General features: G+C 42.8%; 2 protein-coding genes across 2 annotated transcripts; both read left to right on the forward strand.

Moving 5' to 3' along the window:
• Window positions 1-4,408: 4,408 nt before the first annotated feature.
• APOLD1 (apolipoprotein L domain containing 1) lies at window positions 4,409-9,370 on the forward strand (the record flags this gene model as incomplete). Its single annotated transcript, XM_082666979.1, is given in 3 exon segments — window positions 4,409-4,528; window positions 4,531-4,533; window positions 5,763-9,370. Coding segments are annotated over 3 exon segments (867 nt in total). The 3' UTR covers window positions 6,507-9,370.
• An 18,333-nt stretch (window positions 9,371-27,703) lies between these two features.
• On the forward strand, window positions 27,704-48,274 carry DDX47 (DEAD-box helicase 47). The gene is made up of 12 exons (XM_082666916.1): window positions 27,704-27,806; window positions 28,486-28,579; window positions 38,837-39,025; window positions 39,273-39,344; window positions 39,563-39,681; window positions 41,221-41,292; window positions 41,418-41,534; window positions 42,088-42,234; window positions 42,785-42,922; window positions 44,581-44,651; window positions 45,229-45,358; window positions 47,061-48,274. Exons 1-12 carry the CDS (start codon window positions 27,720-27,722, stop codon window positions 47,190-47,192), a joined length of 1,368 nt encoding a protein of 455 aa, XP_082523042.1. The 5' UTR covers window positions 27,704-27,719; the 3' UTR covers window positions 47,193-48,274.
• The last annotated feature ends 23,626 nt before the right edge of the window (window positions 48,275-71,900 follow it).

The raw sequence follows: 71,900 nt of genomic DNA on the forward strand, positions 1-71,900 counted from the left end.
GCAACATAGATATCTTGCAGAATAAGGGCTCTAGGGACTTCCCTGGTGGCACAGTGGTTAAGAATCCGCCTGCCAGTGCAGGGGACATGGGTTCAAGCCCTGGTCCGCGAAGATCCCACATGCCGCGGAGCAACTAAGCCCGTGAGCCACAACTACTGAGCCCGCTTGCCATAACTACTGAAGCCCATGTGCCCAGAGCCCACGCTCCGCAACAAGAGAAGCCACTGTAATAAGCCCGTGCACCGCAATGAAGAGCAGCCCCCGCTCCAGCAAAGACCCAACGCAGCCAAAAATAAATAAATAAATAAATAAATATTTAAAAAAAGAATAAGAGCTCTATATTTCCTACCAGGTTCATCAAATTATTATGAAAATAATGACACTTCTTCAAGGGATCAAAATACTTTCATTCAACAAGCAAATCTGAGTTTAACTATGTGCTAGAGCACGTACATGCTCATGAAATTTATAAAAAACATGGGCAAAGATCCTCAGGTGGATGTGTGTTATTATTTTAACTTATTTTTGTTTATTTGGGACTGTACACATTAGGACCTAGTACAAAAGAAAGTCTGAAAGATCTTTGGCCTAAATCTCACATTCACAAATTGTCTCAATTTTACACTTTTGATATTGTCTCCAAAAAGGGTTTTATGTACAGTCACTGAGATATACTGAGAAAGGTTAAAAGGAAAAAGCCAATCCCATCACTTTAAACTTGTGTCACACTGCCAATGCAGTGCACTGTTTTATACATCTGTGATTATCTTGTGAATAGCAAGATACTGACATTGGAAGATATATTACATTGCAATTAAATGAAATAAACCACAAATTTTTATATCTTGCTTTAAAATTTCTTCTTTTTTATTTTTTATTGAAGTATAGTTGATTTACAATGTTGTGTTAATTTCTGCTGTAGCGACCAGGATGGATGGTCATACTAAGTAAGTCAGACAGAGAAACACAAATACCGTATGATCTCGCTTATATGTGGAATCTTAAAAAATGGTACAAATGAACTTATTTACAACACAGAAATAGAGGCTTAAGAGGGAAGGGATATGGGGATATATGTATACATATAGCTGATTCACTTTTTTGTACAGCAGAAACTAACAACATTGTAAAGCAGATATACTCCAATAAAGATGTGAATAAAACCCCCACAGAAATAGAGTCACAGGTGTAGAAAACAAATTTATGGTTACCAAGTGGGAAGCAGGGGAGGGATAAATTGGGAGATTGGGATTGACATATATACACTACTACATATAAAATAGATAACTAATAAGAGCCTACTGTATAGCACAGGGAACTCTACTCAATACACTGTAATGACCTATATGGGAAAAGAATCTAAAAAAGAGTGGATATATGTATATGTATAACTGATTCACTTTGCTGTACACCTGAAACTAACACAACATTGTAAATCAACTATACTCCAATAAAAATTAATTAAAAAAATTTCTGCTAGGGCTTCCCTGGTGGCGCAGTGGTTGAGAGTCCGCCTGCCGATGCAGGGGACGCGGGTTCGTGCCCCAGTCCGGGAGGATCCCACGCGCCGCGGAGCACCTGGGCCCGTGAGCCATGGCCGCTGAGCCTGCGCTCCGCAGCAGGAGGGGTTACAGCAGTGAGAGGCCCCCGTACCACAAAAAAAAAAAAAAAAAAAAAAAAAAAAAAAATTTCTGCTGTACAGCAAAGTGATTCAGTTATACATATATACATTTTTTTCTTTAATAGTCTGTTCCATTATGGTTTATCATAGGATACTGAATATAGTTCTCTGTCCTATACAGTAGGACCTTGTTGTTTATAAAATTTCTTCTTTTTTAAAAAAATTCACTGAGACCCTTAAAAAATGGAGGTGGCCCAGGCCTCTCTAGATCTCTGGGAGGCCCAGAATGTAATTATCACTTTATCTTTACAATGTGATAGTTTTAACTAGGGGCCCCAAATTAATGGGTTGTTAATAACTTAGCTATGTAAACACCTAACTTACAAACTGCTATCTACTAGCTGTATGTACTGTTTCTCCTGCCATGTAACCAGTGGTCAGAAAAGTCACAGCTTTTACAGAGGTGGTTCACAGCCCTGGTGGCAGTTCAGAATCACCTATGTTTTTTCAGACCCCACTCCAGGACCTAGGTTCTCCAGGGCTGAAGTCTAGAGATTCCTATGCTTAAGAAACTTTCTTCCTTTTTTCTTTCCTGCCCTGTATTTTCTTACAGTCCCAGGACTCAGAATTCAAGCTAGTACTGTTAATTGTATGGTTTAGCTGCATCATAGGTTTAACAGATCTGAAGGCTAATCTGAAGGTCAATCACCATTTTCAATAGAACCTCTCCGGGGTGATGTGTTATAAGGGCCCAAAAAACAATTTAGAAAAGAAGTTTGAGGGTGCGGTCCACAGATTTTGGGAGGAACTGCCTATATAACACTTTAAATCAAAATACCTTCAATTATTCCTCAAATTTCTTATTGTGCTTAAATATATGAAAGTAAATAAATACTGAATCTAAGTGTTATGTTCAAGTGTCATTCTTAGAAATGATGTGAAGTAGCAGGTTTTTATAAGCAGTAAAACCGCAACAAGCCCAAACTGTCAAACGACTGAATTCTTTTTGCTTCATAAAAACACAAACCTGGGGCTTCCCTGGTGGCGCAGTGGTTGAGAGTCCGCCTGCCGATGCAGGGGACACGGGTTCGTGCCCCGGTCCGGGAAGATCCCACATGCCGCGGAGCGGCTGGGCCCGTGAGCCATGGCCGCTGAGCCTGCGCGTCCGGAGCCTCTGCTCCGCAACGGGAGAGGCCGCAACAGTGAGAGGCCTGCGTAGCGCAAACAACAACAACAACAAAAAACCCCACAAACCTGAAGAATATGGCTTTATAACACAGAGAAAAACAAATTCCAGGATGTGGGCTGAGGTCAGTACCCGTGCTGTCCATTCTCCTGTACCTTCTCCTCTTCTTCCTAGCTCTGTACTATGGTTACTGATGCTCTGGAGATGATGACCCTCTCTGTGTCCCAGCAACATTCGCCATCCATGAAATAGAGATTTATTTCTGCTCATCTAAACCCAAAACACACAAGAAAATGTCCAGGGCAGTTACAGGAGCATATGGGAACTGAGAATCAGGGTTACATTGTCTCACTTCCTGCCTACCCTACTCCCCACTCACCCTACCTTACATTCCCGTTGGAGTGATTATGTCTATGGGGTCAGAGGAAGACATTTTCCTATTTCTTACCTCAAAAGCACAGACAGACACTGAAGGCATCTGACTAAGGGTTATATTTATCCTTTGAGGAGCTGTTACCAGAATATTTGGACTTGGATCAAATTCAGAAAAATCAAGTTCAAAAGGACCATGATTGTGAGAGCAGCAAATGGCATGGTGTTGATCAATGCAATGTCTAGTTATAATGGTGGTGGATTTAATTGTGTTCCAGAAAGATATGGCTGTTAAGGTTTTCCAGATGAACCAGAGAGCTGAGACAATAATTATTTAAGTTTAAATCCACTTTGGCCTTCCTTATTTGAAGGTAAGAGTGTTAGAAGAAGGATGAGATATCTGGGACCCTGTGGTAGGAAGCTTCCAGGCTGAACTGCCTCCACCTATGTGATTGCCCCAGAAAGCGTCCGCAGATGCTATACACGTTTTCCTCTCCCGAATGATCCAGCAAATTGCCCTTCAGCCCGTGCTTCATTACGAGGGGTAGAATGCATTCATATAACTATTGCCTGGGCTACAATTGCTGCTTCAGATGAAAACCCAGGAAGCCGAATCCCTGCTGCTGTTGAAAGCGTATAATTAGCTCCTTGTGCAGCCTGACCCCATTGATTCTTCTGACGCATTTGGCTTGAGGTGTGCCCTTTCTGGGACCTCCGATATCTTCTCCACAGCTGGAGATGCCCCAAACTGCACGCAGCACTTCCTGTGGGCGTGGCATTGCATTCTGAGGGCTGCGCGCAGAGTGAATCACGTGTTTCAAATGCTCACAGATTCACGGTGCTTCTCTTAAAACACAGGAGTGGGTTGTGAGTGGCTCTGTTAGACACAAGAGAATCCCCTCCTTCCTTTTTCTTTTTAAAAAGTGATTTTGTAATGGTAGGCTCTCAAGAAACACTATAATTGGTCAGCCTGGGGTGCGTTAGATGTCCTACCAGATAACGTCATTAGCTATTCTCAGGAGAGGAGAGGAAAGGCAGGGTATGCCCCCTGGGACAATGACAACACTTGTTTCAAGTTGGGGAAGAGCCTGTGGTTCTTTTCCTGCATTTGGAGGAAAGCGAACACACAATGTTCATTTCCTAAATACGGGATGTGCTGCGAGGCTGGTGTGTCATTTTCCACCATGTCACATCCTTCTGGATGGAGGCAGCAGGGGCCAGGACAGGAAATGGCAAATTCTCAGAATGAGACAAGGCTTTCCCAGTGCAGTCATTGGCTCTCTGGAACTATAAAGCGTGCTCATCCAGAAACAGCCTCAGATTTTTCTTTCCCGGAGATAGCCCGAAGTGAATGGTAAGTGGGGAGGCCAGAGGGATGCTGTCTGAAAAATAGCCATTGGACTTGTAATACTGGGGTTATATCCTTGGTCTGTTATATATTTTGAGTAACTTTGTCTCATTTTGCTCAGAGGTGTCTTTATCTGTAAATTTGTCAGTGGTGGGTGGAATTATGGAGGCATGCAAGTAAAGTGAAGACTTAGGAGTCAGGAGACCAAGATTCTAGACCGGGCTCTGAAGAATCAGCTGCATCTAGAATGTGTCTGTGTTTCGATTTCCTCATCTTCCAGTTGAGAATGATGATTTCTGCCCTGATATCTCACAGTAGTGAAATCTTCCATTTCTGTGGCTTCTGTGCCTCTTCCAAGAAGTTCCTGATACTAAGGAGTACAGTGGATGTGAAGGGAGGGATTTTTGGCAACTAGGAAGGATGTACTTTTACCCAGGATGTACAGTTCTCTCTGTCAGTCATCTTCAATTGGCTTCATTTCAACTTGGTACAGGTAGCCCTCAGTGAGTTGTTAAAAAATTTTTGGCCACTTTTAAAATCGTTCCTCACTTTTAAAGGAAGCTTTCATAATAAAGGGACATAGTGGTGTTAATTTAATGTGATTTATTTTTAATTAAGTACACATCAAAGAATGAAATTTCTGAAGACCCGATGAGCTCTAATTAGAAGAAGTGGCGCAAGCCACATCTTAGGCTTGACTCTAAGATAAGAGACAGGGAAAAAAAAACAAGCAGAAGAGTTGCTTCAGGCGAGCATCTAACTTAGAAAGATTAGTTTCCTTACACTTGATAGACGGTGTGATTTTTGAGTTTTTGGTGGCTTGCGTTTTTCACTCATCAGAGAGAAAAAGAAGAAAACAACCCTTTTGCAATAAGAGTATTGCAAAACTCTTAGGATCCCAGTCTTCATGTAAGGAAAGGGCCTTGTAAAGGGGTACAACGTAAGGCTTGCAGTGGACTTCTAATATTGCAGTGGACTTCTAATACCACCACTCCCTTATTTAACAGATAAGAAAATCCATCCTTGGCGTACCCTGGGAGAAAAAGCGGACAAGAGCATTGTTCCTATTGGCTTACTCGGATTTAAGGTCCTGAGAACTGGAGGACTTGTCCCAGATTATAGAACGGGTCTTTCAGAACTTGACACATGACTCACTGGAAAATGACCCGTTTCCCCTTGGGTGGAAGCAGCTGTTGGGCTTGACTCCGGGCTAATCGCGTGTCGTGTCCCCGCAGGGCATGGAGGGGCCGGAGGCCCGGGAGCTGCAGGGCGCGGATGCGCTGCGCCGCTTCCAGGGCCTGTTGCTGGACCGCCGCGGCATGCTGCACGGGCAACTGCTGCGCCTGCGCGAGGTGGCCCGGCGCCTCGAGCGCCTCCGCCGGCGTTCCCTGGCGGCCAACGTGGCGGGCAGCTCGCTGAGCGCGGCGGGCGCGGTCGCAGCCATCGTGGGACTCTCGCTCAGCCCCGTCACCCTGGGGGCCTCTCTGCTGGCGTCGGCCGTGGGGCTGGGGGTGGCCACCGCCGGAGGGGCAGTCACCATCACGTCCGACCTCTCCCTGATCTTCTGCAACTCCCGGGAGCTGCGGCGGGTGCAGGAGATCGCGGCCACCTGCCAGGACCAGATGCGCGAGATCCTGAGCTGCCTCGACTTCTTCCTTCGCGGGCAGGGCCGCGGGGACCTCCAGCTGCTGCAGAGCGGGAGGAACGCCTCCATCGCGCTGTACAACTCGGTCTACTTCATCGTCTTCTTTGGCTCCCGCGGTTTCCTCATCCCCAGGCGGGCCGAGGGTGCCACCAGGATTAGCCAGGCCGTGCTGAAGGCCAAGATCCAGAAACTGGCCGAGAGCCTGGAGTCCTGCACCGGGGCTCTGGACAAGCTCAGCGAGCAACTGGAGTCCAGAGTCCAGCTCTACACGAAGAGCAGCCGTGGCCACGACCTCAAGATCTCTGCTAACCAGTCCGCTGGGCTGTTTTTCTGAGAATATCTTTTCCCCCTAATGACCGAGGCCAGAAACCATCCCCATGGGATGCCCCAGATTTGTAGCTCCCTCAGGAAAACACCAAGTTGGGTTGGGAGCTGAATGCAAAGGATGAGAAAAACTGTTCTTCAACAGGTTGAGAACAGTGCTTTGAGCCGAGGCTGGATAGGGGTGCAGACATTGCCACCCTTTGGGTCTTCTCCAAGCCCCACTAGGCTTTGAAGTCCTCAAAAAACCTCTAAGAGGAGACACTAGCTTTAAAACCTCTCTGCCAGAGTTTCTGAGTACAAAGAAATCCAGAATCCAGAGCATATCAGACCCTCTCGGAACTGTGTGGGAGGGTTCAGAACCCAAGAGAGGCACCTCCCGCTAACACGTGTCCCCTCCCCTCTCAGCGTGCCCACTCATAGATCCAGCCTGCAGATGGAGTGGAGCTTCCTGGGTGTCTTCATATCCAGACCTCCAAGGTACTCTGAGAGGGGAAACCAACTAAATGGTCACCTAAGTCCCGCCCCCTTGCAGAAGAAACTGAGGCCAAGGAAGAGGAAATGACTAACAGCTTCGTTTACTGACATCATAGCGCAGAGAAGGGAGCAATGGCTTTTGAGTTAGTCCTGGGTTTACTGTCTAAGACTTGGCTTACTGGTCTGTAAAATGGATGCTAAAACCTCACCCTGTTGGGAGGTATTAAGTGAGATAAAGTGCCAAGCACGGTGTCTGGGTCATATAGTGTGGCCCCCTGGGCTGGCAGCAATCACCTGGGGACTTGCTAGAAAGGCAAATTCTTGGCCTCAGCTCTAGACTTAAGGAGTCAGAAATTCTGGAGGCGGGGCGCAGCAACCTGTGTTGAAACAAGCTCTTGGGGTGATTTGATGCCGGATAAGGTTTGAAAACCGCTGCAAGGGATGTTGGTTTCTGATCCTCTGATGAGCTTTCACGAAGTCTATAGCCTCTCTGGGCTCCGTGGTCTTCAGAGTCATTCACAAAAGGTCAAGGACAGTGTCCCAGAGGTAAAAGAAAGAAGGTGCGTGGGGACGGCTGTGTCAATGCTTCCCGGGGCAATTTCCTGCCAGGTGAACTAAGGGATGTAACAGAATCAGCCCTTAGAGGGCAGTGTTGCCCACTCGTTGTAAAAACTGGTACAGAAAGGAATGTGAATTTAATGGAAATTGACCTTTATTACCTTCTCTGAAAACCTCCAGACCATTTTTTAATTATTTATTTTAAGTTTCTTATTTAATTACTGTTTATTATTAACCGTTAATTTTATTTAACCACAACATTAGAAAATAATAGGAATAGCAAGTTGCTGAATGGGAGACTACTGAGGTTCTTTTCGGGAGATGAAGTTGAGTTTGCCTTTCTAAGGTGGGCCATGAGCTGAAAATAGCATTGCTTTCCTTGAATAAGTCTCTCTCCTTCAGAGGGGAATTTTTTCCCCCAGTGTTTTAAATGAACCTTTTAAGTAAATGTGGGAAGTTCTGAATAGAGAGACCAGGAGCTGAATTTAAGCTTACAAACGGAGGCTTGACTTGTCAATATACAGATGATGCAAGCGTATCTATCCTGAAGGTACAAGACTTTGCCAGCAGATAACACTTGACCTGAAAAGCCTTCCCTATTTCGTTCAGGGGGGAGAAAAACCAATTAGAGGCATATGAAGGAAGCACTTGGAAGCCTGATGTCCTGTGAAGTTGGGTTTTATGGGCCATAGACAAATTAGCTTGTGTTATGATGGTGATGTGTTATATTTTCACTTTGGGAGCTGTAAGAAATCTGTAAACTGTCTCTTAGAAAATACTTCCAATTTCTTCAATTTCCATTCCTACAAATGTATTGTTGAAAAGTCTTTGGGACCACACGCACAATAAAACTTGGCTGTGTTATTTAATTATCTAATATGCTTTAAATTTACCCAGTTGACCCCCATGCTTCCCAATGATGGCAGGGTGTCTGAGGAAGTGTAATTTCAGTGCTGGGGAGAGGGGTTGATGTTTCTATATTTTTTATTTTTCCTATAAATGGCAATGGATCTGTATCCTGGTTTATTCTGAAGTTGGTACCAGTTGTGTTTTTTTTAAACTGGTGTCATTTCCTAGATTGCCTTGCACAGATGCTAGCATTTTAGATGACCAGAATGTACTTCACAGGGTTGTGTTATGTTATAAAGGTACAATCACTGCCTAACCTCATCTTTTATTAATGCTTAAGTTTAAATTATATTCTTCCAGTGCCTGAGCTGTTCCCTAGAAATAAACTGGGCATTTTTGGAAGCCCCAGCCTCAGCGGCAGCAACAGCAACCATTTCATATTATTAGGGTATTTTGCGTGTATCAAAGTCTTAAACTCTCGAAGTTATAATTTCAGTCACCCACTGTACCTCTAAGGCAGGGTGTCTACTTTGGAGCAATACTTTGCACGTTACAGGAGCTCAGTAAATGCATTTGAATAATTTAATGAACTGCTTAACCATATTAAGAGGAATTTGTTGATAATGAAAGAGCATCTATCCTCTTATGTGTCTGTTATAAAGATGGAAGCCTCTACCAGGATTTAAGTCAAGTTCAGTTAAATGGATCCTAGAGACAAGCATTTTCTTTATTTCTTTTGTGGGAATGTGAATAAGGCTTTTCCTTAAGGCCTTCGTTCTATAAAACAGATTGAAATGGTATGTTGTAAAGGGAAGAAGAGAAAGGGGTACTTAGATTACAAGTGTACTTCAGAAAAATACCCGAGTTCGAAAAATAAATATGTTCATATTGAAGGTTTAAGTGCTTCTGTTGGTTTCTGGGGTTTACAATCCTGTGGATTGTTTTCTTTCACAATAAAGGAGATTCATTTGGTTCTGCATTTCAAGGGTTCAATAAAGCTACATTCTACTCTATTAAAAAGATAATCCTTAGCAGACATTTCTGATTCTAATCACTTTGATGCATTTGTCCTCAGGCACCTGTTATTTCCAATGTGGTAAATGTCAAAGTCAAAAGTATTTACTGGGAGAAAAAAGAGAGAGAAGAGTGGTGTAGAAGGCACTGTAGATCAGATATGTCAAACAATTTGTCAACTTGATATATTTCTCACTCAAAGCCTTGGCGTGAAAAGAAAGTAGAAGGAATGGAGATGTTGAGAGAAAGACATTGTGCAGAGATAAATGGGGATACCATTAAATGCAGCAAATTTTGAATTCCACATTTTTTTCCCATTGTAGCAAAAGCAGTCCTTCCCTTTATTGAAATAAATTGCCCAGTCCTCAAACATCTTCTTCTTTTTTTTTTGGCCGTGCTATGCTGGCTTGTGAGATCTTATTTCCCCAACCAGCGATCAAACCTGGGCCCGGCAGTGAAAGCACCGAGTCCTAACCCCTGGACCGCCAGGGAATTCCCAACTTCTTTTTTTTTTTTTTTTTTTCCGGTACGCGGGCCTCTCACTGCCGTGGCCTCTCCCGTTGCGGAGCACAGGCTCCGGACGCGCAGGCTCAGTGGCCATGGCTCACGGGCCCAGCCGCTCTGCGGCATGTGGGATCTTCCCGGACCGGGGCACAAACCCGCGTCCTCTGCATCGGCAGGCGGACTCTCAACCACTGCGCCACCAGGGAAGCTCTAGATCAATTTTTAAAGAGTTATCGACTCATGTATAGGAATTCTCTCATTATCTAGAAATCAGACTGCCAGCAGTTTCAAACCTTTGAACATAATTACAACCTGAGAAGTAATTGAAAAGAATCCCAGAGTCAGCCAAATTAGGCTTCACAAAACCCAAACACTAGAGATCGAGGCAGAGAGGGAAGGCAAGGGCCAGCATCTATATTAGGAAGGCAAAACTTTCCCAGGAGTCTCCACGGGACTTCACCTGGCAAGTCACTGATCTTAACCGTGCAAAGCAAGCTGGGAAATGTAGTACTTTTAGCTAAGAACTAGCTGTTCCCAAAATACCTAGGATTCTGTTTGTAAGGACAAAAAGTAGGATGACATTGGGTCGAGGGGCCAGCAGTCCAAACAAAGAGCCTACAGTGGTTGCTGCAGTGAGTTGAGAACTTCTGCTGAAGGTAACCTGGAGGTAATCTCGTCATCTGAGTGCCAGCCTGAGTCCGCATCTTGGAAACATCCCTGGATGTTGCACTGTTAATGACTGTGCAACCGAAAAAAGAAAAAAAAAAAGGCTGTGCTGGCAGGATCCTGGCTGTTTGCAAAGGCCAGCCACAAGCTGGGACCATATCTTTGCTAAAGCATATGGTATTCCTGTCATAAGAAGTAACCTTTTAGTTAATTGCAATAAATCTCTCCTTGTTGAGTTGACAGGAGGTTGGAAAATTGTTACTTTTTGCTCCTGGCAAACTCATAAGAGGAAAGTAAACCCTGCTGTGGTCTGGACTAGGACAAAGAGTGAGCCCTAAGATCTGGAAATAATCCCTTAGCAACCAGAGAGTTGTTAGAAGAGGGGAAATTGTGCTGTTGAAGCGAGACCCCTAAGGGGCAGGAATGAACCTTAGGGACCCTCAGCATCCCCCAGTTCTGACTGGCATTAGCACTGGGCTGTGGAGAGAAGCCCCTCCAACGTGATCTTGCCTGTACAGAAAAAGCTTGTCCATACGAAGCTATGCCTGCAGAGAATGATGTTTAATCCCATTCTGTATTTCCAGTGTAACCCCAGGGATGGGAGTGCCGGCAGGTCTGCAACTTGATTTGCCCCAGAACTTTAGCAATGAGTCATGGCCAAGGCCTCTGACTCTCAAGAGCACAGGGCAGCCATAGCAGGACTTGTTCCAGCATTTGTGCGCATCCAGTTGCTAAATTAATAAAACAGTTGTGATTGGGAGAAGCTTTTTGTGTAAAGGGAGTTGGGGAAGGGCAGTGATAGCTAAAATCTTTCTTTTAGGCTCCAAATTTCTTGTGCCAGTTTCCCTGGATGACATGGGGACATTTATTAAAACTGATCTTGTTATTCAAACTGCACTGAACTTATTTACAAAACAGAAACAGACTTACAGATATCAAAAACAAACTTATGGTTACCAAAGGGGAAACATGGGTGGTGGGGGAGGGATGAATCAGGAGATTGGCATGAACACACACACACACTATATATAAGATAGATAACCAATGAGGACCTACTGTGTCGCACAGGGAGCTCTACTCAATATTCTGGGATAACCTATATGAGAAAAGAATCTAAAAAAGAATGAATATATGTATAACTGAATTACTATGCTGTACACTTGAAACTTACACAACATTGTAAATCAACTATCCTCCAATAAAATTAAAATTTAAAAAACTGCACTGTCGGGGCTTCCCTGGTGACGCAGTGGTTGAGAGTCCGCCTGCTGATGCGGGGGACACGGGGTCGTGCCCCGGTCCGCGAGGATCCCACATGCCACGGAGCGGCTGGGCCCGTGAGCCATGGCCTCTGGGTCTGCGCGTCCGGAGCCTGTGCTCCGCAGCGGCAGAGGCCACAACAGTACCGCAAAAAAACCAAACAAACAAAAAACTGCACTGTCAAAATTTCATTACAGAACAATACTTTTCTAAATGCTTAAATAAAATGACATTTAGATAATAAAGTTAGAAAATAAATGTGGATATTTAAAGATGATAATGATAGTTAACATTTATGGAAAACTTACTAGGTATTGTTCTAAGTACAATTTGACATGTGTTATCACACAAACATCTTATGAGGTAGACACTGTAATTACCGCATATTATTAGATAAAGAAGGTAAAGAACTGAAAGGTTGTACAGCTAACAAGAGCTGCCCCCGGATTTGAATCCTGGTAGCCTGACTCCAGAGTTATGCCCTTAGTTCTTCTGAGACCAAGTATATTCCTAATGTAAAATAATGGCCCACAAGAGTGACAACATTAATAACAAGGCTGACAGATTCATTCATCCAGAAAACATTTATTGAGTACTCACCTTGCATCACCTACTGTCATTTGTGAGCAATGCAGACAGGGTTCTAGATCTTATGGCCCCAACAATCTAGTCATTCAGGTAGGATATACTCTGATACCAGTAGGTTAATTGATAAGAAATTAGAATGCAGTTTTGCAAATGGCTAGGATGTGCAAACAGCAATATAGGTGCAATTTGAGAATGATGAAACTTCAGTTTGGATTGTAAAAACTTGTGCATAGGTATTTTGTAATGCTGCCCCAGACGTCCCAGACATGGCAACATTCTTGTGAACAAAACACGTGAAACGGAAGGATGTGATTAATAAGAGAGTTTTGCCAACTGTTGATGTGTTGGGATGAAGGTATGAAAAAGCCCACACAGACATGAATAAAGGAATTACTGGTTCAACAGGTCTTTCCAGATCTTGCATAAAAACCTCTGAAAATGAAACTTCTTGGGGTCATTCCATCGAAACTACCACTGAACCTGCTTGTCAGTTTTCTTCCTGTTAGGGGTGTGTATTCAATTTCAGTATGGTAGCTATGAACTAAATCTGCTGGACACTTGTGGGTGAGTAGACAGGTGTGAATAGGAATAAGACTCTAATAATCATAAAATTATTCAAAATAATAATGCTTTGTCTCTGGATGATTTGTTTTTGACATTGCTCGCTGAGCTTTTGCATGGCGAACACTATTAATTGTTGGACTTTCTTTCTTTCTTTTTTTTCAACCATCAACAAGTTATTAATTTTCAAGACCTCAAGGAAAGCATTTCTGTTGATTTCTCTGTTACTCAAAGGACCTTTCTTAGATGTTTGAGCACCTCTGGCAATTCACACTCTACCATCATCTAATTATCACTGGAGGGAATTCCCTGGCAGTCACGTGGTTAGGACTCCGTGCTTCCACTGCCAGGGGCCTGGGTTCGAACCCTGCTCAGGGAACTAAGATCCTATAAGCCGTGTGGCATGGCCAGAAAAAAAAAAAATCACTGGAGCAGGATTGGGCATGAAGTCTTGGAAAATCTGAAGCAGATATGTTAAGATTGATGTAGCTATATGAAAAAAAATTACTAACCTTTAAAACTACAATTTAATTTATGTTTAATACTTTCTTCCCCTAAGTAGAATTTTAGAGTATATTGAATATTTTAGGTGACATTGTAAAAAGGTGAAATAGTATAAAAAGTGATTTTATCTTTCATTTGTTTCACATTTATTTATATATTATGAAAGGATTCAGTCTTCTCTAAAATTGTGTACCCCAAAAGAATAACAAACAAAGACATTAACAGACAATATAAAAAGAGAAAAACATGTGCAGATGGTCAATAAATAGGACTTTCATTCTTTCTAACTTTTCTGCAGTTTTGACATTGTTGACTACCCAGTTCTTAGAAGACCCTTCTATCTTGAATTCTGTAACGCCTTTCTTATTTTTCTCTCTGTTTAGCTTCTTTAATTGTTTTCTTTCTCTTCTATTCCTAAACTTCATACCAGCCTGCTACTCTCCCACTTCCATCATGTAGTCTGAGTCTTTCACATCCAGTGTTTCACTAGTCCTAGGTTGAACGTTGGTATGAATGAAAGCAGTGCTAAAGGATTCTCTTGTGTCAGTTTGAATTTGTTAGGTATTAGATGAGATTAAAAACAAAGGTGAAGATCCCTGACTGAGTAAAGCAGGTGCAGGGAGCATGTATGAAAAAGACAGTCCAAGCTGCTTCCTCCTACCCTGTTCTCCTCATTGGAGTGCTATACTTTGATTTCAGCCAGATGTGGTCTTGTACCTATCTGGATATCTAAGAGCAATCTGTTTCTGTCTCAAACAGACTTGTCACATGGTACCTTTTATTAGAGATATTTGTGCCTACTCGAAGGCTCTTTAGGACAGAAACAATATCTCAGATATCATTAAGCCTCCCCACAGTGTCTCTCCAGCTTGTGCACCAGGAGATGCTGCATAAGCATTTGTCGACTGAATGAACCAATGAACAAGCACTGTTCATCCACACGGGTATATGGGCATCGCTTCTCAGCACATCTAAAGCTAAACACATCCTCCTTCTCCTCTGCAAAACGCCCAGTTTCACAACCCTTCTACTTCTGTCAAAGGCAACATCAGGGCTTCCCTGGTGGCGCAGTGGTTGGGGGTCCGCCTGCCGATGCAGAGGACACGGGTTCGTGCCCCAGTCCGGGAAGATCCCACATGCTGCGGAGCGGCCGGGCCCGTGAGCCACGGCCGCTGAGCCTCTGCGCGTCTGGAGCCTGTGCTCTGCAACGGAAGAGGCCACAAGAAGGAGAGGCCCGCGTACCGCAAAAAAAAAAAAAAAAAAAAAAGGCAACATCGGTATCCCAGCTGCCTACCTTGAAATCTCATTCTTATCTCCCAGTCTTTCCCTCCCTTATTTCTCTGATATACCTTTGCCAAGGTGTATCCTTCCCCTTAAATGTCTCTCTAGTGCTTTCTGATCCATTCTACTGCTACCCTAACCCATGTAGGCTTTTACTCCTAACGCTTCCAACAACCTTCAAACTGGTTTTCCCGATTCCAGGTTCTTTCCGCTCAAATTCATGCTATACTCCAATCCTGATTCATGGACATAAATCATGGATCTCCTCATATTACAATCTAATGGAACATCACCTTACCTAAAACTTGACTCTGAATTTGAATACACACCCCAGAGAGGGTTCCTGCGGTGTTTGTTATATTTTAACCGTGGATTATGATGGGTGATGCTGAGAAGGGCTAAGACAAACTTAATCCTGTGGAGTTCTTTTCATTTCATTTCATTTATTTATTTATTTAGGTTGCTCCAGGTCTTAGTTGTGGCATGCAGACTTCTTAGTTGCGGTGTGTAAACTCTTAGTTGGGGCATGCACGTGGGACCTAGTTCCCCGACAAGGGATCGAACCCGGGTCCCCTGCATTGGGAGTGCAGAGTCTTACCCCCGGACCACCAGGGAAGTCCCAATCCCGTGGTTTTAGTGGAAAAAACAATAAAGTACTTTATGGACTTTGCAAAAAGGGCCGAGTCTGGAAGAACAGGTCCAAGGGGGGAGGAGCCTTAGGAGGGGGATGAAGGTGGAAAGCAGAGGGCAAGCAGTTGGGATAGGCAGGGTTGGGCCATCCCTAGGGGAATATCCTCCATGAAGCTGCAGGTATCCTGGTTTTGAGTGACCTGGAGGGAAGAATCAGACCACCACATGCCAACAAAACGAACTGTTTGCAGGACCTTCGATGGTGAGAAACAGGATCAGAGAGGAAAGGTGGTTGAAATTGATGTCTCACCTCCACAGGCTCTTAAACCTGTGCAGTTGGCATAAAAAGAAAATGCACGCCCAGATCTAGGTCAGCACTATTTTGTAGCTGAATCATAAATCTATGGAGCTGACAATGAACTTCCTGACCCCTGAAAGCTTTCCTCCCCAGAGACGCCTCCTTTTAAAGGCGTGTTATCCAAAGAAGAGAAGACTTCAAGTGACCTGGGATTCTATGTGCCTCCTCTCCAATGTGACCAGTTCTGTAAGCTCTGTCTTGAAGTTGCTAATCCACATTCACCTCTCAGAACAGGAGAGGGGGACACCAGTGTGCAGGAGCTGCTAAGTGAGGTTTTTCCTTTGTGTACCACCATCAGAGTGGACCTTGTCCCCATACCACTGCCTTACACAAGGAAAGCTGTCGGGCTTCTGACCTCAGCAGGAATGACCAAGCTTGGCTCAGGGTAATAACCTGTCTCCAGAAGCGCAGTTTAGTTCATGACACCTTTTACACACAAGGATATGGCCTTTCCACATCACAATGGCTGCTTCATCTCTCCTTCCTCAACCCCGCCCCTATACACTACACACCTGCAGACCCTCGGATAATCATTCAACAAAATAGTTATTGAGTGCCTACTATTTGCTTGGTCTATTTCTAGGCACTGAGCATAGAGTAGTGAACAAAAACTGTCAAATGTCTTGACTGTCATGGACTTTTGATTCTAGTGATGACGGAGCACAGACATAAAGAAATTAACGTCTGGTTTGCAAGGTGGTGTGTATTTGTTTGCGATTGCTGCTGTAACAAGTTATTGCAAACTTAGTGGCTTAAAATAACACAAACTAATTTTCTTACAGACAGAAGTCTGATGTGGGTCTCACTGAGCTAACATAAGGTAGTTGACAGGGCTATGATCCTATCTGGAGGATCTCAGGGAGGATCTGTTTTCTTGCCTTTTCCACCGTCTACAGGCTGCTGCTTTCCTCAGCTTATGACCCTCTTCCACCCTCTTCAAAGCCTGCAATGATGATTGAGTGCTTCCCCACTGTGCCACTCTGAACTTCTGCCTTTTCTTCCACTTTCAGGGCCCTTTGATTACATTGGGGCCACCTGGACAATCCAAGCTTATCTCCCTATTTTAAGGTCAGCTGATTAGTGACCTTTATGCCATCTGTAACCTAATTCCCCTTTGCCATGTAACATAAAATGTTCACAGATCCTAGGGATTGGGACGTGTGCGTCTTTGGGCTCATTATTCTGCTTACCATTGGCGATAAGTGCCATGAAGAAAAACAAAACAGGGAGAGAGAGAGAGAGTATGGGGAGGGGATGGTTTGCAAGACCTTGATGACAAGGTGACACTTGAGTGAAGACCTGAAGTTGGTGGGGGAGAGAGCCAAGGGGGTATCTGAGGACAGAGCATGCCAGGTGAAGGGAACAGAAAGGACAAAGAGTCTGAGGCAGATGCATGCCTGATGTGTTTAAGGAACAGTGAGAGTGGAGTAGGGGAGGGGAAGTGCAGTGAGGGAATGAGTTCAGAGGGATGTCGGCTGGAACATGTAGGGCTTTACGGACAGCTGTAAGGACTTTGACTTTGACTCTGAGATGGGAAATCTTTGGAAAGTTTTGGGCAGAGTAGTGATCTGATCAGACTTACGTTTTAAAAAGATGCCTTTGCTGCTATGTTGAGAATTCGCAGTTGAGGGAGTCTGAATAGTGGCAAGCGAACTAGTTAGGAGGTTGGTTAGCAGACTAGATAGGAGGCAAGTGGACTAGTTAGGAGGCAAGCAGACTAGTTAGGAGGCTATTACAGTAATCCAGGTGAGAGCTGTTGGTGGCTGGGAGTGGAGAAGAGTAGTCAGATTCCAGATACATGATGAAGGTGGACCAACAGGACTTGTTGACGGATTGGATGTGGGAGGGGAGAGAGAGAGAGGAGTTTGGGCCTGAGTCATTTAGAAGGGTGACACTGCTATTACCTACCATGGAGAGGACAGGGAGATGCGAGTCATGGAGAAGTGGAATCAGGAGTTCAGTTTTAGAGACGTCAGGTTTGAGCTACCTGATGTATCCAGGAGGAAAGATGATGAGACAGTTGAATATATGAGTCTGCAGTTCAAGGAAGGAGGTAGGGGGAGATATAAACTTGAGGATTCTTAGCAAACAGGAGGCATTTCAAGCCATGAGAGTGGATGTGACCACTATGGGAATAAGTGGAACTAGAGAATAGAGAGACTAGGTTCGAGCCCCAGCTGGCCCTCTACCGTTGAGTGAGGAGCCAGTGGAGATGAAGGGGGCTAACTGGGAAGACTGAGAAGGAGTAGCCGGCAAGGCAGGAGACAAATCAGGTGTCTCTGGTATCTTGGAATCCAAGTGAAAAGGATTTTTCATGGAGGACAGCGCCAAATGCTGCTGAAGGGTCAAGTCAAATGAAGGATGAGAATTGGCCATTGGGTTTAGCAGCATGGAGGTCACTCCTGACCTGCCAAGTGGGAAAACAGAGGCGAAAGTGGTTTTGAGGGACAAGAATTGGAGGCAGCACAGGTGGACCCCTCTCTTGAAGAGTTTTGCTGTCAAGGGGAACAGAGAAGTGGGCCTTAGTTGGAGGGGGATGTGGGGTCATGAGAAATGTTTTTCAAGATGAGGAGAAATAATAGCATGTGTGTATGCTATGGGATGATCCAGTGGAGAGGGAAGAATTGATAGGGAGGGAGGGAAAAGGGAGACTTGAGAGGAACGTCCTGGAAGGAGTAAGTGGGGGTGGGATTTAGCCCCAGAGCACAGGTGGAGGCGTGGCCTTCGTTTGGTAGGAGCATTGAAAGCACACCCGGGACTTCCCTGGCGGTCCAGCAGTTAAGACTCCGAGCTTCCTCTGCAGGATGCCTGGGTTCTGATACCTGGTCGGGGAACTAAGATACTAAGATCCCGCATGCCGAACGAGAGGGAAGGTGGGCAGGTGATTAGATGGGTGTGGGAACTTGTAGTGGAAAACGCGAGGTTTTCTTCATTTTCCCTTGAAATAGGAAGTGAGGTCATGGGATGAGAGTGACAATGGGGGAGGAACACGGGATGGTTGACAGGTCGTTTAGGAGAGGGTGGGCTGAGGAAATGCACTCAGCTTGCCAGGAAGCATGAAGGGCCACTTACAGAGGGACAGTGTGGTGAATGTGTTTTAAGGATGTATCATCGGGGAAGCATAGTTCTTTTCCCTCAGAAGGTTGGCTAGTTAGGGTTCTTAGCTTCAAAGAGCAGAAGCTCCTCCAACTAGTTAAGCAGAAAAGGAATTTATTCATTTCTGTTTAGACGTTATATATTACTTGCTAATGCATTAAAGCATAACGAGGAAGAATCTCCAAGAAGGTGAAAGTCAGGTTTGGGGGCAACGCAGCCGGAAACAATGCCCCAAGCTGGAGATCACTGCTCCAGCAGAAACTCCACCGCCACTGTCACTAAGCTAGGATACCTCAGACCGCATGTCCCACAGACGCTCTGGACACCAGAACCTTTGCCACTGCTGCCCACTTGAGCTGGACACCTGTGCCGATGTCAGTGTCCACTTCCTCGCATTGCTCTTTTCTGAACTAAGCTCCGGAGGGGTGTGTCTGCTTGGTAGAGAGCAAGTCACGTGTCTGTGCCCTGGGTGCAAGGGCGAGTGGGAGAGTGAATTTCTGGTTTCCACTCAAGGAGAAGGACTTGTACGGGGAGAACTTTGCACATCATTGGAAAATCGTTCAAAAGATTTTGGGCTATCACCAAGCATGAGAAATTGTCCAGGATAGCAGTTAATGTTTTCTTTTATCTGTTTATTTCAAACACTTAGACATTAAACTTCTACTTAAATTCCTACGCTTCCATTTGAAAGTGTGGCTGGAAGCTGCTGTGTATTATACTTACTATTTCATTGCGGCAATGGTATCTGGATTGCCAAGGAATTTCTTAAATACCTCCATTTCTAGCAAGTTGTTTTCTAAACAATTGTGTCCTCATTTAAAATAAGACTCATATGAAAGGAATATGAAACAACCAGGAAATCAGGAAATGAGTCCAAGCTGCCTTCCCTTTATTAGCTACCCCGTAGTATGAAGTGACCTTGAAACTCTAGCCTCTGTGGTTTGTAAGGATTATAAAATAACATTTGAGTTTCCTGCTTGTTGTTGAATTCAGGTTAAACCCATTCCTTACATATTTTATTTACAGCTCAGAGTATCTTTGATCTCTTCATTGTAATTCTCAGTCTGAGACATCAGGTTTTTTCAAGTACTGGACATAAAAATCTTTCATCCTAAAAATCCAAGGATGGTAGTAGACAAGGGTTTCTGACCACTGTTCCAGGGCCCAAGTGGCAAGTTTGGTAGAGAAGTGGCTTTACTGCCATGCTGAGCTGCTTCTGGCCCCTGCCTACGGGGTGATGCCTACCATGGGAGTGGCTGCAGCCTGCCTTTTTAAACGACCACATTCCAAGGTCAGTGTCTCCATTTTTTTTCCCGAGATTCAGAAATTCCCTGTTCAGATAGTTAGCGAATAAATAGGCTCTGGGGATTTATTCGTGCCAAGCACGCTCACAGGAGACTAATTTACAAACCATTCTCATATTCATTGAACAAAAATTTGCTGAATGCCTGCTTTGTGCAAGGCGCTGGGAATGGAGTGCTTATAGTCTGCTAGCAAATCAGACGATATAGTGAAGCTCATTTTGGACTAGGTGGTAGTGATGGAAAGGGAGGAGGCCTAGAGGGACTCAAGATAAATGTAGGCAGCTGAGTCTGCAGGACTTGCTGCTGTGGAGGCTGGAGGAAAGGAAGAGGTGAGACGAAGAGATGCAGAGAGAAACAAGTGTGGAGGAGAAATCCAGATGCTCGCGTCTTAATGTTCATTGGAAGACAAGGCCAAGTTGAGACTCAAAGCTATCCACAGAAGAGACACCCTTTGGGGTGTGTAACTACACAGGACACAATAATTTGGCTTAAGCTAACTGAAAAATTTAAGGGCACGTTACTTATATTTCCAACTCCCTTTGTCACACTAGGGAAAACACAGTGACAATACACTATGGTGGTAAGAGTGTGGGATCTCAAGCCAGTCTGCTTGGGTGCAAGTCTTTGTTTCTACAGTAACCATTACCCTCTGATCATGACCTTGTTTCCCTATCCTCCCACGTAATTGCCCCTCTTCTGGTGTTTTCTAGCTTTGTAAAGGTTCCACCAAGTCTCTACTTGCTCAAGCCAGAAACCTAGAAATCACGGACACATCCCTGACCTTCATCCTCCATGTTAAATCAGTCATGAGAATTTATGTAACATCTACACACCCTTGAACTTTGTCCAGTTCTCCCCAACCCCACTGCCCCTATCTGGTCCAAAATGCCATCATCGGACTTCCCTGGTGGCGCAGTGGTTAAGAATCTGCCTGCCAAGGCAGGCTCTCTGTAGATCCTGTGAGCCACAACTACTGAACCCTCATGCCACAACTACTGAAGCCCGCGCACCTGGAGCCTGTGCTCCACAGCAAGAGAAGCCACCGCAATGAGAAGCCCGCGCACCACAATGCACAATAGTCCCCGCTCACTACAACTAAAGAAAGCCCACTTGCAGCAACAAAGTAAATCGCTCCCTACACAGCCAGTGAGTGGTGCTCATCTTCCAGGTCTCAGTTTAAAAGTCCCTTCCACGAGGAAAATGTCCCCGATGTGCAGAGAAAGGCCGGGTCATCCCATCATACGTTGCTCTAGCATCTTGCTCTTTTCCTTTTTACCATGCATCTCACTTGTGTTTACTTTTTTGTGTCCCACTTGATTGTGAGGATTTATTTATTTATTGTTATTTAAAACATAGGCTGCCCCTCCTACCACTGGAGCATAAATTCCATGCTTACTTCTGGTTCCTAATGTGTGGTCCGTGGCCTGCCATAGTGTTTGAGAATGTTTGTTGAATAAAAAAAGAAACATACAGATTTTCTGTATTTTAAAAAACTTTCCAAACTAAAGACAAAAAAAAAAAAAGGAAAGAAATCAACAAGTAACCAGAGCTAGTTATCTTTTTTTCCCTAGTCACAAATTGGTTCGATCATGAAGTATTTTGTACATCATCTCTCTTTTTCTAGATTCCTTGGAGACTGTCCTCTTCTCTCTCTGCCCTCATTATTACATCATCTACCTCCTTTCTCCCCTTGGACATACCTACTCATAACAGATTAGAATTCATAAATTATGGGGAATTCCCTGGCTGTCCAGTGGTTAGGACTCCATGTTTCCACTGCAGGGGGCACAGGTTCGATCCCTGGTCGGGGAACTAAGAGGCTGTGCGGGGCAGCCAAAGGGAATAAAAAAGAATTCATAAGTTAAAGATAATTTTTTGATGGATTAAATTTTGCATTGCTTCCTTCATGATGAGTATAGGACACTTTGTTAGAGGGACCTCTCTCCAAAACAGACTACAGGGTATGCAGCTTCTGGGAAGATCTTGAGCAGAAACTGATTAAGAATTTATTCTTATCTGAATCAGTTCCACAGAACTCTTGTCGTAATTTTGGGCTCATGTTACTTTTGGTCCAGGAGCCACCTCTATCCTCACATGCTCTCACCCCACAGCAGCCTGTGTCACTGGTTTGTTGAAGGCTTCCCTGTGGTCCTCACGCCCTTCCCTCAACCACTAGGGCCGGGAGCCACAGTGCCTGGGAGACCACCACACTTTCACAGGCCCACATTAATGTTTAATTTCTTTTTTTTTTTAATTTATTATTTATTTTTGGCTGCACTGGGTCTTTGTTGCGGTGCGCGGGCTTCTCATTGCGGTGGCCTCTCCTGTTGTGGAGCACATACTCTAGGCGCGCAGGCTTCAGCAGTTGTGGTTTGCAGGCTTAGCTGCTCCGCGGCATGTGGGATCCTCCCGGACCAGGGCTTGAACCCGTGTCCCCTGCATTGGCAGGTGAGCTCCTAACCACTGAGTCACCAGGGAAGCCCCAAGGTTTAATTTCTTTTAAAAAATCAAAAGAAAAAGATAAACTTTTAAGTCCAAGAACATATTTTAATATATATTAATATATTTATCTTTATATTAAGGCAGTCATAAACTATAATTTTTACTAGATATTTTTGTGTGTTTGGAGGAAGGGGCACATGAAGGCCTATGAAAACCTTTCAGAGGGTTATGGTTACTTGTTGATTAACAGATACACACTACTATATATAAAATAGATAAACAAGGACCTACTGTATAGCACAGGGAACCATATTCAGTATCTTGTAATAACCTATAATGGAAAAGAATCTGAAAAGGAATATGATATGTATAAATGAGTCACTTTGTTGTACACCTGAAACTAATACAACATTGTAAATCAACTGTACTTCAATAAAAAAAAATGAAATTAAAAAAAAAAAAACTTTCAGAGGGAGATGGGGTCAGTCACTTTGACCTCTCCTTCTGGGGCCAGTGTATTGTTTCAGGCCTGCTTTGCCCCTTACTTTGAATGTTTATTTGGATTTCCTCTTTAACCTTTCTCATTGTTCTGCAAGTACAGGATATGACATGGTTCAGTTACTAGAATGGACCTCTATTATTTCCACGACCAGAACGTAAATGTCCAAACTACTCCAGACTTGGTAGGAATAGTCAAAAGCAGACAGTCCTCTCCGCTGGAATCCGCCTGTGCTTACCCTGCTGGTCTGACGTGAATCCTGTCACCGAGGTGGGCACTGGCACCAGAGGAAGTTTGAAAAGGAGCCCATGTCTGATTATCCAAGAACACACAGAAGAACTTTTTCCTGGCTAAAATGAGCAGTGTTTGCTGTTATAATAGCAGCTTGGTGGTTTAAATCAGTTTCCCTTTAGAGCAGCCCCAGAGTCCCAGAAATCTTAGGCCTAATTTTTTTTTCGTTCCTGTAACACATTTTACCAAAACTTGGGTAACTTTAGACCCGGTATTATACACAGTTTTATAGTCCTCCCAATTGTTTCCATCTGGGTCCCCTTTTCCAGGCCTCTTCGCTCTGCTTCCCTGAATTTTACGATTGAGTCGTTCACCTTTTCCCAGCACTTTTAATTCCCATTCCACTCTCCTACATGAAATCAGAGTGTGAGCCTAAGGGAAGCAAAGTAAGTCCTTCTCTCTTTGTTTTTACAGAAAAATCTGTGTGGCAGAGGAATTCCGAGTGTGACTGTGGAGGGGAAATTGCTTGTTGTGTAAAGCGATGTTTCTCTCAGTAAAAGCACTGGTCTGGGTCTCCAGAGGCCTGGGTTCTAGTCCTGTCTCTTGTTACCTTGCCATGTGACATGTCTTTTTACCTTCTGGGACTCGAGTTCCTCCTTTGTCAAACAAGGAGCACAGATTCCCCAGCAGGTCTACAAAGCAGAGGACAGTGTTAAAAAAAGAAACAACAGGGACTTCCCTGGTGGCGCAGTGGTTAAGAATCTGCCTGCCAATGCAGGGGACATGGGTTTGAGCCCTCGCCCGGGAAGATCCCACATGCCGCGGAGCAACAAAGCCTGTGAGCCACAACTATGAGCCTGCACTCTAGAGCCAGCGAGCCACAACTACTGAGCCTGCGTGCCACAACTACAGGAGCCCGTGTGCCTAGAACCCGTGCTCTGCAATGAGAGAAGCCTCTGCAATGAGAGAAGCCACTGCAATGAAAAGTCCGCGCACTGCAACGAAGAGTAGCCACCGCTCACCGCAACTAGTGAAAGCCTGCGTGCAGCAATGAAGACCCAACGCAGCGAAAAATAAATAAATTTATTAAAAAAAAGAAACAACAGGCCCAAGATGGAGTCACTTATGCTAAGGCCACGTCACCAAATCCAGACTTAATACCTAACCTAACTGCAATTTCAGATGCTTTCAGGAAAGTAATCTTAACCAGTCACTTTAGAATTACCTGGTCAGAACTAGGGAGGTAACTGGCCTCATAGACCCATACTGTGCCCCAAAGGAAGATGACGTGGCCTGAAACAATCAGCTCTTTGATAGAACAACTTCCTTGTCCCACCTCCTCCTGCCTATAAAAGCCTGCCCTTTTGTATAACTCTTTAGAACTCCTTTCTATCTGCTAGATGGGATGCTGCCCAATTCATGAATCACTGAATAAAGCCAGTAAGATCTTAAAAATGGACTTGTTACCGACCAGGGTTCTTGGACTCCTTAATCAACAGAAATTGATAAGAGGCTGGGACTTCCCTGCTGGTGCAGTGGTTAAGACTCAGACTCCATGCTTCCACTGCAGGGGGCGTGGGTTCGATTCCTGGTCCGGGAGTGGGGGGTGGGGAAGAAATTGATAAGAGGCTAGATGCAAAATTCAGGGAAGGCTATATTGGGACTCGTGCTGCAGCACGAGGGAACAAGGGAATGAAAATAAGTAACAGGTTCCCTTGCTCACTCCCCGGAGCGGTGGAGCTGGTCCCTTAAATGGGGTGAGCGTAGAGGTGGATACATGGGTGGGGTCAGAGGCGCGGCCTAGGTGGCCTGCCCACCCCCTTGGTGGTGCTGTGTGCAGGGACCATGGGTAGTACCCTGCTTTTGCTCCTGACACGCAGGTCCCAGCCTGTCTCATACTCAGTTGAATTTTGTTCTTATCACAACAGGAAGAGGAAGAGACAGAGCTTTTTGGGTGGGTTTTCTTTAGGATAAATCAACTCCCTCTTATCTCAAAGCATGTTATCTGCTTTGGACATCATCTAAAGTGGCCTAATCCCGGTCCTAGGAAAATGGAGAGGTGGCCGTGAGGGAGAGCTGAACAGCGGGCCTGAGCACCTTAGGCTGCCACGGCGTAAGCACCTGTTTCCGACTGCCTGATGGAGCCGATTTCAAGGTGACCTCTCGTTTCATACAATGTGTGTCTTCTCTCCTTACCTTTAACTTGGAGTAAATCAACATAAAAAGACAAAAGGCCTATTCTGCAGTGGTGTAATCTCAAAGATGGAAACAACTTCATTCCCTAAAGAAACAACCAGCGATGTCCTTCCTGATCTGCCACCCTGCCTGATCCCAACGCTCCGCTGAGCTGCAATTCATCCAGGTGGGGTTCCTGGGTGTCTAGTTCGTGTCAGGCTGGGGGTATGCAGATCATCTCTTGCCTCTTAGATGGCCTCTCTTTTTCATTATTTCCTCTCTGCATATAAAGTTAGAGTGATATTTTAAATATGTAGATCATGTCACTCACCTGCTCAAAACCTTCCAGTGGCCTCTTTCATATTTAGGATAACATCCAATCCCCATACCTTCCACTCTAGGGCCCTGCAGGGTCTGACCCGAGCCTCAGGGCCTTTGTACTTGCTGTTCCCTCAGCCTGAAATCATTGTCCCCTGGGTTCTTGAAGGAACTTTCTTCTGCTTCCCAGTGATGTCTCAGCTCAAACATCACTACTTCAGAGAGGGCTTCCCCAATCTTGCTGTTATCCCCATAATCCACCCCCTCAAGTTGCTCTCCATCATTTGAAAGAATTTTATTTTATTGAAGTATAGCTGTTTTACGAGGTTCTGTTAATTTCTGCTGTACACCAAAGTGATTCAGTTATACACATATATACATTCTTTTTCATATTATTTTTCATTATTGTTTATCACAGGATATTGAATACAGTTCCCTGTGCTATACAGTAGAACCTTGTTGTTTATCCATTCTATATAGAGTAGTTTGCATCTGCTAACCCCAAACTCCCAATCCATCCCTGCCCCAACCCCCTCCCCTTTGGCAACCATAAGTCTGTTCTCTATGTCTGTGAGCCTGTTTCTGTTTTGTAGCTCAGTTCGTTTGTGTCATATTTTTTAAATATTTTTTTATTTTATTTATTTATTATTTTTGGCTGCATCAGTCTTAGTTGTGGCACACGGGATCTTCGTTGCGGCACCACAGGCTGCTCTCTAGTTGTGGCGTGCGGGTTTTCTTTCTCTGGTTATGGGCTCCAGAACGCGTGGGCTCTGTAGTCTGCGGCACGTGGGCTCTCTAGTTGAGGTGCTCGGGCTCAGTAGTTGTGGCGTGAGGGCTTAGTTGCTCCGCGGCACGTGGGATCTTAGTTTCCCGACCAGGGATGGAACCCACGTCCCCTGTGTTGGAAGGCGGATTCTTTACGACTGGTCCATCAGGGAAGTCCCCATTTGTGTCATATTTTAGATCCGCATATAAATGATCCAAAATTTACAAACAGCTCATACAAGTCAACAACAAAAAACCCAAAAAACCCAATCGAGAAACGGGCAAAAGACCTAAATAGACATTTCCCCAAAGAAGATATACAGATGGCCAACAGGCACATGTAAAACGCTCAACATCGCTAATTATTAGAGAAATGCAAATCAAATCTCTATCATTTTTATATCTGTTGCATCATCACACTTTCCACAAATTGAAATGATCTGATCACTTATTTATCATCTGTCTTCTCCATGACGGTAGAGGTCGCTGTCCTGTTCAGTAGGCATTTAGCATAGCCCTAGCATATAGTAGGCTCTCAAGATATTATTATTATTATTTACTTATTTATTATTATTATTTTTTTTTGCGGTACGCGGGCCTCTCACTGTTGTGGCCTCTCCCGTTGCGGAGCACAGGCTCCGGACGCGCAGGCTCAGCGGCCATGGCTCACGGGCCCAGCCGCTCCGCGGCATGTGGGATCTTCCCGGACTGGGGCACGAACCCGTATCCCCTGCATCGGCATGCGGACTCTCAACCACTGCGCCACCAGGGAAGCCCTCTCAAGATATTATTGAATAAATGAATGAAATAATATTTATAATAAATAAATAGTACTGTAATATGAACATGTTCAAAACTCTATGGTTAGAAGAGGGAGGAGCACAGCGGTTGTGAAAGGTGGGGAAAACTTTCTAAAGGGACCTAAAGGGCAGATTAGAGGTCCTGGTCATCAGGCCCTTCTGCACTTGGCTCAGCTCCGCAACTCCAAACGCTTATACCCATACCTAATTTTTGTTTTTAACTGCTTTTCCGCGAAACCCCTCCAAGCCCGCAGGAGGCGCCCACAACACGCCACCCGGGAGAACGAGAACTACATTTCCCAGCATCCCGCGCGCCGCCGACCCACTTCCGGAGCCCGCGGACAGCATGGCGGCGTCCGAGGAGCGCGATTCACCGGCTGAGGTGCCCCAGATGGCGGTGGAGGAGGCGGAAACGAAAACATTTAAAGACCTGGTAAGTGTAGATGACGCCGGTTTCCCTTTTTCCTACTGGCGCCAGGCGCGGGCAGAGTCCGGTTGCCTTCGATACAGGCCGCTGGTGTGCAAAAAACAGCCGGGGCCTAGCTCAGGTTTCCCCCAGGGTGTCCGAAGCTCGGGTTCCGGACGAGCTCCCTCGGCTTTGAGTTTGGGTAGTGGGAGGGCGGCCGGTGCCCGGGAGCCCCCATTTGCCCTTTTGAATTCCACCTCGGTGTGGCAGCGTTGTGTCTGTGCAGGGTGTTGTCCATGCGGCGAATCCGAATTTTGTGTATCTTGGGCTTTGGATTCAGATGAACCGGTATTGAATTCTGACCCAGTCACTGACTAGAGGCAAGTTATCTCGGTGCCTCACTTTCCACATCTGTAACTTGGGGATTATGATAAGTACCGCATAGAGCTGTTTAGATTAAATGAAGTAACACAGGCAAAGAACTTGGTTTTGGCCCCGGCGAGTGGAGAGTGATTGGTAAGTCTTAAGTTCCTGTCCCAGTTCTCAGAGTTAAGGAGAAGACTGGGTAGACTCGCAACAAAAACCTTTTGAATCAAAGCGTAGGGGACGCACATGTCGCCAGCAAGGCGGCCCTAACAGTCATTTAATTATGTGGGAGGTGAGTGTGTGTTTTCTTTTGCTAAACTGTGTTTTTCCGAATTCTAAGGGTGTGACAGATGTGTTGTGTGAAGCTTGTGACCAGTTGGGATGGACAAAGCCAACAAAGATCCAGATTGAAGCTATTCCTTTGGCCTTACAGGGTAGGTTGAAATTAAGTGTGTGGCCTGTTTCAGATTCAGTATGAAGTTACACATATTCAATTAAATACCACTTTTGAGAGCTATTGCTTTGCATACGTCAAGTGAAATAAAATATGGTCCCTAAAGATAAAAAGTTTGTGGCTTATTGCTTTTTTTTTTTTTTTTTTTTTGCGGTACACGGGCCTCTCACCGCTGTGGCCTCTCCCGTTGCGGAGCACAGGCTCCGGACGCGCAGGCTCAGCGGCCATGGCTCACGGTCCCAGCCGCTCCGCGGCATGTGGGATCCTCCCGGACCGGGCACGAACCCGCGTCTCCCGCATCGGCAGGTGGACTGTCAACCACTGCGCCACCAGGGAAGCACGGCTTATTGGTTTTTGAAACAGTAATTCTCCAGTTTTACGGAGCTTACTTTCTACGAGGGGGTTTGTTGTCTTCTGTTTTCCTAGCCTTTTCTTTCTCAGTTTCCTTTGGCTCTTTTCCCTTTGCCTTGCGGTGTTAATTCTGTCTTTATCCTTTTTTCTCACTCTAAAATGTTACTAAGATTTCTCATCCAGTCCTGAAGCTTTAATACTGTCTGCATCAGTGAGTTTCAGCCAGTGCTCATTAGAATCACCTGTGGAACTTTTAAAACACTAGCGATTTCTGGGCTCCAACCTAGACCTTCTGAATTAGAATTTCCAGGCATGGGACCTAGGCATATATAGATAGTTCTGGGACTTCCCTGGTGGTCCAGTGGTTAAGAATCCGCCTGCCAATGCAGGGGACACGGGTTTGAGCCCTGGTCCGGGAAGATCCCACATGCCGGGGAGCAACTAAGCCCATGCACCACAACTACTTAGCCTGCACTCTAGAGCCCGTGAGCCACAACTACTGAAGCCTGCGTGCCTAGAGCCCGTGCTCCGCAGCAAGAGAAGCCACCACAATGAGAAGCCTGTGCACCGCAACAAAGAGTAGCCCCTGCTTGCCGCAACTAGAGAAAGCACGTACACAGCAATGAAGGCCCAGTGCAGCCAAACGTAAAAAAAAATAATAATAATAATTAATTTTAAAAAAACTTAATAGTTTATTCTAATGTGTCTTCTCCTGGGGGAGCACACATGAGCACTGGTCAGATGCTCATGGCTCCCATATCTATATTTCTAGCCCACACTTCTTTGCTGAGCTCCAAACAAGTATGTCCAACTGGTTTTTAGATACTTTTCTCTAAGCTTACTGCAGGAATCTCAAGTTCCCTATGTCCAAAACAGAGTCCTTATTTTTCTCACCAGAACTAATTTCCCTGTAGCCCTTATCTCAGTATATGGCTTTTGAGTTTCCCAAGCTAGAAACCTCTGTGTCAATCACATTTTCTTTTGTTACTTTCTTTTATTTTTTTATTTTCTTGAAGTATAGTTGATTTACAATGTTGTGTTAATTTCTCTTTCCTTTTTTTTTTGGAAGTCGCATGAAGAAAGAAAATGTATTCCATATATTTTTAACAATTTTGAGAATACGTGAACTTTACATTTATATTTGCAAAAATGTACATGGAAAATATGATGAGAATAAGTAACAGGTCAACAGTACTAACACCAGCAGAAACAGTAAATTGTGTACATCACACCTATGAACTTTCTACATAAGAATGATTCCAAAGGTCTATAGAAACAAAATAACACTCACGAGAGAGGTTATTTTGTGAATAATCATATATGTGTTGATTCAAATAAATTAGAATTTCATGTTGTAATGCTTTGTAATGTTCCAGTTCTCATACAACTTGAGTTTATTATCCAATACTGCTTAGTCCTCTGGAGTCTCAGCAACAACATAGACTTTTACAGCTTGATGATTTTTCAGTCTGTAACCGGCCACGTAACATTTAACGTCAGGCCTAGTGTTACGGAAGCAGCTCTTGAAAAACCACCTAAAGAGGGCTTGAGATCCCCAGGCAGAGCCTGGTGTTTAAGGTTGAAAGGCAGTCTGTGATAAAGTAGCAAAGTGGAGCCTTTGATTTATTTCTTTATTTTAAATTAATTAATTAGCTAATCTGTTTATTCATTTATTTTGGTTGGGCATTGGGTTGTCTGCCTGACAGAGAGCATCCTTCCTCAGGAAATTCGACTCTTGCCCACTAAGGGAGAACAGAATAGTCGGGAAAGGCATGGATGACCTTTTTAATTTTTCTAATATGATACAGTATAACATATCTCCTCAGAGCTCTGATTACAAAGGAAAATTCCCCACTGCAGTCTGGTGTGCCATCCCATTATTCAGTTTTAGAAGCATAAAATGAGCCTCAAGGCAAGACATCAGAGAGCTCACTTAACACATATTCTCCAACGTAAAGACAAAAAAATAAATGGAAGAATGGAAGGAAGGAAGGGAGGGAGGGAGGAAGGAAGGTCTTATTGTTCCACATTGTTTTGGCTATTATCAGCTTTTGTTAGATGTTTCCTTCTTTCTCTCCAAGGTATGTGAAACCTAGGAAGCTGTATGTGCCAGACATTTGTCAGGCAATGTGGTCCTAATTATATAGCTGTTATTTAAACAAAATTCCAATCACTGATGTTAACAGCAGGTTATCTGCCTATGGCCTAGAGATTTGGATCTATACTGTACTATCAACTTTTATTGCATATAAACGAAAATTTGAAATTCATAATTCTGTTATTTGAAATCCAATCACAGTTTACATATCTGTATCTATACATGTGATCTCATATAATCTTTATCGTATCAGTTTTACAGTAAACAATATGATCTTTCTCCCTCAAGCTTTATTGCCAACTTAATGGGAAATGCACTTATTTTGATGACCAAAATTGCCCCCCAAAATTGGATGCAAATTTGTCCAGTGGAGTATCATATTCTAACTCTGTAGTTGACTCAACTTAAGGATTTTGATGTATTTTATTCCTACTTACTTCAACTTGATGTGCTTGATAGCCCATTTTTATGCCAACTATCTGCAGGAAAACAAAAAGATTAGTGAAAATCATTAATCACGGCATTTTGTTGTTCATGTTCCAAACTGAGAGCAAAAGTTATGCAAATAGAGTATCTGTTCTATTTCTCTGAATATAATCAACAGTAACAATTTTAAATGCCTGTTTAAAGAATTGTAAGAAATAATTTCAGTAAGTTTTATCTATGACTTTTTTTTTAACATCTTTATTGGAGTATAATTGCTTTACATTGTTGTGTTAGTTGCTGCTGTATAACAAAGTGAATCAACTATACGTATACATATATCCCCATATCCCCTCCCTCTTGCGTCTCCCTCCCAACCTCCCTATCCCACCCCTCTAGGTGGTAACAAAGCAAGCATGGCCTGATCTCCCTGTGCTATGCAGCTGCTTCCCCCTTGCTATCTGTTTTACATTTGGTAGTGTATATATGTCAATGCCACTCTCTCACTTCATCTCAGCTTACCCTTCCCCCTCCCCGTGTCCTCAAGTCCATTCTGTATGTCTGCGTCTTTATTCCTGTCCTGTCCCTAGATTCTTCAGAACCGTTTTGTATTTTTTTTTTAGATTAAATATATATGTGTTAGTATACGGTATTTGCTTTTCTCTTTCTGACTTCACTCTGTAGGACAGATTCTGGGTCCATCCACCTCACCACAAATAACTCAATTTTGTTTCTTTTTATGGCTGAGTAATATTCCATTGTATATATGTGCCACATCTTCTTTAGCCATTCATCTGTCAGTGGACACTTAGGTTACTTCCATGTCCTGGCTATTGTAAATAGTGCTTCAGTGAACATTGTGGTACATGACTCTTTTTGAATTATGGTTTTCTCAGGGTATATGCCCAGTAGTGGGATTGCTGGGTCATATGGTAGTTCTAATTTTAGTTTTTTAAACCTCCGTACTGTTCTCCATAGTGGCTGTATCAATTTACATTCCCACCAACAGTGCAAGAGGGTTCCCTTTTCTCCACAGCCTCTCCAGCATTTATTTTTTGTAGATGTTTTGATGATGGCCATTCTGACCGGTGTGAGGTGATACCTCATTGTAGTTTTGATTTGCATTTCTCTAATGATTAGTGATGTTGAGCATCTTTTCATGTGTTTTGTTGGCAATCTGTATATCTTCTTTGGAGAAATGTCTATTTAGGTCTTCTGCCCATTTTTGGATTGGGTTGTTTGTTCTTTTGATATTGAGCTGCATGAGCTGCTTGTATATTTTGGAGATTAATCCTTTGTCAATTGCTTCATTTGCAAATGTTTTCTCCCATTCTGAGGGGTGTCTTTTCGTCTTGTTTATGGTTTCCTTTGCTGTGCAAAAGCTTTGAAGTTTCATTAGGTCCCATTTGTTTATTTTTGTTTTTATTTCCATTTCTCTAGGAGGTGGGTCAAAAAGGATCTTGCTGTCATAGAGTGTTCTGCCTATGTTTTCCTGTAGGAGTTTTATAATGTCTGGGCTTACATTTAGGTGTTTAATCCATTTTGAGTTTATTTTTGTATATGGTGTTAGGGAGTGTTCTAATTTCATTCTTTTACATGTAGCTGTCCAGTTTGCCCAGCACCACTTATTGAAGAGGCTGTCTTTTCTCCATTGTACATTCTTGCCTCTGTTATCAAAGATAAGGTAACCACATGTACATGGGTTTATCTCTGGGCTTTCTACCCTTTTCCATTGATCTATACTTGTTTTTGTGCCAGTACCATACTGTCTTGATTACTGTAGCTTTGTGGTATAGTCTAAAGTCCGGGAGCCTGATTCCTCCAGGTCCGTTTTTCTTTCTCAAGATTGCTTTGGCTATTTGGGGTCTTCTGTGTTTCCATACAAATTGTGAATTTTTTGTCCTAGTTCTGTGAAAGGTGCCATTGGTAGTTTGATAGGGATTGCACTGAATCTGTAGATTGCTTTGGGTAATATAGTCATTTTCACAATGTTGATTCTTCCAATCCAAGAACATGGTATATCTCTCCATCTGTTTGTATCACCTTTAATTTCTTTCATCAGTGTCTTATAGTTTTCTGCATACAGGTCTTTTGTCTCCTTAGGTAGGTTTATTCCTAGGTATTTTATTCTTTTTGTTGCAGTAGTGAATGGGAGTGTTTCCTTAATTTCTCTTTCACATTTTTCATCATTAGTCTGTAGGAATGCAAGAGATTTCTATGCATTAATTTTGTATCCTGCTACTTTACCAAATTCATTGATTATCTCTAGTAGTTTTCTGTTAGCATCTTTAGGAATCTCTATGTATAGTATCGTGTCATCTGCAAACAGTGACAGTTTTACTTCTTCTTTTCTGATTTGGATTCCTTTTATTTCTTTTTCTTCTCTGATTGCTGTGGCTAAAACTCCCAAAACTATGTTGAATAAGAGTGGTGAGAGTGGGCAACCTTGTCTTGTTCCTGATCTTAGTGGAAATGGTTTCAGTTTTTCACCATTGAGAATGATTTTTGCTGTGGGTTTGTCATATATGGCCTTTATTAAAGGGTTAGGTCCCTCTATGCCTACTTTCTGGAGAGTTTTTATCATAAATGGGTGTTGAATTTTGTCAAAAGCTTTTTCTGCATCTATTGCGATTATCATATGGTTTTTATCCTTCATTTTGTTAATATGGTGTATCACATTGATTGATTTGCATATATTGAAGTATCCTTGCATTCCTGGGATAAACCCCACTTCATCATGGTGTATGATCCTTTTAATGTGTTGGCTGGATTCTGTTTGCTAGTATTTTGTTGACGATTTTTGCATCTATGTTTATCAGTGACATTGACCTGTAGTTTTCTTTTTTTGTAACATCTTTGTCTGGTTGTGGTATCAGGGTGATGGTGGCCTCATAGAATGAGTTTGGGAGTGTCCCTCCCTCTGCTATATTTTGGAAGAGTTTGAGAAGGATAGGTGTTAGCTCTTCTCTAAATGTTTGATAGAATTCACCTGTGAATCCATCTGGTCCTGGTCTTTTGTTTGTTGGAAGATTTTTAATCACAGTTTCAATTTCAGTGGTTATGATTGGCCTGTTTATATTTTCTCTTTCTTCCTGGCTCAGTCTCAGAGTTGTGCTTTTCTAAGAATTTGTCCATTTCTTCCAGGTTTTCCATTTTATTGGCATATAGTTGCTTGTAGTAATCTGTCATGATCCTTTGCATTTCTGCAGTGTCAGTTGTTAGTCCTCCTTTTTCATTTCTAATTCTGTGGATTTGAGTCTTCTTCCTTTTTTTCTTGATGAGTCTGGCTAATGGTTTATCAATTTTGTTTATCTTCTCAAAAAACCAGCTTTTAGTTTTATTGATATTTACTATCATTTCCTTCATTTCTTTTTCATTTATTTCTGATCTGATCTTTATGATTTCTTTCCTTCTGCTAACTTAGGGTGTTTTTTTTTTTTTTGTTCTTCTCTCTCTAATTGCTCTAGGTGTAAGGTTAGGTTGTTTATTTGAGATTTTTCTTGTTTCTTGAGGTAGGATTGTATTGCTATAAACTTCCCTCTTAGAACTGCTTTTGCTGCATCCCATAGGTTTTGGTCTGTCATATTTTCATTGTCATTTGTTTCTAGGTATTTTTTTATTTCCTCTTTCATTTCTTCAGTGATCTCTTGGTTATTTAGTAGCATGTTCTTTAGCCTCTATGTGTTTATATTTTTTACAGTTTTTTTCCTGTAATTGATACCTAGTCTCATAGCATTGTGGTCAGAAAAGATACTTGATACGATTTCAATTTGCTTAAATTTACGAAGGCTTCATTTGTGACTCAAGATATGATCTCTCCGGGAGGATGTTCCATGAGCACTTGAGAAGAAAGTGTATTCTGTTGATTTTGGGTGGAATGTCATATAAGTATCAATTAAGTCCCTCTTGTTTAGTGTATCATTGAAAGCTTGTGTTTCCTTATTTATTTTCATTTTGGTTGATCTGTCCATTGGTGAAAGTGGGGTGTTAAAGTCCCCTACTATTATTGTGTTGTTGTTGATTTCCCCTTTTATGGCTGTTAGCATTAGCCTTATGTATTGAGGTGCTCCTATGTTGGGTGCATAAATATTTATAATTGTTATATCTTCTTGGATTGATCTCTTGATCATTATGTAGTGTCCTTGTTTGTCTCTTGTAATAGTCTTTATTTTAGACTATTTTGTCTGATATGAGAATTGCTACTCCAGCTTTCTTTTGATTTCCATTTGCATGGAATATGTTTTTCCATCCCCTCACTTTCAGTCTGTATGTGTCCCTAAGTCTGAAGTGGGTCTCTTGTAGACAGCATATATACGGGTCTTGTTTTGTATCCATTCAGCCAGTCTGTGTCTTTTGTTTGGAGCATTTAATCCATTTACATTTAAGGTAATTATCAGTATGTATGTTCCTATTACCATTTTCTTAATTGTTTTGGGTTTGTTATTGTAGTTCTTTTCCTTCTCTTGTGTTTCCTGCCTAGAGAAGTTCCTTTAGCGTTTGCTGTAAAGCTGGTTTCTTGGTGCTCAGTTCTCTTAACTTTTGCTTGAATATAAAGCTTTTGATTTCTCCATCGAATCTGAATGAGATCCTTGCTGGCTAGAGTAACGTTGGTTGTAGGTTTTTCCCTTTCATTACTTTAAATATGTCCTGCCACTCCCTTCTGGCTTGCAGAGTTTCTGCTGAAAGATCAGCTGTTAACCTTATGGGGATTCCCTTGTATGTTATTTGTTGCTTTTCCCTTGCTGCTTTTAATATTTTTTCTTTGTATTTAATTTTTGATAGTTTGATTAATATGTGTCTTGGCATGTTTCTCCTTGGATTTATCCTGTATGGGACTCTCTCTGCTTCCTGGACTTGATTGACTATTTCCTTTCCTATGTTCAGGAAGTTTTCAACTATAATCTCTTCAGATATTTTCTCAGTCCCTTCCTTTTTCTGTTCTTCTACTGGGAACCCTATTATTTGAATGTTGGTGCGTTTAATATTGTTCCAGAGGTCTCTGAGTCTGTCCTCAATTCTTTTCATTCTTTATTCTGCTCTGCGGTAGTTATATCCACTGTTTTATCTTCCAGGTCACTTATCGGTTCTTCTGCCTCAGTTATTCTGCTATTGATTCCTTCTAGAGAACTCTTAATTTCATTTATTGTGTTCATCATTGTTTGTTTTCTCTTTAGTTCTTCTACATCTTTGTTAAATGTTTCTTTTATTTTCTCCATTGTATTTCCAAGATTTGGGATCATTTTTACTGTCATTACTCTGAATTCTTTTTCAGGTAGACTGCCTATTTCCTCCTCATGTGTTTGGTCTGGTGGGTTTTTTTCTTGCTCCTTCATCTGCTATGTGTTTCTCTGTCTTCTCATTTTGCTTAGCTTACTGTGTTTGGGGTCTCCTTTTCGCAGGCTGTAGGTTCGTAGTTCCTGTTGTTTTTGGTGTCTAACCCCAGTGGGTGAGGTTGGTTCACTGCGTTGTGTAGGCTTCCTGGTGGAGGGGACTGGTGCCTGTGTTCTGGTGGATGAGGGTGGATCTTGTCTTTCTGGTGGGCAGGTCCGCATCCGGTGGTGTGTTTTGGGGTGTCTGTGAACTTATGATTTTAGGAAGCCTCTCTGCTAATGGGTGGGGTTGTGTTCCTGTCTTGCTAGTTGTTTGGCATAGAGTGTCTAGCACTGGAGCTTGCTGGTCGTTGAGTGGAGCTGCGTCTTAGCATTGAGACGGAGATCTCTAGGAGAGCTCTCATCGATTGATATTACGTGGAGCTGGGAGGTCTCTGATGTTCCAGTGTCCTGAACTCGGCTCTCCCACCTCAGAGGCTCAGGCCTGACACCCAGCCAGAGCACCAAGACCCTGTTAGGCACTTGGCTCAACTTGGTACGAGGGATGCTTGCCAGTGAATTAAGGTGCGAAAAAGACATAAGGCATAAATACCAAAGGTGTTGCCTGCGGTGCCAGCTCTCTGGTTCCACGGACCTCTTTCCGTACTTTGTAATTCTCGCTTCGGCTGGCCTCCATTCAGGCCACCATCATAGCTCCCCTGGTACCCTAACTGAGCTCTGATTTTCCTGTGTGTTCCCCATTCTGCACTTTAGTTCATTTTAAGTTGTAGGGAAGAGAGTCATATTCAGGTTACCTCAGGGAAAGCGGGTTATTCTCTAGGTGAGGAAGCCTCAGCAGTCAACTGTGGAAGTCATTACTCGACAGGAAGGCTTCCCACTGGGTGCTGTCCTCGTGCTCAGCTACTTTGGGAGCTGCAGCACAGAGGCGGTGGTCTTGGCTTCGAAATTGATTGCCAGGTCTTCTCAGTTATGGCTTGATTGGTGACAACAAACCATGGGGATCCATTCTTAAGGTATTACTGCTGGCATTCTTCCCTCAGAAGGAGCAGTGTAAGTGGCTTTACTGTTAAGCTGCTTGGGTCCTTCTTATGCCGTCAGGCCTGGGGTTTATCTTCTTAATGAATAACATTGGTCATGATATTCCCTGCTTAAAATCCTTCAGTTCCTCTCTCGTATAGGAAGATGTCAAAACTCCTTAGTATGGCTGTGGGTTTCCTTATTCTTCTCCCTTTCCCCCTTGACTTCTGTGTTCTGGCCACGTTGTACTTCTCCCTCTCTGAACTCATGCTGTGTTCTTTTTTTAAAATTAATTTATTTATTTTGGCTGTGTTGGGTCTTTGTTGCTGCGCGTGGGCTTTCTCTAGTTGTGGCGAGCGGGGGCTGCTCTTCGTTGCGGTGCACAGGCTTCTCATTGCAGTTTCTTCTCTTGTTGCGGAGCTTGGGCTCTAGAGCACAGGCTCAGTAGTTGTGGCACACAGGCTCTAGAGCGCAGGCTCAGTAGTTGTGGCACACAGGCTCTAGAGCGCAGGCTCAGTAGTTGTGGTGCACGGGCTTAGTTGCTCTATGGCATTTGGGATCTTCCCGGACCAGGGCTCGAACCTGTGTCCCCTGCATTGGCAGGCGGATTCTTAACCACTGCGCCACCAGGGAAGTCCCATGCTGTGTTCTTTAAAGCATCTTTCCTCATAAGGGACTGCCCTTCCTTTCCTTCTTTGCTTACTTACAGATTTAATTTACTCATCACCTCTGTTAACCTTTCCTGACTCTTCCTGGCAGTAGGTTGCTCATTCCGTTTTGTTCTCACTGTATCCTGTAGGGACCTATCATATTAGAACATATTTGTGTATTTCACCCCTGGATTTTGAGCTAATTTAAGACAGAGACCGTGTCTTCTGTCTCATCAACTCCCCCTCCCCTGAATTCATCAAATATTTATTCATGGTCTACTTTGTGCCAGCATTGGGTCCTTGTGGAATAATGTGGAAATGGTGCAGAGATCATTTCTTTGCTATTAGGTGTTTTCTTTGTCTTCTAGGTCGTGATATTATTGGGCTGGCGGAAACCGGCTCTGGGAAGACAGGGGCCTTTGCTCTGCCCATTCTGAATGTGCTGCTGGAGACGCCCCAGCGTTTGTTTGCCTTAGTTCTCACCCCCACTCGGGAGCTAGCCTTTCAGATCTCAGAGCAATTCGAAGCCCTGGGGTCTTCTATTGGGGTGCAATGTGGTAAGTGTCCAGAGGAAAGGAATCTTCAGAATTTCTTCACAGGTTGAGAATGAGTGTGAAAGGAGAATGGAAGAAAGTGTCGTTAACATAAGTTCATTGACCTAAAGGGCTGATTTGGTATTTTAGCTTCGGGGAAAGTTGTAATTGTAAGGGAAGAAAAATGAAAGTAGAAATGTGTCATTGGCTTTACAGTGAACTATGGAAAAAAATTAAGGATCTCTTTTCAATATTCTTTTTCTTTCTGTAGCTGTGATTGTAGGTGGAATTGATTCAATGTCTCAATCTCTGGCCCTGGCCAAAAAGCCACATATAGTAATAGGTGAGTAATGACAACGGTAGAAGACACTGGTGATGATGAATTGGAGAAAATCTACTGATATTGGGTGCAACTTCTTTGTGCAGAAAGAGTTCAAAGAATGGATTTAATTTTTTGTTTAATTTTTTTTAATTTCTGAAATTCTGGTTGGGAGGGGGTGGTCACTTTCTTTCTGTCCTTTTTCTTAAACATTGCCCTCTCTCCTCAACTTTTCTTGTTAGCAACTCCTGGTCGACTAATTGACCACTTGGAAAATACAAAAGGTTTCAACTTAAGAGCTCTCAAGTACTTGGTCATGGATGAAGCAGACCGAATATTGAATATGGATTTTGAGACAGAGGTGAGCTCAACATCTTTCCTCTTCCTAGAGCATCTCAAAATCTGTTCAAAATCTGGTTCATTGCATACCTGCTTTTGTGGAGCACTTAACCATTGTTGGTTAATTTAACATCTCTGCTGCTTTTTTCATTCTTGATGCTCTTTACACTGTCTGCCTCAGCATCCTCTTTATTTATTTTTTCTTTCTTTTTTATTGAAGGATAGTTGATTTATATTATTATATTATTTTTAGGTGCAACATAGTGATTCAGTATTTCTGTAGATTATACTCCATTTAAAATTATTACAAAATGATGGCTATATTTCCCTGTGCTGTACAATACATCCTTGTTGCTTTTAAATTAAATTTAATATAATTAATTTTTTACTGAAGTATAGTTAATTTACAATGTTGTGTTTCTGGTGTACAGCAAAGTGATTCAGTTATACATACATATATAAATATGTGTATATATATATACATATATATGTGTGTGTATGTGTGTATATACATATACCTACACAAACTCCTAATTTTCCTTCCCTCTTTTCCCCTTTAGTAACCATAAGTTTGTTTTCTATGTCTGTGAATGTGTTTCTGTTTTGTAAATAAGTTCATTTGTATCATATTTTAGATTCCACATATAAGTGGTATTATGTGATATTTGTCTTTGTCTGACTTCATTTAGTATGATAATCTCTAGGTCCATCCATGTGGCTGCAAATGGCATCATTTCATTCTTTACTATGGCTGAGTAGTATTCCATTCTGTATATATACCACATCTTCTTTATCCATTCATCTGTTGATGGACATTTAGGTTGCTTCCATCTCTTGGGTATTGTAAATAGTCTCAGCATCCTCTTTCAAATATAGTCTGACTTGGGGGGTGAGGGATAAATTAGGAATATGGGATTAACATACACACACTACTATATATAAAATAGATAAACAGCAAGGACCTACTGTATAGCACAGGGAGCTATATTCAATATCTTGTAATAACCTATAATGGAAAAGGATCTGAAAAAGTGTAAATATGTATGTATGTGTAACTGAATCTCTTTGCTGTACACCTGAAACACTGTAAATCAACTATACTTCAATTAAAAAAGACAGTTGGGCAAAAAACATGTATATATATATACATACATACATACATACATATAGACTGACTTTGTTTTCAGAGATGAGAAATACCAAAAACAGATTTTCTTTTTCCATTTCATTTGATTTCAACCTCTTCCATCTTTTCTTTGATGACCCATTCATCATAGCTTATTTAGTTGATTAATGTTTATTCTTTACTTTTCTCTTAGATTAGCTCTACTCTGCTGATTTAAACTGTGCTTTTCTCTGACTGGCATTATTTTTTGGTAGCATCTGGTATGGTATCAAATAGTAAATATTCAGTCAGTTTTAGCTGAACTGAATCAAAGTTTTGAGTCCCCAAATCCCCACAGTGATGTATTTAGTTTGTTACCCCTCATCTTCACAAGCAGCATTTGCAGGTGCCCAGTCTAAATGTTATGTTGGTACCGTTGCTCTTTCTGCCTTTTAGGTTGACAAGATCCTGAAAGTGATTCCCCGAGATCGGAAGACATTTCTCTTCTCTGCTACGATGACCAAGAAGGTGAACTTTTCTAGGATTTCTCTTTTCTTCTTTATAAGAATTGATAAGTAGAAACAGTCACAGTGACAATAATAAAAATAGAGTATTTAGGAATCAGTGTACTACTCTAGGTTTTCTTTCTTCAGGTGCAAAAACTTCAGCGAGCAGCGCTGAAGAATCCTGTGAAATGTGCCGTTTCCTCTAAATACCAGACGGTTGAAAAGTTACAGCAATATTATCTTTTTATTCCTTCTAAGTTCAAGGTAAAGTGTTTGCTTTGATCATTTCTGCCTCTCCCTCTCCTTCTTCACCAAGACATCTGAAAATGTGTCAACTCTTGATTAGCTAAGAGCTGTGCTACAGATTGGAGTCCTTTCTGTTTGTTTTAGAGCTCATGCCGTGCTTTATTTTATCACTGATAAAGTCAAACATTCCGGGAATTCACAACATATTAAACCACAGTAATGAAGTCATGACACAATCCCTTCCTAACCCCATCCTTGAGGTAGTTTTTCTTTTGCCTGCTTATTATGTGGCTTTTTTATGGACAAAGGACCTAGTTTTGTGCTTTGATGTCAGGGCTTTGCGTGCTTGCTGAGTACAGATCTCCTTGTGCTCGGCTTCAGGCTGTGTGCGAAACTCATGGTTCACAGAGATGATAATGATAATGCCAGTTAAGGAGTGCAAAGCTGGCGGCTGGGGGTCTGGATAACTGAGAAGCAGCTATGGGCTTAGTCTTTTACATAATTTGTATGCCCAGGACGCCAACGTTCTTCCAGGTTCAGTTACATATATTATTTTGGCTTTGTGACTTAGGATACCTACCTGGTTTATATTCTAAATGAATTGGCTGGAAACTCCTTTATGATATTCTGCACCACCTGTAACAATACTCAGAGGACAGCTTTGCTACTCCGAAATCTTGGATTCACTGCCATTCCCCTCCATGGACAGATGAGTCAGGTAACTATTCTTTGGAATCATTAGTGGTGAACTGGGGGCATGAGAAAGCTAAATCTTGTAGCAGGAGATTTCTGCAATAGCAACACATGACATTAATGCATCTTCCCATAGTTGTCCTGATTTTATGGGCATTAAAGTGTTGCTTTGGATGCTACTTCCTCCTTTCAGGATAGCAAGAGGCTCAAATTAAAATATTCCACAGGTAGTTGTCTGGGATGGAAGCTACTGAGTTGATTTATTCAGCCCTCATGGTAATAGTGACTCTCTCGTCTCTAAAGACTTTCAGTAGATTATTTCTCAGGTATCCTTCTGTCATGTTTAACAAACTCTGTTTCATGTTAGTATTTTCTAGCTTTAGTCTTAAATATCTTTTTATTGCTTCCATGTTTCCTTTTGACCTGTGAAGCCTAGTTCAGACTAAGGGGGAAACATCCTTTTAAAAATTTCTCTCTTGGTTCTTGTATTTATTTAGTATGTCTAGTTTGTGTGTCTTGGATTCCAAGTTTTTCAAGATTAAAATTCTTTCCATTTCTTCTTTTCATCGTCTCAGAGCAAGCGCCTAGGATCCCTTAATAAATTTAAGGCAAAAGCTCGTTCCATTCTTTTAGCAACTGATGTTGCAAGCCGTGGTTTGGACATACCTCATGTGGATGTAGTTGTTAACTTTGACATTCCTACCCATTCCAAGGTGAGTCCTGTTGCTGACCTGACTTTCTAGCCCCAAAGTGCTTTTCTTTTCTCTTTTCTTTTCCCCTTCTCTTCCCTTTCTTTCCTTTCCTGTCCTTTCTTTCACTTCCTCCTTTCCTCCCTCCCTCCGTCCCTCCCTCCCTCCTTTCCTCTTTCTCTCTCTCTCCCCCACCTCCTTCTTCCTCCTTTTCTTTTCTTTTTTTTAAAATTGAGATGTAATTGACATATTAGTTTCAGGTGTAAAATGTAATGATTTAATATTCGTATATATTGCAGATTGGTCATAGTAAGTCTAGTTAACATCTGTCACCATTCATAATTACGCATGTCTTTCCTTATGATGAGCATTTTCCCTTAGCAACTTTTAAATATGCAGTACAGTATTATTACCTCTAGTCAGCATGTTGTACATTACATCCCCATGACTTATTTATTTTATAACTGAAATTTGTACCTTTTGCCCCCTTCACCCATTTCACACACACCCATCCCTGCCTCTGGCAACCACCAAATCTGTTCTCCGTATCTGTGAGCTCAGTTTTTTTTGTTTTTGTTTTAGATTCCACATATAAGTGAGATCTCAGTATTTGTCTCTGTCTAACTTATTTCACTTAGCTGAATACCCTCAAGGTCTATCCATGTTGTCACAAATAGAAAGATGTCATTCTTCTTTTATGGCCGAATACTATTCCATCGTATCCAAAGTGTATTTCTTAATGGAATGTTTTCTGTCTTTCCTTAGTTACAGTATTGGAGTTTTTTTGGTGTGTGTGTGTCCTTGATTAGTTAAGTGTCAAAAACAGGGAAAGCTCTAGATCTTTTCATTCTCCTCATCTTGCACATGCCTGTGGATGTGATATTAATGAATGTGAATGAAGAAGCTCAGGAGAGGGGTTAGAGGCTCACCGTCGGAGGCGCAGACGCACCGCGTGCTCACCTCTGTTGGTCTATCTGATGAGAAATGGCAGCCTGTGGTCCTCAGTGTATCCCAGGGTTTCTCAGCCTCGGCACTGTTAACATCTTGGTCTGGGAATTCTTCCTTGCGGGGCTGTCCTTTGTATTGTAGGATGCTTAGCAGAATTCCTGGCTTCTACTCACAGGTGACTTTGTGACAACCAGATACATTTCCAGACATTTCCAAATGCCTGCTGGGGAGGATGAAACTGACCCCAGTTGTGAACAACTAGTGTGTCTCGACTTCGTATTAAACTTCTGTAGACAGGGTCCTGTCTCACGATTTTCACAGTAACTCTGTGTGAGTTTGGCCATGTATTTGTGTTCCTGTTTTATAGATACAAACCAGGACTTAGAGAAGTTCTGGACTTGTAGACAGTTGTGTCGCTGGTCGGTGGGAAAAGCAGATCTGTGACCCAGGTCTGCCTCTAGATCTAGTGCCATTTTCCTCTGCCTGTGCTATGTCCATGGAGATTTGCTTTGTAGATTTGTCTTTATATAAAAGAAAGGAAAAAGGGGGTCAGTTTTGTGCTGTGAGGAGAATAAGAAAAGTGAAGTAGATTTATCTCTGTAACAGATTGCCAGTTCATCTCTCCACATTCCAACACAAATCTGTTTTCTTTCAAAGGTTTGCAGGAAGAATTTACATACAGTTTTAAATTTATCTTCCAGCTAACTCAAAGTTACTTACCGTTTTCGTTTCAGGATTACATCCATCGAGTAGGTCGAACAGCTCGAGCAGGGCGCTCTGGAAAGTCTATTACTTTTGTCACACAGTAAGTGACCCGACTTTGGGGCAGAGCAATGTAGAGAAAAGAGCAGAACTGTGGGGCAGACAGACTTGCAACCTGACTTCACGACTTACTGTAACAGTCACTTAACCTCCCTCATCCCGCCTTCACTGTTTGTAAAATAGAAATAATAATACCAATCTAGCAGGGTTTTAATGAAGACTGGAGATGTATATGTAAAGAGCATATACTATACTACATATGTGTAGTATAGTACTTGGCATATAGAAGCACACACACAAAAAACCCTGTTATTTCTTTTAAATGCTGGAGCCAGAGAACAGTGACCATTCCCTCAACTCACAGTATTACAATAACTATTTCTGATTTTGTTTTCTAGGGAACAAATTGTTATGTACCCAGGGCTTTTCTGGGAGTAAGGGGTATGTTGGGTGGTTTTCTGCTGGGCTGTGCACAGAAGATTGCAATTAGTTAGTATTCTGAAAAGGAATAATAGGTTCGATATTGTTGAAAACTGTGGCCCCTGTTGCGTCATAGTTTTGGAATGGACAGACACGTGCATTGTCAGCCAGCCAGAGCCATGTCAATTTTCCTTTTTCAGATACGACGTGGAACTCTTCCAGCGCATAGAACACTTAATTGGGAAGAAATTGCCTGTCTTTCCAACCCAGGATGACGAGGTTATGATGCTGACAGAACGTGTGTCTGAGGCCCAAAGATTTGCCCGAATGGTATGCAATGCATTTTCTCACCAGCAAATGAAATTAACTTACATGCAAGACACTTTATTGTGTTAACCCTCAACTTGGAATATTTGATTCCAAATTTAAGATGAGCATACTAAAGTGCAGATGTAGGTAATTTGCTTTCGACTGTACAACTAAATGGTTGAATCAGGGTTTGGACTCAGTCTGACCACAGTGACCACGTTCCCAGCCACTGTTCATGTTTCACATGAGGCACGAAAAAAACCTTTGGACTTGAGATCAGATCAGGAGGTGCAGCTGTGAACTGTGAGCTTGGACAAGGTGTCTAACCTCTCAGAGTCAGTTCCTCATTTGTAGATTGGGAATAATAGTTACCTTGAATACAGGGTATTTATGAGCGTTGATCAAGCTGATGTAAACAGCGTAGTTACTGATAGTAGCGGTGGCGGTAGGAGTGGCGATGAGAAGGTTCTAAAGGAGCCCCTTCCAAGTGCCGTCTGCTCTCTGGGGTGCTGGTCTGAGGGGTGAAGAAACTTCGCCCGTGGGGTGCTTTCTGAGTAGCTGAGGTGTGGACTTGTTTTTGTTTTTCTCCCCACATGGAATTCTTTGTTTGGTATCTTTGTTTATAAAAATATTGCATGTGCGTTGGGAAACATTTTTAGAAAATACACAAAGGATTAAAATAGTAAGTGAAACACGTAAGCCACCCCCCGCAGAAAACCTGATAACAGTTGGCTATTTTTCTTTCCTTAGCCATAATTAGACTTTATCTAATTGTATATGACTTTATCTAAATGTATATCATTTTCCTATTTGAACTAGCAGAGATTCATGCGATCACTTCTTTTTTTTTTTTCACATTTTAAACTTTATTCAAAAAATGTCATCTAGGCTGTGTCTTAGCCCTGAATCGATTCAGTTACCAAACTTTCCTAAACACCAGTGGCAGGAGTAATCTCTTGGAGTTGTTGCAAGGTCCTTAACTGCCTTCTGACTCGTCAAGGGAAACCAAATTGGGTCTTCTAGACTTTGCATTAGGTATATTTTATTACTTTCCAATGTTTTGAAAATTGGTAATCTGAGGGGAGAGAATTAAGTTTTTTAAAAATAGCACTGCTTGCAAGTTTAGAAACATATCTTAGATGCTAGCATCTTAGAATTCTCATGGGATCATTTCTTAATGGCTACAGAGAATTCTGTCATGAATATATAACGTGATTTACATTGATGTGTGTTTATGCTTTTCCCGGTTTTTTGTATTTTAACTGGAACTCTGTTGAACATCCTGATATGTACAGCTTTGCACACTTGTCTTGTTTCCTTAGAATAAATTCCTAGAAGTAGAATCAATTGTTGGGTGGAGGAGAATACACAGTTAAAATTCGAATTCGTACATAATGTCAAACTGCCCCCCTAGAAAAGCTAAAGCACTTTTACACGATGAGCGACAGTGTATGTGACTGTCCGCACACCTGACCAGGTCTAGGTATTACCATTCTCTTAAATCTTTGCCAGAATAATAATAATAGCTTATTGTTTTAATCTTCCTGTCTTTGATTACTAATAAGATTAACATTTTTGTATCTTGGGATTTTGGTCTTATTCCTTTGCTAATGTGAGGTGTTAGGGAGTTACTTAGTGTTTGATTTTAAGGAGCAGAGACTAGGATGTGTCACTCTCAGTGACAGCCATTCATTTTCAATCCCATCCTTTCCGTTTCTTGCAGGAGTTAAGGGAGCATGGAGAGAAGAAGAAGCGCTCGTGGGAGGCTGCTGGGGATGGTGACGATAGGGAGGGTGCAATCGGTGTCAGGAACAAGGTGGCTGGAGGAAAAATGAAGAAACGGAAAGGCCATTAATCTCTTTTATAAAGACTTGACTTCTGCTTTCTGTTCTGTAAAGAGGATTGAAGGAGAGAATGGGACCTCTCCCTCCAGAGTGCTGCAGGCCGAAATCCATCAGAATTGTGTCAGAATCTGCCCAGCTCACTCAGTGCTCATCCCCCTTTCCGTGTGTTAGAACATCGTTGCCTGCAGAATATTTTTGAAGTGCTGATGTCAAGACTCGGACTGTTCTTCAGCTTTGGTTCCTTGCTCCTGACACTAGTAAGATATGTTCTCCTATCCCTTCACACAGACCTGTGCTTTTTTCAGCTGCAAGTCAAGGACTGGGCTAATGAAGCCCTTGACCTGTGATTGTAAAGGAAAGGAGCTTCTAGATCTAAAAACAGTGATACTTCCGCAGTCTCAGCTTGTGTTTCGTGAGACCAAATGGGAAATAATAAATTTAAATATTATTAAAAAAAAATTCAAACTCCTTGAGGACCTTTTTGGGTTACAGACTTTATAGATTTAGTAAGATCTTCCTAATAGGTAAGAAACTGACAGTGGTGATTCCATGGCAGATTCATTGGTTGTCCTTAATTTGAGGTAAACATTATTTATGACTTTAAAAAAATCAACAAAGAAACAAGAGGATGGATGGCTTTGAAAGGGAAGTCCTGCTTGAAAGGAGGTTGTGCTTTTCTTGGGGATGGAGCAGAGTCTCTTAGATCCCTGAATAGATTCACATCCCTGGCTCCTTGGATTAAAATCTCTGTGGGGGGCTTCCCTGGTGGTACAGTGGTTAAGAATCCGCCTGCCAATGCAGGGGTTATGGGTTCGAGCCCTGGTCCAGGAAGATCCCACGTGCCGCGGAGCAACTAAGCCCGTGCACCACAACTACTGAGCCTGTGCTCTAGAGCCCGCGAGCCACAACTACTGAGCCCACGTGCCACAACCACTGAAGCCCACGTGCCTAGAGCCCATGCTCTGCAACAAGAAAAGCCACTGCAATGAGAAGCCCACGCACTGCAACAAAGAGTAGCCCCCGCTTGCCGCAACTAGAGAAAGCCTGTGCGCAGCAACGAAGACCCAACACAGCCAAAAATAAATAAATTAAAAAAATATATTCTCTGTGGGAGTCAAGTGTGGATGTTGATTGCAGGAAGATCTTTATAAAAATAGGGGGTGGGGTGCCTACCTCTGGGGGGCTAATTCTCCATTTGTTTCCTGATGGGACTCTCCAGAGTGGGTTAGCTAACAGCAGCTTTCTCTCCCTCTGGGCTGGTGGGTAAAAGCCAGTGGATGGGTGCTGTTTCAGCTCAGTGGAAGACTTCAGAAGCAAGCTGAATTTGAATCGGGTTATGGGTGGTGGGTAAGAAGGGATTGGAATTATCCTGAAGGAGTCTGAACTTTCTAAATGGGCAGGATCTCTAACTTAGGGTCTGTGGACCCCTGAGGTATATGCATATTTCTGGGGAGACTAAAAAGGTTAAAAACCTCTTCTAAAGCTTATCTGTTGTTTCTGAAGTATATACGTATTATGCTTTGCTAGGATGGGAAGATAGGACTCTAAGGGGAGAAAGGTGGATGATGTGTCTTCAGGCATATTAGTAGGCCCAGACCATAAACTAGAGTCCCAAGCAGAACAGGTAAAATGCCATTGTGAAGGGCAGGAGGCACAGAAATAAACGAATGCGATCTAGTAGTAAAGGAGGGCAAAGCTGCTGGTTTGTATCAGTAATCTGAACTGTTCTCATGCTCCCTGTCTGCAAAGGCAAGATTGCAGAAGTCTTGAGGCTGAAACCCTAATCGAGGTGTCTGTGAGTTTCCTGGGGCTGCTGAAACAAAGTACCAGAAACCGGGGGACTTAAAACAGCAATTTGTTGGATCACAGTTCTGGAGTCTAGATGTCCAAGACCAAGTTATCAGCAGGGTTCCATCTGAAACGTCTCGGGAAGGGTCTGTCCTTGCTGCCTCCTAGCGTCTGGTGGTGGCCAGGGGTCCTTGGCTTGTGGCAACGTAGCTCCAGTCTCTGCCTCCATGTCTTCACGTAACCTTCTTCCCTGTGTGTCTGCCTTCACACGGCCTTCTTATAAGGATGCTTTCATTGGATTTAGGGCACATCCTAATCCAGTATGACCTCGTCTTGACTCATTATCTCCACAAAGACCCTATTTCCAAATAAGGTCACATTCTGGGATTCCACGTGGACATGAATTTTGGGGGGGACACCATTTAGCCCAGTACAAACCGTCTTTCTGGACTGTTGTGTTTTGGGGGGTTTAAGATTGTGTTGTGGAATACAAGTGGTAGATAGAGTTAATTACAAAGAAAGTGGAGAAAAGACAGGAGACAGGTCTTCAGAAACAGGATGGGTAGAAGTAGAGAAATTTACAATGACATCCTCTGAAATGAAATGTAAATTGTTTTGTAGTCAAGGTCCCAAAGGGTCTCGTTTTAGAAATGGAGAAGGTTTCCGGCCTTTCTTCTTGTCCCATTTTAGTGTAATCCCTTAGTTCTGCTTGCCTGATTTAAGAAACTGAGGGCTTCAAAACAACCAACCAACCTCTCCCCCTCCCTCAATTGCAAACGATTCCCACACCTAACTTTTATGACTTAAAGGGAGTATCTTGCAATAGTCATTAATAATGCTGGCCCAGAGAAAATTCTCCCTTATTTCTCATCCGAATCATAAAACCACTTTATGCAGTATTCATTGTATCATGGCTTCATACTAGCTAACATGGTTTTACTTCCTCTGTACAGAGCTAAAGTGAGATGAGGAAAATGTCTCTACCTTGTGAAGGGGTCTTAGGATCCCAGTGATGGGGTTTCAGCTGAGCAGGCTATTCTAGGCTTAAAAGCAGGCCCAGAATTCCAGGCTCTTGAATTTAAGGGCACTCGGGATTCTAGTAGTTGCCCAGAGGGATCTAGACTCAACTAGATCTTGATGATTCTTTTCTTAGTCCCTCAAAAATGTGATGAATATCCTAGAACTTGGCTGACTCTATAAAGACATCTGGCTTACAGCCAGAGTGTTTTCCAGGTAGCTTCCTACCTGCAGATACATCCAAAAATCCAAATCAAAGACTCTGTGTACCCCAGGTCCCTCAAAGCCCTGGGAAATGAGACCAGAAAGAACCACAGGCTGTGGTATTGGTTACAGAAAATGAAGGCGTCCAAGTTATCAAAAGCAGGTAACAAAATAACATCAAGCAAGTATGCTCCAAAGACTTGAATGCAGAATTAGAGAGTATACGAGAAGTTTTAATCCACATAGTTCTCAAGGTGAAATCTAGCCTCAGGGCTGATAATAAATCAGGGTGTGAGTCACCCCTCTTCAGTAGGAATGACGAGAGACCCAGACCCTGGCACTAGAGACTCAAGGGCTACCCACACCCACATTCTTTTTCATGCCTCACCTGTCCCAGGTATGCACTAAAAATAACTGCAGAAACTTGAACTCTGGGAAATCACACTGAACAGTCTCACCTAGAAGAAAGAGTTGATTTGTGCCCAGTGGAAGAGAGATGGGGAAAAATGGGCTCATGTAGAGACTGTAATCTCTAGTTGCTGGGCCCTGATGTCTTCATATTCTTGAAGTTTTTATCTGTTTGTAGTCCACCCAATACCTTCCAAAACTATAATTCTTCGTTAACCTGTGGATGCCATCTAGGGACTGGAAGAAACTGGAGGGATGCGGAACACAGCGAAGTGTGGGGAAAGTGTTAAGAGACTTGCTCACGCGGTAGCTCTGTGGCCTCGTGAGAGTTACTGAACCTCGATTTCTCTCACTTGTTAATACGGAAATAAGAGCATCTCGCCAATCTGCCTCAGAGTCTTGAAGCTGGTTTTATTGATTTTTAAATTCTGTTCCCTCCCTCTCTCCCTTCCAGTGTCTGCTCTGTCCCAGCCACTGTGCCAGGTACCAGGAAGACCACACTGAAGAGAAAGGTCAGACGCTGTCTTGGATGAACTCAGTCTTAGCCTGGTATTGTGGTCGTGCTTGCCCAGGGAGCAGGGCCTCTTCGTGGGTGTGACTCTAACATCTTGCAGGGCCCAGCACACAGTGAAGGTTCAATATCTGTCCTTTTCTGCAACTGTGTATTGGCATCTTCACACGTGTCTTTAGTTCCCTTCAATCCTGAAAGGTGGATGTTACTGTTCCCATTATAAGCTAAGGAGCCGGACTATCCAGTCTGCTTCTTACCAGCTCTGAGACCTTGGGCAAAGTAGTCAACCTTTTCTTGTTTCAATCTCCTTATCTGAAGAAACACAGATAGTAATAAACCTACCTTGTGAGGTTTAAATGAACTGTACTGCGGCTGTCCTCATGATCAATAAGTGTTAGCCATTGTGATTGTCATTATTATTACTATTATTACAGATGAAGAGTGGCTAAGTAGCTCGCCCATACAGCTTGTCATACAGCGTGTAATGGACCAAATTTGATTTCAAGCCTCTACTCTTTATGCTAAATACACTATGTGTGTGGTAAGTGTGTGCGTATAATTTCATATTATTCATTCAGCAAGTGCTTATTGCATGAAGACTGAGCCATCATTTGTAATTTCTTCCTTTGGAAAAATGTATTCCACATAACAAACAAGTATGACACAAATGAGCTTTCGGACTCCAGCCTATTCAATATTTGCAGATTGGAACGGCCAGGTGGGAGAATATGACATTTTCATTTCCACCAGTAGATGGCAGAAGGGAGAAAAGATACCCCTAAATGGGAGGAGTTTTCACAGTGGCTGATTAAAAGAGCTCTTTGTCTAATGTTTGGCCCACAGTGACTAAGGGCCCGGGGGTCAGGGTGGGTATGAGAACTACCTTCAGGTATTTGAAGGTGTCAGCCTTCAAGAAGGTCTACTAGGTCGACCCAGCAGATGGGGACTGGGGATAGAAGTAAACTGAGGCTCAGATGTAGTAAGAAGAAGTTGCATTCCACTATTATCTCTTCCTCACATTCCCAGCCTGCATTCCCTACTGTTCAGCCTGTAAGCAGCTTTGTTCTTTTGAAAAGTCTGCCCTTCCTTCCTGGGATTTTAAGTCCCTTGTCCTCCGTTTATGCCCCCTCCAGCTCCCACCCCAGTCTGTAACCTCAGAGTACTGTTATTCTCCCCCAACATCACTGCCTACTCCCACTACATGTTCGTGTTTCTGAGTGTAAATTTGCCGAGCCATGAACCCCCCTTCTGTTGTACCTTCTCTTTTACTGCACATCCATCTAGTAAGCTTTGTCCATAGCCCTCACTCCTCTGTCAGATAAGCCTGGTGCCGGTGAACTGGAGAGCCACTTGTTCCTTCATTCTGTCCTAAAGACATATCTTTCAGCTCCAAGTGATGGGCCATTGTCCCTCTGGTTCCAGAAGAGTGGTAGCAGCCTTCAGGTGTGGTGGTCAGAAATAACGGAGCTAACTCCACCGTCACTGATTTCTGTGCTGGCTCGCTCTTCACACATTCCTTTTGGGGGAGGAGTCCACTGGTGACTCCTGCCCAATACCTGACCTCTTAGAAACTCTCCAACCCGAGCTGTTCTATCCTGTGCCGACTTCAAACCAACATCCTTATTGTGTTTTCTGGGTCGGTCAAAACAGCAGGGACCAGGAGAAGGCTTCTTATCTGACATATTTCCACTTGTATATTTGTAATGGATTGTTTGCTGCTCTTTACATAAGGATGTGGAGAGCCTGCTGTGTGCTAGGCATTTGCTAGGTGCTTGGCATATACTGTTCCATTCACTGGAGATAATGAGTCATTTCTTGAGGAAACGGAAAAGCTTGTTTGTGATATTTTAAAATCACAACCTGGTCACTCCTTATTCTTTGTCTTCCGTGATTTCTTAAATTCATCCAAAGCTGTTCAGGAAATTAGCATGGTGAGCTGATGCTGACAAAATGAAATAGAGATTTGATCGCATCAGAGATAATCTGTGACTTCTCTGTCCATTTCGTTGATCTGGGTAGAATCCAAAGGCCTGAGGGTGAGGGGGGAGTGGAAGAGATGCCTCTCTTCACCATAGTTTTATATTTTCACCAAGTCTCTATAAAATGAATAAATTTGATGTTTGGACTCTGTCATAATATTCATGTGAAACCTCACCCCAAACCAGAATTTTAGGGTTGAGAGGACCTTGGTGGTCAACCAGATCGTTCATTTTTCCTTTGAGGATACTTAAAGGCAGTATGTGTATCTTTGTAAGTTTGTATATGTTTTACAATGTGTAAGTTTGTGTTTGTTTTATAACATGCTCACAAGGTTATAACAATTTAAAGGGAGGCACTATTCTTCAAAAAAGTTCTACTCACTGCTGAGGTCCTGGGTTTGACCCACCGTTTCGGGAACTAAGATCCCACCAGCCGTGCAGCACAGCCAAAAAAAAAGCTCTGATGGAATTTTGTTCATAATACCTGCCTAAAGGGAAAAAACGCTTGCTTTTCACGGTAATAGCTTAAGACTGAAGTCTCCTTTTTGAGAAACGTGGTGGAAGATGTTGAGGCACAAATACGTGTTTTAGATGGCCCTGGTTAGCCTAATTTTCCTAACGAACGCCAGTGTTGTCCCCAGCCAGGTTCCAGGTGCTATCTTGGGAGGAGTACGGGTAAGTCATATTTCATAGCTCACCTCTTTAACATCTTTGCCCAGGTGAACTCCAGTTGATGTGATCACCAAGAGCGGCCTGGAAGGAGGCCAAAAGCCCCAAAAGGACAAGGTTCAGGCCAGCAGTTTACGTGGGAAGGAGAGAAGAGCCACCTCTGGGCTGATCACCTGGGTAGGATGTGGGGAGGGAGAGGAAAGAAGGAGTGAGTGTATCTCCTGAGATTGACAGCCTGACGTAGGCTGCGGAGTTTATGGTACTGGCAGGAGTACCGTCATTTCCTGCCTCTTCTCCTCCACTCTGCAGACTCCCTGAGTCACTCACTGGTCAGTGGCCCGTGGCCAGGGCTCGTTTCTTTTTCCTCTGACCTCGAGGAGCAGTGGCCACAGTGGGGCACAGACATCCAGGGGAGTGCATGACAGTTTATCGGAGTATGAGAAGAAGACACTAGAATTTTTACTTATATTTAACTCATCCTTTTTGAATTTCTATTCTTGTATATTTTTTATAATGCACATAAAATATTATTTTAATGACAACATATACAAGTATGGAAGTATCTTAAAAATGTTAAATAGGGGTGCACTATTGGGAAAGTTGGAGACTAAAGCCCTAGGAAATTATTCTGACAACAGTCCTTTAGAAGAATTACGTTTCATTCTGAAATTAATTTTCAAACAAAACTCTGATATATCCTTACAGTTAAAAAAATTGTTTTTTAAAGAGCAGTTTTAGGTTCACAGCAAAATTGAGAGGAAGGTACGGAGATTTCCCATATACCCTGCTGTCTCCATGCTTGTATAGCTTCCCCCATTATCAACATCCCCTACCAGAGTGGTACATTTAACCACAGTACAGTTAACAATCACTGAACCCACATTGACCCATCATAATCACCTGAAGTCCATAATTTACCTTAGGGTTCACTCTCGGTGTTGTACCTTCTATGGGTTTGGACAAATGTATAATGATGTGTATCTACCATTGTAGTATCATAGAGTATTTTCACTGCCCTGTAAATCCTCTGTGCTCCACCTGTTTGTCCCTCCCTGTGCCCTGAAACCCTGGCAACCACTGATATTTTTACGGTCTCCATAGTTTTGCCTTTTCCAGGATGTCACATCGTTGGAATCATACAGTATATATATAGCCTTTCCGGTTAGCTTCCATCGCATTATAGCTCATTTCTTTTAAGCGCTGAATAATATTCCATTTCCTGGATGTATCATAGTTTATCCGTTCACCCACTGAAGGACATCTTGGTTGCTTTCAAGTTTTGGCAATTATGAATAAAGTTGCTATAAACATTCCTGTGCAGGTTTTTCCTCCCCCTACTTCTCTTTTAATGTGGTAAAATACACATAACATAAAATTTACCATCTTAACCATTTTAAAGTATACAGTTCAGTGGTATTAAATACATTCACATTGTTGTGCAACAACTACCGCCATCCATCCCCATGGCTCTTTTCATCTTGCAGAATTGAAACTCTACCCATTAAACAATAACCCCCCTTTCTCCCCTCCCCTCAACTCCTGGCAACCACCATTATACTATCCATCCTTATGATTTTGACTAAGTACCTCATGTAAGTAGAATCATACCGTGTTTGTCTTTTTGTGACTGGTTTATTTCACTCAGCATAATATGCTCAAGGTTCATCCATGTTATAGCATATTACAGAATTGCCTTCCTTTAAAGAAGGCAATAAAGAGTTGTATGTATAGACCACTTGTATGTATAGCCACATTTTGCTTATGCATTCATCTGTTAAGTGTGCACTTGGATTGCTTTCATGTTTTAGCTATTGTGAATAAGGCTGCTATGAATGTGGGTGTACAAATATCTCTTTGAGACCCTGCTTGCAATTCTTTTGGGTATATATACCCAGAAGGGAAATTGTTGGGTCATAGGTAATTCTATTTTTAATTTTTTGAGGAAGCACCAAACTATTTTCCACAGAAGCTGTACCATTTTACATTTCCACAAACAGTGCACAAGGGTTCCAATTTCTACATCCTCACCAAAAGCTGTTTTTTTCTGCTTTTTGTTTGTTTCTTGTTAGCTGCCATCCTAATTTGTGTGAGGTGGAATCTCATTGTAGTTTTGATTTGAATTTCCCTAGGTGATGTTGAATATCTTTTCATGTGCTTACTGGCCATTTGTATATCTTCTTTGGAGAAAAGTATTCAAGTCCTTTGCTCAGTTTTGAATCAGCTGCAAACAGATAATGTATTCCTTTCCAATTTGGGTGTCTTTTACTTCTTTTTTCTTGCCTAATTGTTCAGGCTAGCACTTCTAGTACTATGTTAAATAGACAGGGTGAAAGCAGACATCTTTACCTTGTTCCCAGTCTTAGAGGAAAAGCTTTCAGTCTTTTATCATTGCATATGAGGTTTGCTATGGCTTTTTAATATATGGCTTTTATTATGTTGAAGTAGTTTCCTCTACTCCTAGTTTGCTGAATGTTTTTATCATGAAAGGGTATCAGATTCTTTTTCTGCATTAATTATATGATCACGTGTCTTTTCCCCTTCGTTCTGTTGATGTCACGCATTATATCCATCAATTTTCCAACGTTGTACCATTCCTGCATTCCAGGAGTAAATCCCAGTTGCTCACTTGTAATCCTTTTAATATGCTGCTGAATTCTGTTTCCTACTATTTTGTTGAGGATTTTTGCATAAATGTTCATGGGGAATATTGTTTTGTGGTTTTCTTGTAGTGTTTTTGTCTGGCTTTGGTATCAGGGTAATCCAGGCCTCAGATAATCACTTAGAAAGTATTCCTTCCTGGGAATTCCCTGGCAGTCCAGTGGTTAGGACTTGGTGCTTTCACTGCTGTGGCCCGGGTTCAACACCTGGTTGGGGAACTAAGATCCCGCAAGCTGCACAGCATGACAAAAAAAAAAAAAAAGTATTCCTTCCTTTTCAGTTTTTTGAAAAAGTTTGAGAAGGATTGGTATCAGTTCTTTAAAGAGGTTTAAAGTCATTTAAAGAATATTTGGTAGAATTCATAAGTGAAACCATCAGGTCCAGGGCTTTTCTTTGTTGAGAGATTTTTATTACTGGTTTACTTTCCTTGCTAGTTATAGATCTGTTTAGATTTTCTATTTCTTCATGATTTAGTCTTCGTAAGGTCTTGTGTTTCTAGGAATTTGTCCATTTCATTGAGGTTATCCAATTTGTTGACATACAGTTGTTCATAGTACCTCTTACAACCCTTCTTATCTCTGAAGAATCAGGAGTAATGTTTCCACTTTCATTTCTTTTTATTTTTAATTTTTGGCTGCATTGGGTGTTCATTGCTGCATGCAGGCTTTCTCTAGTTGCAGTAAGCAGGGGCTACTCTTTGTCACTGTGTGTGGGCTTCTCATTGCTGTGACTTCTCTTGTTGCAGAGCACAGGCTCTAGGTGCACGGGCTTCAGTAGTGGCAGCACACAGGCTCAGTAGTTGCAGCATGAAGGCCCTAGAGCTTGTGGGCTTCAGTAGTTGTGGTGTGTAGGCTCAGAAATTGTGGCTCATGGGCTCTAGAGCACAGGCTCAGTAGTTGTGGTGCAACGGCTTAGTTGCTCCACAGCATGTGGGATCTTCCCGGACCAGGGATCGAACTTGTGTCCCCTGCATTGGCAGGCAGATTCTTAACCACTGTGCCATCAGGGAAGTCCCTCTACTTTCATTTCTGATTTTAGTAATTTGAGCCTTCTTTTTTCTTAGTCCATCTAGCTAAAAGTTTGTCCATTTTGTTGATCTTTTTAAAGCAACAATTTTTGGTTTCATTGATTTTTTCTATTGTTTTCTATTCTATATTTGCTTCTCTCTGCTCTAATCTTTATTATTTCCTTCCTCCTGCTAGCTTTGAGTTTAGTTTCTTCTTTTTCTAGTTTCTTAAGTTGTAAAATTAGGTTGTTGATTTGAGGTCTTTGTTGGTTTTATTTTTCCTTTCTTTATCACTTTTCTTTTAATCTACCTGTGTCTTTATATTTAAAGTGGATTTCTTGTAGACAACATATTACTAGGTCTTGTTTTTTGGTCCACTCTGGCATTCTCTGTCTTTTAATTGGTATGTTTAGACCATTCACATTTAAAGTGATTATTAATATAGCTAGATGAACATTTACCATGTGTAACTATTTTCTTATCATTGCACTTGTTTTTTGATCCTATTTTTATCTTCCTCTTTCCTTCCTTTTTGTTTTTGTTTTTTGATGTGTTTATAGCTGTACAGTTTCCCCATAGCACCACTTTTGCCACATTCCATAAGTTTTGGTAAGTTGTATTTTCATTTTCACTACCCTCTAAGTATTTTCTACTTTTCCTTGTGACTTCTTCCTTGATCCATTGGTTGTTTAAAAATGTGTTGTTTAGTTTCTCCACAATTTTGTCAATTTCCAGCTTTCCTTTTGTTATTGATTTGTAACTTCATCTGGTTATGGTCAGAGATCATACTTTGTATGATATCTGTTTTTAAAAGTCTACTGAGACTTAATTTGTGGACTATCCTGGACAATGTCCCACATGCACTTGAGAAGAATGTGTATGTTGCTGTTGTTGGGTAGGGTGTTCTGTGTTTGTCTGCTAGAGCTAGTTGGGTTATTTTGTTGTTTAGTCCTCTATTTCCTTACTTCTGTCTCATTGTTCTATCCATTATTGTGAGTGGGGTATTGAAGTCTCCAACTATTATTGTAGAAGTTTTTCTCCCTTCAATTCTGCCAGTTTTTGCTTCATATATTTTGATGGTCTATCATTAGGTACGTGAATGTTTATCGTTTTTACATCATCTTGCTGTATTAAACATTTTATAATATATAATGCTTTTCTTTGTCTCTTGTAAACTATTTGATTTAAAGTTGGAACTTCCCAGGTGGTCCAGTGGGTAAGACTCCACACTCCCAATGCAGTGGGCCTGGGTTCAATCCCTGGTCGGGGAACTAGATCCCACATGCATGCTGCAACTAAAAGTTCACATGGGGCTTCCCTGGTGGCACAGTGGTTGAGAGTCCGCCTGCCAATGCGGGGGGTGTGGGTTCATGCGCCAGTCTGGGAGGATCCCACGTGCCGTGGAGCGGCTGGGCCCGTGAGCCATGGCCGCTGAGGCTGTGCGTCCGGAGCCTGTGCTCCACAATGGGAGAGGCCACAACAGTGAGAGGCCCGCGTAACGCAAAAAAAAAAAAAAAAAAAAGTTCACGTCACAACTAAGAAGCCCACATACCACAATTAAAAGTCCACATGCTGTAACTAAAGATCCCACATGCCACAACTAAGACCCGCTTCAGCCTAAATAAATAAATAAAGTCTGTTTTGTCTGATATTAGTATAGCATCTCTGCTCTCTTTTGGTTACTATTTTCATGGAATATCTTTTCCATCCTTTTACTTTCAATCTGTTTGTGTCTCTGGAGCTGAAGTGTGTCTCTTGTAGACAGTATATGATTGGATCATGTGTTTTCATCCATTCTGCCAATCTCTGTCATGTGATTGGAGGGTTTAACTCATTTACATTTAGAGTAATTACTGATAAGGAGGGACTTCTGTCATTTTGCTGTTTGTTTTCTATATGCCTTATGGCTTTTTTTGGTCCCTCATTTCTGCATTGCTGTCTTCTTTTGTGTTTAGTTGATTTTTTGTAATGAAGTGTTTACCTTTCCTTTTTCATTTCCTTTTAGCTGGTGTCTTTGTGGTTACCATGAGGATTACATTTAAAATCCTACAGTTATAACACTCTAATTTGAATTTTTGCCAGCTTAATTTCAATAACATACAAAAACTCTGCTTCTTTACAGTTCTGTCCCCAGTCATTTCTGCTGTTGATGCCACAAAACTGGACTTTTATACATTGTGTGCCCCAAAACATGAGCTAATAATTCTTTTAAATGCGTTTGTTTCTTAAGTTATGTAGAAAGCAAGATTTGGAGTTGCAAACCAAAGTTATAGTAATAATAGCTTTTACACAAATAATTTTTTTCCTTTAAATGTATTAGTCTCTTAAATCATGTAGAAAACAAAAAGTACAGTTACAAAACATTGTTATAATAATACTAGCTTTTATAATTGCCCATGTATTTACCTTTATTGAGGTCCTTATTTCTTCATATGGCTTCTAGCTACTATCTAGTGTCCTTTCATTTCACCTTGCAGGAATCTGTTGAGCATTTCTTGCAGGGCAGGTCTAGTGGCCACAATGTCCCTTAGCTTTTGTTTATCTGGGAATGTCTTAATTTATCCCTCACTTTTGAAGGACAGTTGCCACTTAGGATTCATAGTTGACAGGTTTTCTGTTGTTGTCATTTTAGCATTTTGAGTATATCTATCAGCCCACTGGCTTCTGGCCTCCAAGTTTCTGATGAGAACTATGCTGATAATCTTATTTTATTGAGGATCAGTAATATTAATACTCTTATTGTATGTGATGATTCACTTCTCTCGCTGCTTTCAATATTCTCTCTTTGTCTATGCCTTTTGAAAGTTTGGTTATAATGTGTCTCAGTGAGGATCTCTTTGAGTTTATCTTACTTGGAGTTCATTAAGCTTCTTAGATGTTTATACTCATGTCTTTCATCAAATTTGGGAAGTTTTTCAGCTGTTATTTCTTCAACTATTCTCTCTGCCCTCTTTTCTCTCTCTTCTCCTTCTGGGACTCTTCCTATGTGTATGCAGGTCTTCTTGATGGTATCTCACAGGTCCCTTAGGCTCTGTTTACTTTTCATCGATCTTTTTTCTTTCTTTTCCTCAGATTTGGTAATTTCCATTGTCCTTTCTTCAAATTCACTAACTCTTTCTTCTGCCTGCTCAAATCTGCCTTTGAATTCCTCTAGTGAATTTTTTCATTTCAGTTATTGAACTTTTCAGTTCTAGAATTTGTTTTTGGTTTCTTTTTAGGTTTTCTCTCTTTATTAATATTTTCCCCAAATTAATGTCAGACACCAAACCATAGATGCAAGGAGTTCAGAAAACACCAAGCAGATAAATGCCAAAAATCACACACCTAGGCGTATCATATTCAAATTACAGGAGTTCAAAGATAAAGAAAAAATCCTGAAAGAAGCTAGAGGAAAAAAATACCTCACCTATAGAAGAACAAAGATAAGAATTTCATCCAACTTTTCTTCAGAAACCATACAAGCAAGAAGAAAGTGGAGAGAAATATTTAAAGCATTAAGAGAAAAAAAATCCCACCAACCTAGAATTCTGTACCCTATGAGATTATCCTTCAAAAATGAAGGAGAAACAAAGACTTTCTCAGACAACGTGGAGGAAATTTGTTGCCAGTAGATCTGGGGTTGCTGAGGAAGGGAAAATCATCATATATGCCCCTAAGTAACTTGAGTTTTGAACAATGTGAATACGTATCAAAAACAAATAAAAATAAGTAACATGTAAATATAACTTATTGAATGAATATCCTCAATTAGCTAGGCACTGTGGAGTTCATGAACAGTTAATCCCAGTGCCTACACTTAAGGGGATTATAACCTAGTGGGAGTGAAAAGATAAGTATGCAAATTACTATAATGTAATTGATGCAGTGATAATTGCTATATCAAAGGGTGATGAAAAACTATAGAAGCAAATGTCTCACAAATGGTTTATTGTTAGTTATATGACCCATTTCCTAATGGTTTGGGACATTTAACTTTTGTTGATTAGCAGATTCAGGATCCTAGGCTGAGCTTGGCTCTGCTCCAGACACCCCTTCCCTTCCCATACACGTACCATCCTACCTCACCCTTACCCTTTCTGGTCTGGTAATTTGGGCAACCATCACCATAATTCAGTTTTAGAACACTTATAACCCCCGAAGTTTTCCTAATGCTCATTTGTTTTCTGTTCCTACTGTTTTGCCGTTCCTTGTATATTCTTTTCAAGAGGAAAAAATCATGAATTTGTACTGTTATTTTCAACTCAGGTTGCCCTGTAGGCAGCATCTTCTTTTGCCACACCTTGTGAATCAGAGACAGGTTTGGTTGGTGTTGAACCTAAACCTAGGATTGCCGCCATGTTATATGGTGCATGACTCTCCCACTTTCCTTTGGAAGAGCTACCTAAGTGGGTGATAAAAATACTCATTCATCTCTGCTTTCAGCTCTCTGTCAATTCAACTTGGAGTGGCTTGGCTCATTTTCCCCTTCATCACCTGATTTTGGAAAAATAACATGAGGATCTCTTCTGCAAGTTAGAAGCCAAAATAGGGTTTCTCTGGTGGCACAGTGGTTAAGAATCCACCTGCCAATGCAGGGAACACAGGTTCGAGCCCTGGTCCAGGAAGATCCCACATGCCGCGGAGCAACTAAGCCATTGCACCACAACTACTGAGCCTGTGCTCTAGAGCCCACAAGCCACAACTTCTGAGCCTACACACCACAACTACTGAAGCCCACAAGCTCCAGGGCCTGCGTGCTGCAACTACTGAGCCTGTGTGCTGCAACTACTGAAGCCTGCGCACCTAGAGCCCGTGCTCCGCAACAAGAGAAGCCACTGCAATGAGAAGCCCATGCACCACAACGAAGACTAGCCCCCGCTCGCCACAACTAGAGAAAGCCCGAGTGCAGCAATGAAGACCAAATCCAGCCAAAAATAAATAAATAAACTTTTAAAAATAAATAATTAATTTTTAAAAAAGCCAAAATAAATGCAGTGATGCCACATAAGGTTTTCTAATTTAACTTTTATCAGATGCCAAAATGCACAAAGTACTGTACAAAGCACAGCATTAAACCAAGTTACTAGCTACAGGGGCTGCAGTGGGATTACAGAGGCCAGGAAAACTCAGGAAAATGTATGGCACAGAAGCGTGTCTGACCTTATCCCAACAGTTGAGAGGTAAATGTGGAGAACAGCTACAGCTCACTTCTACGCTGTTGAAGTGTGGATTTCCGATGAGAGTCCCTTCTTTTCACCTCTTGCTTTTCAAATTAGGAAACGGCAAATGGAGAATTCAGGTGATTTGCCTTAAACCTCTAACTAGGTGGAGCAGAACACAACCAGGATTGACCTGGGCAGCACCCTGCTGCCTGCGGTGCAAGCCCGATGCAGCAGAGACTGTGAAGGAATAGGGAAGGCAAAGGGAGTCCTGCAGAGACCCAAGGTGGTGGCAGAAACCTCGAGTCCTCTATACTTCCGTGACATGGCTGTGCTACGTGTGGGCTGTAACACACCAGGTGTTTAAGCTCTCTGCACTGCTGTACCTTCCTTCTTGTATAATGGGGGTAGCAGTAATGATACCACCCTCGCAGGGTTATTGTGAGGATTAAAAGAATTAATTCATGTACTAATAGTAGACACTCAGTAAATATTAATGATGATGGTAATCATCATGATGATGATGATTTCTGTTTCTGGGTCCTGAGCAGTTTCTAAGTGCACCCTGGCATGTGCACTTTGGACCACTCAACTCTGAAGATCAATGCTCATAATCAGAACCAAATTCCCTTCTCCGACCTCTTTTCACCTGCCCACATCATTCTTCCACTTTCCTATGCTGCCTCCGTCATTCAAAATAAATGGGAGTGGCTATTCGGGGTCTTTTGTGTTTCCATACAAATTGTGAAATTTTTTGTTCTAGTTCTGTGAAAAATGGCATTGGTAGTTTGATAGGGATCGCATTGAATCTGTAGCTGGCTTTGGGTAGTAGAGTCATCTTCACAATGTTGATTCTTCCAAACCAAGAACATTGCAGTGAGGTGGATGGACCTGGAGACTGTCAAACAGAATGAAGTAAGTCAGAAAGAGAAAAGCAAATACCGTATGCTAACACATATATATGGAATCTAAACAAAACCAAAAATGGTTCTGAAGAACCTAGGGGCAGGACAGGAATAAAGACGCAAACATAGAGAATGGACTTGAGGACACGGGGAGGGGGAAGGGTAAGCTGGGACGATGTGAGAGAGTAGCATTGACATATACACACTACCAAAATGTAAAATAGCTAGTGGGAAGCAGCTGCATAGCTCAGGGAGATCAGATCAGCTTGGTGCTTTGTGACCGCCTAGAGGGGTGGGATAGCGAGGGTGGGAGGGAGGGAGACGCAAGAGGGAAGAGATATGGGGATAAATGTATATGTATAGCTGATTCACTTTGTTATACAGCAGAAACTAACACACCATTGTAAAGCAATTATACTCCAATTAAGATGTTAAAAAAAATTTAAAAATAAGTAAATGGGAGTAGATGCAAATCAAACTCTGAAAAACTAATCAATCAACAAATATTTAGGTCAGCAGCATGTCAGATGATGAGAGAGCTAATAGTTTTTACCTCTAAGGAGCTTTCAGTCTTAAATTGTATACTTAAAATTAAGTATGCAATTAAAGGATGATTCAAGAAAATTCAAATGGAGTGCTGGTTATATGGCATATAATTAAAGAATGGATCAATAAATAATATAATGCTTACAATGTAATAGTAAAATAACAACAGCTAATATTTCTGAGCCCATGCTATTATCAGATGCTTTTCTAAGTGCTTTAATCTAATTTACACAACAATTCTCAAAGGTAGCTACTATCAGTATCTTTCTTTTCAGAAGAGGAAGTTAAAGCTCAAACAAATAACTTGCTCAAGGTTGCACAGGGAAGGGGGCACAAAAACAACACAGAGTAGATGAGTCCAGAGGAGGCAGACAATGTCAGCCCAAGTAGAGGTTTGTCACTAATTCTGGTCTTTTCCCAGAGTTCTTTGCTAGGTGAAGCAATACTTGTCAACCCTCAAAAAGACAAACCAACAACTAACCCACCCACCCATCTACCCTTCATTGTCTTTCCATTGCTCTTTGGAGAAAGAATAAATACAAAGCCACTTAGCATGGCCTACAAGGCTCTACATGGCCCCACTGACCTCTCCAGCAACTCTTTCACTTGTCCTTCCTCCCCAAGGGTCTTGTTTCAGTCCCAAAGCTCTTGCCTGCCACAGGGCCTTTGCACATACTGTTTTCTCTACCTGCTCTCCTCTTCTGCTCTCTTCACCTATGCAACTTCTACTCATCCTTCAGATCCCAGCTCAGTCATACCCTTCCTCAGGAAAGTCTTGCTTGACAACACTGACTAGGTTAAATCCTCCTAGTATCATCTCTTGGTAACTTGGTAACTAACACTCGTCATGTATTATATTTGCCTGGTTATTTGAGTGGTATCTATTTCTCTCACTACTTTATAAGCACAATGAGAGGTAAGACTGAATATGTTTTTACCCATCATTGTACTTTCAGCACCAGGTAACATGCCTAGCACATAATGGGCACTCAATGAATATTTGTGGAATGAGTTGAAGGATAAGTTAAGGAAGACTCCACATTGCAGCTAGAACATGGAGGGGCCTAATGATAGAAAAGAGTTGCAGAGGTGAGAGGAAGCATTCAAGGCAGAGGACAAGTAGCTCCCAAGAATACATACAGTGAGAAAACTCTGTGTCAAAATATAGCTAATATTTACTGAGTGATTATTGTATGCCAAATCTTTTGCATGTATTATCTAATCAAATCCCTTTTTTGATAATCCTTGTGACAGAGACAGCTAATTGTACTCCAATATTTGTTCCATCCATTCTTTCTTGGTAGTAAATCCTATAATTTTTAACTGCACAAATAAAAACTACGTTTCCTTTTTTTTTTTTTGGCCACGCCATGTGGCATGCGGGATCTTAGTTCCCCGACCAGGAATCGAACCCGGGCCCTTGGCAGTAAGAGCCCTGAGTCCTAACCGCTGGTCTGCCAGGGAATTCCCTAAAGTACCCTTTAGAGTTCTCTTTACATCTTATAGTTACGCTCCTATCTTAGCCTCATAATTCTTTGTTTTGTTTTGTTTTGTTTTGTTGCGGTACGCGGGCCTCTCACTGTTGTGTCCTCTCCCGTTGCGGAGCGCAGGCTCCGGACGCGCAGGCTCAGCGGCCATGGCTCACGGGCCCAGCTGCTCCGCGGCACGTGGGATCTTCCCGGACTGGGGCACGAACCCGTGTCCCCTGCATCGGTAGGCGGACTCTCAACCACTGCATCACCAGGGAAGCCCAGCCTCATAATTCTTTATGTTAAACTTTCCCTGTTAAATTACTGTGTAGTTTTTGCCTCCTGGTTGGACCCAGACTGATATAGGTACATCCCCTCTTTGACCGGAAGCTAAAATGCAGAGCCTTCTGTTTTACTAAAGAGGTTCTTTGTCTCCTGATAACTTGTTTGATCTCCCAGACTGGGATTCCTTTCATCCATGAATTGCAATTTTCAGTTATGATTCTGAGGGTATCTACGTGCCTGGCCCTCATTCTGCTCCAGTTATCGGACAGTTGTCTCAGCTAGATTGCCTTCACCAACTTATCTTACCTTTCAAAGGTTATTTACATATTTATGTAATGATTTGAAGATAAACTCTCTGTGGCAGTGAAAGTGCTCTCTAGCTAGTTAAGTCAAGCCACACTTTTCCTTTCTGAAAAAGGTCATCCCTGGGGACTTCCCTGGCGGTCCAGTGGTTGACTCTGCGCTTCCAATGTAGGGGTTGAGGGTTTGATCCCTGGTTGGGGAACTAAGATCCCACATGCCACGTGGCACAGCCAAAAAAAATAGATGAAAAACGTCATCCCTGAATCCATGGTACAAGTAATATAAAGCAAGGTGTTGAATGCTGGAGAGCGGTTTCAATCAGAAGCAGCTATATAACCTATATCATAGGGTGGTTATGAGAAGTAGGTGAGATATGCTAGGTAAAATTCTCAGCCTAGATCTTGCACTTCATATCGTGAGTTCTCCTTCTCCTTTGTTCATTCATTCACTCATTCATTCATTCAACTTACCCTTAGTAAGCAGCTACCACGTACCAGATGCCGTTATCAGCATGGAGAAACGAGGATGAACAAGATTCAGTTCTCTCCCTGAAACAGTGACCAGTCCAGTCTCCCGTTTAATATGCACCAAAGTCTAAGGAATAAGCCCCCTCTTCATGCTCTTCCCAAAGATATGGGTTTTCCAGTAAATGGAATAGAATGAATGATTTAGTCATAAAATGTACAGCCTGGAGATGAGGTCATATGTCTAGAGGGAATTTTCCGCTGTGTTAGTTTGATGTGAACTTTGACAAGCCCGGATTATTGTATTATATTATATTATATATAAAATATATATATATTATATTATTGATTATTATATTCTTTTTCTGTAATTAACTTTAACTATATTTAATCACATGTGATATATATGTAATATAGTCACTCCAAAAGCAAGGACAGGGCCAGGATTCAAAGACCTCCTTTTGACTCAAAAGCCCATGCTTTTATCACCCACACCATTCTGCTTTCTTTTGTTGGTTTTCAGCTTGGTGGCGCTAAGGACTGGACAGTCATCCCCTTGCTCTTACCCGCCATTCAAACTCATCACACTGTGTTGTACTTGCATCTTGTACTTGCCTGTTTGCTTGATTTTGCCGTTAGACTTAGACTTCCTTGAGGGTAGACACAATCTACTGTTCACCACTGTATCCCCATCATTCTGGTTATCTATTGCTGCTTAACAAAACCACCCCAAAGATGAGTGGCTTAAAGTAACAAGTCACAGTTCAGTGGGTTGACTGGACTTGCTATGTGGCTCCCTCTTGGGGTCTTTTATACAGTTGTAGTCAGTGGGTGGCTGAGGATGGTGTCATCTGAAGGCTCAACCAAGCTGGATGTCCAAGACACTTGCTCTATCACCCACCTGGTGCATGGCCTTGGATGGCTGGAACAGCTGAGAATTGGCTGGGTGTCTCTCTATCTCCATGTGGCTACCTTGGCTTCCCCACAGCATGAGGTACTTCTTACATAGTGTCTGATTTATCTCACAGTGAGTGATCCAGAAGATTTTGGTGGAAGCTGCCAGGCTCCTTACGACCTAGGCCCAGAAGTTAGCATCATGTCTACCATATTCTGTTGTGAGTCACAGGGCCCGCTGAGATTAAATATGTGAGAGAACTACATCAGTGTCAGGAGACATCATTCGTGGGGGGCCATCTTTGGGGAGAGGGCAGTCTGGGGAGGGAAAGCTCAGAGGAGGAGATACATACATGGGGAATCTCAGACGAAGGGTAGGAGTTAGCCAAGTGGTGAAAGGCTGGGGAAGAGAAAGGGTAGGAAGAGAAGTCTTCCAGGTGAAAGGGACCCCGTGTACAACGACTTGGAGATAAGAAGAGGGGACGAGGGGACGGTAAGTACGGTGCACTCACGTTCTACCACTTACTTGCCGGGTGACTTTGGATAATTATTTAACCTTTCTGCATCCCGGTTTCCTCATCTGTGAAATGGAGATGGATCACAGCATTATCCAGGAGTGTTATAAAGATTAAGTTAGTTCATGCACAAAGAGTTGTTTAGAACAATATCTGGTACATAGAAAACACTCAATACATTGGTTATTGTTAGTACCATACAGGGGAACGTGGGAGGTGAAACACGGTTGGAACATAGGACTCCAAAAGGGGAAGGGGGAGATAGGAGTCTGGAATGATAAGCAGAGGCCGGAGCACGGCTTTGTAAGTTGTGCAGAGGTGTGTGAATTTTATCCAAGAGTAAATGAAGAGATTTTAAGGAGGGGGGACTTGATGAGATTTGGGATTTAGGGAGATCTCTATCCTAAAGATCTCCAGAGTGGGAAAGACTAGGGGGTGGAGAAAAACTAGAGACAGAGATCAGTAGGAAGCTGTGTGGTCCAGGAGAGGGACAAAGTGGCCTGGCCTAAGGTGATGATTACAGGGCTGGAGAAAGGTGGCCCTGCTAAAGGTCACAGTGCTGGTTAGTGACACAGCAGGAACTGGAGCTGCTGACTAATTACACAGGAATTTCCTACCAGGAAATTAACATTTTTCCCTTGTTTATTTAGGCACCAGTTTAATGTGTATAATTTGATGAGACAGATAAGTAGCTACAAGTAAATGGGAAGAGATGGTTTAGCTGGGAGGTACAGGTCCCATTTCCATTGTTTACGCCTGCAATTGCTAGTAATAAATAGCTTGCTGCAGGTGCCACTGCCCTGAAGGGAGGCTGAGCAAGGTGAGTGAATCTCTTTGAAGGAGAAGCTTTTTCCCAGCTGTATTGGAAGGGTCACACCCCATCTTTCATACCTGCCTCACCTGTTCTCCTTTGGGTCAGACTGGCAGTGTTTATTTGCTTTTTCTGGTTTATTTGGTGTGTAAAACACTAGGAAGTTCTGATTGGCTACTCTGCCGGGGTGTCCTTGGCCTTTCAAGCTGTGATTCTCAAATATTCTTTGTAGACACACGTTGGTTGTGGAGCCTACAGTTCTTAGAAGGTCTGAGAACAGCTGGGAACAGGGGACCCCAGTGGCAGCAAAGGGGACCTTGGGCAAAGAATGAGCCTCATGGTGTCTCATCCACTGAACTAGGGGACCCTGAAGGTCTAAGATTATGTTTTAAATAACTTCTGACAGGGACTTCCCTGGCGGTCCAGTGGTTAAGACTCCATGCTTCCACTGCAGGGGGGCACGTGTTCACTCTCTGGCTGGGAAACTAAGATCCCGCATGCTGCGTGGTGTGGCAAAATAATAAAATAAAATGGCTAGGTGTCTATTTAAAAAATAAATAAATAAAATAAGTAACTAGCCCCTGACAGGAGCCACAAGAACACCCCATGCTCGCTCCTGATTCCACACGGGGCCTACACATCCTTCAAGGCACAGCTCAGGTCCCACGTCTGTGGGAACCTCTCTTCGCTCTCTTAGCCCCTGTGGGTCACTGCCCCACACCTGTGTCCCGCCCCCAACATTTAAAGAACCCCAGAGGAAGTGTAGGCGCCATATAACTCCGCCCTTACTCACATGCTGTGTATGTTCTTCCTCCAACAGGACGCTACTCCGAGCATCTCCCAGCTTTACTGGAAGCCCTCTGAGGGTTGATGGTTTTCCCTCCATTGTGGCCACAACACGTCTCAGAGTTTTCAGGCAGCCTCTGTTGAGGGACAGATCTAGAAGTTTGGAGGATGTGTTAGCTCTAACTTACAGATTGGGAAGCTGAGGAGGAAAGGGTTCAGTCACCTGCCCAAGCTTGTGAAGGCTGGCCTTTGTTCAGGAGGCAAGTGGGAACAGTTAACAGTTCCCTTACATTGGTTTTCAATCTTTCCGACAACCCCAAGAGGTAGGTCCTAGTAGCCACGTTTTACCGCTGAGGAAACAGAAACGCACAGGTGTTCAAAAAGGCCCACCGCACTCGTGTGCCGAACACACCCAGAACTAAAACCCAGCTGGTCTGGCTCCCAGCTGCTTCCTGTGTCATCACTTCCTGCCTCGTAGCACCTGTGTACCTACCTGTCCCCTCTACAGGTGAGACTATGACCTTTTCTGAGGGCAGGGCCTATGCTTTTGTTTTCATTTAAATCTCGGTGACCCCAGGGCCTAGCACAGATCGTGAGACCTAGTTGATGTCCAGTAAGAGATTGTTCAGTAAATGCTGAGCAACGGCCTATGCGGAAGCTTACTCTGTCCGGCCCTTTCAGGGTAGGACCTCACGGGAGCCGCTACTCCCCTCCAGGTGGTGCCGTCAGAAACCTCTTCCTTCCTGGTTTCCTCTGAAGGCCCCATGGCAGGAGGCTGGGACTGAGGTGCACAGGAAGCTCCCTTGGGGACAGCAGGAGCCTTCAGACCTGCTGGGCTGGGCCTCCCTTCCGGGATTAGGGGTCTAGTTTCAATCCACAGAAATGCTTGGAGAGAGTGACCACTCACCTCAACGGTGGGGCTGAAAAGCCCTGTCTCTGGTCAGGGCGACTTGGGGTGGGTCCTGCTTCTCCTCCTGGCCGGGTTTGTGGTCACTGAACCTTAGGAAGCCTCCATTTTGTCCCTGTAAAGTGGGGAGACACGTAACGCCTGCCTCCTGGGGTCGTGGTGAGGATTAAATGAGAAAACGTGTGCGTGGGCTTCCTCCCGGCATGCGGTGGACGGCAGCCACGGTTGTGGGCTGTTTAAAGGCCTGAGACAGGAACGTGAATGAGGACCAGTAACAACGTTGGTGGACTTCCCCGGTGGCCTCGTGGTTAGGATTCGGAGCTTTCACTGCCATGGCCCGGGTTCAATCCCTGGTCAGGGAAGATCCTGCAAGCTGTGTGGAGTGACAAAAAAAAATTAAATTAATATCAAATAAAAAAATAAAACAAAGGAACTCAGAAAGCTGAAAGAAAAAAGGTGAATTAAAATATACAGGGTAAACAAAAAGAAAAGTTTAAAAAGACAAAACAACATGGGTCCCTGGGATACTTTGCCCATCACTTTTTTTTTTTTTTTTTTTTGGCTGCACGGCACAGCTGGTGGGATATTAGTTCCCCCACCGGGGATTGAACCTGCGCCCTCAGCAGTGAAAGTGCGGAGCCCTAACCACTGGACCGTCAGGGAAGCCCCTGCCCATGACTCTCCACAGACGGTGTCTCAGTCCCCTGTGTTCCCTCTCAGAGGGTCTCCCCAGGAAACACCGTCAACAGCGGGAATGTATTTTCCAGGCCTTTCCGTCTTCCCTCTTCAGCTCCTTGGTACAGCTACCTGAGGGCAGGATCCCTAAGGAAGTGCTCTCAGGGGGGATGGGGGACAGCGCACGGGGCAAAGGAAGGCTCCAGGCAAGGTGGGGCCCTGCCAGTCTGCCTGGGAGTGAGGGGTGAGGAGACTGGACCGACCCGGACTTTCAAACTCCTGTTCCAGCAGACAGCCGGGCCTGGGTTCAGGGCCATGGAGAGGAGGCATCAGAGCCCAGATTCTGCTGCCTCTTCACAGGCGCAGGCAGAGTGGGCTCCAAAGGCGGATGATATCTAGCAACTATGAGGAGAGGAGAGGACTTCCCTGGCGGTCCAGTGGTTAAGACTCTGCCCTTCCAGTGCAGGGGGCATGGGTTCCATCCCAGGTTGGGGAACTAAGATTCCACGTTGCCATGCCGTGAGGCCAAAAAAAATTTTTTTAAATTTAAAAAAAAGGAGAGGAGAATTGAATTATAATTTACACACAAGGTATGAAAAATAATCATCTAATGACCAGATTAATATACTGATGTTTCATCAGACGCAGAGAACGGACTTGGGGACACAGAGGGGGAAGGGGAAGCTGGGACGAAGTGAGAGAGCAGCATTGGCATGTATACACAGCTAAATGTAAATGGATGGCTAGTGGGAAGCAGCAGCATAGCACAGAGAGATCAGCT

This window comes from Grampus griseus (assembly GCF_964374135.1).
Source record: "Grampus griseus genome assembly, chromosome: 11".
Classification (NCBI taxonomy): Eukaryota; Metazoa; Chordata; class Mammalia; order Artiodactyla; family Delphinidae; genus Grampus; species Grampus griseus.

Bases quoted from the DNA above. Each gene is read 5' to 3' on its own strand.
- DDX47 (XM_082666916.1), top strand. From the start codon at position 27,720: ATGGCGGCGTCCGAGGAGCGCGATTCACCGGCTGAGGTGCCCCAGATG. The intron at 41,293-41,417 runs GTGAACTTTTCT...TTCTTTCTTCAG, and splicing joins CTGCTACGATGACCAAGAAG to GTGCAAAAACTTCAGCGAGC. The intron at 44,652-45,228 runs GTAAGTGACCCG...TTCCTTTTTCAG, and splicing joins TCTATTACTTTTGTCACACA to ATACGACGTGGAACTCTTCC.